The 72089-nt window shown below is 39.4% G+C and overlaps 1 protein-coding gene and 2 long non-coding RNA genes across 3 annotated transcripts; 1 reads left to right on the top strand and 2 right to left on the bottom strand.

Moving 5' to 3' along the window:
- Window positions 1–22974: 22974 nt before the first annotated feature.
- On the bottom strand, window positions 22975–32057 carry LOC131557569 (uncharacterized). The gene is made up of 4 exons (XR_009274750.1): window positions 31996–32057; window positions 25099–25140; window positions 24579–24647; window positions 22975–23389 (listed from the first exon to the last, which is right to left on the bottom strand). It is a non-coding gene; the product is annotated as an uncharacterized LOC131557569 (long non-coding RNA).
- Window positions 32058–32294: 237 nt separating this feature from the next.
- On the bottom strand, window positions 32295–34628 carry LOC131557562 (uncharacterized). The gene is made up of 3 exons (XR_009274748.1): window positions 34540–34628; window positions 34022–34074; window positions 32295–33855 (listed from the first exon to the last, which is right to left on the bottom strand). It is a non-coding gene; the product is annotated as an uncharacterized LOC131557562 (long non-coding RNA).
- A 9576-nt stretch (window positions 34629–44204) lies between these two features.
- On the top strand, window positions 44205–47139 carry OTUD1 (OTU deubiquitinase 1). The gene has a single exon (XM_058804882.1). The coding sequence runs from the start codon at window positions 44643–44645 to the stop codon at window positions 45942–45944; it is 1302 nt and encodes a 433-aa protein (XP_058660865.1). The 5' UTR covers window positions 44205–44642; the 3' UTR covers window positions 45945–47139.
- The last annotated feature ends 24950 nt before the right edge of the window (window positions 47140–72089 follow it).

Genomic DNA, 72089 nt, shown 5'->3' with positions numbered 1-72089 from the left:
TATTGTGGGGTTCCCTGTGAAACCCACCTGCCTGGGCTCTGCTCCTCAGCCCAGGAACACCATGGTCCTCTGAAGATCCCCAGAGGGCTGCAGCACCTCTCCTACAATGACTGGTGAGAGAGGTGGTGTTATAGGTGAAAGTTAAGTTAAATAAGAGTATAGTTCAATTATATTGTATTAATTATGTTATATTAATTGTATTATGTTACAAGGGGGGGGGGGTTATTAGAATGTGCTAGGAGAAGGGTCCAGGGTTTGGTGAAACAGTGGTCTGGTGGGGCAAGGCGAGGTCGAAGGTGGATTGGATGGAAGATCTGACCAATCATTCAAAGCCCTGCAGAAACGATTTAATGCCAGAATGAACAGTGTTAAAGACCAATAAGAAGCCTGGAAATGGACCAATCACCATGTGGATCCAAAATGGACCAATCCTGGACTCAAAAGGGGGCTATAAATGTGGGGAGTTGGGTTGGGTCAGTGTTCTTCTTCTTTTTGGATACTTGTTTTTCTGGGGAGAACCCCATGCACTTGGGGTTAGCGCACTGTGTTGGTTTTGGCTTGCTGTGTGGGTGTCTGGGCTTATCCTGGGTACTCTGTTCCTTGTGGCTATTTTAATAAACTAGAACCTCTTTCACTGGAGAAAGTTTGGCCTCGTTCACATTCATAACAGTGGGATTGTCCAGCTTGGAGAGGAGAAGGCCCCGACCTTCTTCACTGCAGCCTTTCCAGTACATCAAGTGGGCTTTTAAAAAAGTGGGAGACTTACACAGGCAGATCTAGGAAAAGGAAGGAACGGTTTTAAACTAAAAGAGGGGAGAATAAGGTTAAGTATTCAGAAGAAACTCTGCTCAGAAAGTCATGAGGCGCTGGAACAGGTTGTCCAGAGAACCTGTGGCTCTCTGCTCCCTTGCTAACGCTCTATGTGAAGTTCAGAGTGGGAGTGTCCCAGGCCAGGCTGGATGGGTCTTTGGGCAACCACGTCCCTGTACATGACAGGGTGGCTGGAACTAGATGATCCCTAAAGTCCCTTCCAAGCCAAACCATGTTATGATCCTATGATTCATTCATGCTGCAGAAGGATGTCTTGTTTACCCAGCCAAGGCCCAGTTTCTGTGCTATTTGTACACACCAATTACGTACACAATATTTTACCACATAGAGCTGAGCATGCCCAGCTTTAACAATCTGCTTTTATTTGACTTATTGTTTTATAACTTCCATTGTCATGGGGCATGAGCAAGCTTCTGTATCTTGCATTAAAAAGGTTTCTTTTGATAGAAATGAAACATTAAATAAAATAAACCAGTTGTCTTTACTTGCTATCTCAATGAGAGATGCACATTTAAGTCCTTAATAACGGGTGCTGCAGATATTTTTCAAGAAACATGTCACTCTTAACCACATGCAGGGGGAAAAGATTTTCATATTAAAGTAACCTATATTAGCTGTCTGTCATTCTTAAGAATTACAATATATAATTAAGACCATACTGAAATAAAATTCCCAAAATATCTGTAATATTCCCAAAAGTAACTGTAATGAAAAGGACATTTGATTGATATTCTCTTCAGAGCTGTAAATATAAGATACTCTTAAATACAGATGGAGCATCTCAGTTCAGGGTAGACTCCACCTATCTCATATGAGAAGTGACTCTGGTCAAAAGGTCTGGAGCTGAATTTCTCTTCATGAAAGAAATCAACCAGTGTTGAATTATTGCCCACCAGTATGAATTATTTCCCCTAACCAGTCTATGAATTATTACCCACTTCTTGGCCCAATTAATATTTACATTCCTCCAAATATTGAAAATTAGAAACTTACCTAATTTCACCATTAAGGAGTGTGAGGTTCGGCTTTTCCCCCTCCTCACTAATTCACTAATCTTTGTCTCTTCCCTGATATATTTTCTACAGACTCCTGCATATTTCTTATGGATATAATTTCTCTAGGGTATCAGGTACTAAGTGTTAATTTCTATTCATTCTACAGTGGCTCTTGGCAAAGAGTTTCTTAAGAATTTTTACTAAGGATGCAGTCATAATTATTATAATAATGAAGACCTGTTATATTTGTGAATATGGAATTTCTTTTGCTATATAAATGTATACTACATTAATTAGGGAAAAAATAGATAAGAGTAACAGAGCAAGAATTAAAAAATACACTCCAGTTTTAATCTGATTCCAGACTACTAAAATGACTGTGATAGAAACAAATAAAAATATAGGAAGCCAAAATTAAAATATCAGAATAAACCAGAAAAATACAAACAGATGTGTTGACTGTTTGCATTTCTTGAACATATACATAAATATATCAAAGTCATTACTAAATAATTGTACACAAGTACCACAAACAATGTGATATAGAAGATTAAGGCATTGCAACCAATACTCTCAATTGGAATTTTAAAATAGCCAGTTACAACAAAAAGTATGTTTTTGGTCTCTTTTCAGGTCTCAGTTGAAATAACTAAGCAAATACTATTGATCAGCAGAATTAAAACAAATAATCACTAAGTGTTCAGCAATCCATGGGACATATGTCCATTAATGATATATATACTTATGCCATTGTTATACTACATTAAATATCTGAGCACAGTAACAGACCTTATGCAGTGGAAAAATCTGTGAGGAGTAGAACACAGAGTTTGAATTTAAAATACCATCCCTTTTCTGTCTGCAGATTTATTATAACTTTAACCACAGAGTGCTGATATTTTATCTAATCACTGAAAATTACCACCTAATTTCTCAAGGCCCAGTTCATGAGTTAATTTGAACAGCTGTAAAATTTTTCCTTTTTCTTTTCAAAGAAAAGCATTACACTGCAGAAACAGGTCTTTTTAATGAAGGGAAGCAAAAAGCCCTCAAAAATATGAAAACTGTTGTATCAGGCGATAAGAATTGTTCTTAAATATGAATACATAGTTTGGATTGCTTGGCATGTTTTTTCTTGAATTCATGAAGGAAGAGTGATAAGTGGCAATGAAATAAAGTCTCTTCCACCTCAAAATTATCTCAGAGTTCAGCTCCAGATCAGTATTAAATAAAGCTCTGACTGGTGGTCATTTTTGGTCTTATATGTGATACATATGAAGACTTTAAAATAAAACCCCCTGTTACAAAACCAGAAGTTCCTGGATATTTTAGCTACAAATAGTGAATTAAGATAGATTTAAAAGAGACATTAAATTGATTTCATTGTTATAAAAAAAAATAAAAGATAACTGATATTAGAAGTATTAACTAAAAAAAATTCCATTTAGTGTTCTCTAGATGTTTTCAGGCAGTTACTTCATCAGGCCACATAGTTTCTGATGATTTCAGAAGACACATAGAAGATATTCTGGCCACAAGAGGGCCCACATATTTTATAGATTTTTTGGTTTTATTTTTAATGAGTACAACAAAATTATAACAATATACAGGCTAAATTCAGGGAAATATCTGCTGCCCAGATAGTCATGCTGTCAGGAAAAAATAATTTTCCTGATTCTTTAACAAAGTATTGGAAAAAAAGTGAAGGAAAAATAAGGATGTTCCTATAATCTATTTATTAGTCTATTTGTTGTCCTTTCCTCAAAATTATTCTATTTCTATTACATTATACATTACCTATGTATAAAATGACACATTTATCTCTTTATTAACAAAAATTTTAATAGTCTGTGTTAAAAAATATCCTTCAACACTCACCTATTCATGTAAGAGAGTGTACACTCATTTAAGTAGTGTTAACAAGAATAGAACTTAATTTTTCTAAAGACACTTGCATTGTTACTAAAACACTGATAAAATTTTCATTATATAATCAACAACATAGTGTGTTCTCACCATTTTCAGATTAGAAGATAACTTGGGGCCAATTTCAATGACTACTGAGCTTACAGAGAAGCTATCCATTGTCCTTAGAGGTATTGGATCAAGCTAAATGAGCCTGAAGTACAAAACTGAGTTTGCTGGGCAATGGATGTGTGTTCATCGCAGTTCACCATCTGTAGCACAGGAATCGCTGCATTTCCTCACCTTTGATTTGTGTTGTGGAGATAAAAAAAATAAGGGAAAAGAACTGTCTGAAAGGCAGCAGAATATGCAGTGGGTGGGAAATATTGTTCAGCAGAGACCCGCATCACTACAGATAAATTTGAAGTAAACTTGAATTTCTGAAAAAAAAAAAAATCCTGGAAAGAATGAAATGTGCTGTTTACATGATTAAATAGATTTTTCAGGACTCCATAAATCTGAAGTTAACATTTGCCTGAATCATCCTAGAACAGTGGCAATGACCCCACCAAGAACATACTTAATTAACTGATTTGTTATTTACTCAGGGTCTCCTATTCTGCCATTCCAGACACCACGCAGGTGTAAAATACCTCTGGTTGTAAACCCTACAACTTCCCCAGAACCAGAGAGCTTTCAGACTCTGGTTCCTGGGTTCATGGCCCTGAAGCTGTGACAGCCCTTGCTAGAACAGGGGCTCCTGAGCCTTTCCACTCTCCTTGTGCGCTGTGGAGCTCTGTCCCGCGCTTTTCACAGACAACAAAGATGCTGCATGCACTCCATGAGACAAACACCGCGAAAATGCTCTGCTGCAGGGAGCAAACCCCAGCCCTGAGATGAGGCACTGATGAGCACCAGTGAGCTCCAGAGTGGAGTGGTGGAGTGGAGCACAGGGAGGGAAGATGAAGATTTTAGAGAGGCTGGAGAGAGCAGAGAAGTGACTGAGTAAAAAGTGCGAAATGTGAGAACAATCATCACATGAAAAACAAAAGCGCAATCATCACATGAAAAACAAAAGCGAGCAGTGAGGTGCTGGGATAGAGAATGTGCAATGACAGAAAATGGTGTATCAAAATTAAGTATGGAACATGGGAGATGAAAAAGAATTCTATGAAAGAGAGGCATTAGAAGAGAAGACAAACAAATAGGGTAAAAACACATAATAGGATTAAAAGCTCATTCAAGACTGATATAAGAAAGACATAAAAAAGGTGCAGTTTAACAGCACACAAACCCCTGTTTTTAAGAACTCTCAGTACTATTAGCACAGTCCACAAAATTACCTGTATCTTATCATTGTTACAAGCAGTTTAACAGATTACTGTTCTGTTCATTAATATTTAATCCCAATCTTTTAAACCCAGCCATTAAATCCTCAAAAGCTAACAATTAGTTAACTGAATAATGTATAAAATTACCTTAATTTTAATAAATATAATTTGCACAATCTATAGGCTTGAAGTATTTTAACAATGCAATCATGAAATACTTCTAAACCTGCTTTATAAAATCTGAAATTTCTTTTAATATTGCATTATTTTGCTCAGATTCCTTTCTAAGATAGAAAAAAAGGTGCAAAGAGGAGAAGCTAAATCATCACAGGGGCTTCATAAATGTGTTAGAAGCACAGCTCAGAAATTTTGGCCATTATCTTTCTGTCCTTTGCTTTTCCTGACCTTTATGTTTCTTGAGTTTCTTCATTTCAGCAGCCAGGCTTGTCTCACCAGCTTGCTGCTCAGGTACCATGCATGTTATCTCAAAGTAACTAAAACACTGATTATTCTCTTTGCCAACTATGCAAAAACAAATAGGAAGTTTAGTTCATACACAGTGCTGTTCCTGGAAAAAGTATTCCCTTTTTGGGGTTGTTAGATTTTTCCAATATGTTAAGAATTGAAAGATTTTGTAACCTAAGTCAGTGGTTGGAAATTGAAATTTTTGTTTTGTTTTGTTTCTAAGGATTTCAACCAGCAACATTTTGGCAACTATAAGAAAAACAGTGTTGTGGATAATTAAATGCAATCTTGTAGCTGCTATCAATGGTAAAACTGCCATTGTTTAAACGGATGAGAACTGAAGATCTCTTGTTAGAAGTTCCCCCTGGCAAAACCAGTGCTCTGTGGAAGGTTCTGGCCATATGAGCAGAACAAAGAAATGAACTCCTGACTCACACCTAACTCTGGTTTTTACAATTATGTCTATCCTTGGAGACCAGGAATCCTTCCTAATCTTGGTTCTGTGTGGATTCTCTGGCTCAGATCAGTCCCAAGGCAGCACTAGGAAAATCCAGGGACACAGCCTAGAAGGGAGCTGTGGCACATTCTCAGTGTGGGTGCTTGGATGGACAGGTGCCATGGAGCATCCTGGCACACAACTCACACACATCCTGTGTGTGAGCCTTCAGATCTTCACCTCCCTTTGCTGGAAGCTGATTCCTATTGCACAGAAATGGCATGAGGATTTTTGAAGGGTCCTGGGATAAAGCTGCAACTACTTTAGCAATTAAAATCTTAAAGATGCCATAGTTCTTTTTTGATCCCTAGACTTTAGAGAGGTCCACATGTAAATATATATAAAATATACATCTAAACAGAAGCACAGAGATGTTGGGGTTGGAAGTCACCTCTGGAGCTATAGCAGGTTCACCTAGAACAGGTTGCCCAGGATTGCACCCAGGTGGGTTTTGAATATCTCCAATAAGGGAGACTCCACAGCCTCTCTGGACAGCCTGTGCTCTGCCAGCCCAAGAGTACAGAAGTTTTTCTGCACATTCAGATGGAACTCTTTGTATTTCAATTTGTCTCCATTATCCCTTATCCTGTTGCTGCCGCTCTGAGAAAAGCCTGGCTCCATCCTCTTGGCACCTGAACTTAGCTTGTAATAATTAGAGATCACCTTGACAGTAAGTTTTCCCATCTATTTTAAAGATATTTCTTTCTCATAAGGTGTTTCTTTCCCAATTTTCTCTTCTCCTTGATCATTATACTTTCACTTTGTGAAACTATGTATTGGCAGACTGGTCATTATAACTTCCTTGCAGTGGTGAAAACTGACAAGGCCTAATGAGCACATAAACCTGTTTTAATTTCCTGTAATATTTTTATTATTTGGGCAAAGAGAGCACCATTGATGAGGCACACTGTAACAAAAATCTGTAAGTAACCAAACAACCTCAAACCTTCCACTGTCTCTCTGCAGGGTGTCATATATATAACTTTTCCAACTGAAAATTATATTCTATACAGAACAAAATCTGAGAAAAACAAAGATGAAATTCTTGTTGTATCCTCTCCCCAGCTATCTCCTTCACACCCTGCACAAACACACATTCCCTCCCCGTTACATTTCCACAGGTCTCATGAGCATGGACATGAACCTGGCAAATCAAACACTCCATCCACCCACCTGTTTGAACAGAACTTCCAAGTTTTCAGGCATGCTTTGTATGAAGTCCCAGCCCTATCCAGATCAGGTCCTCATTTTGTTTTTTCAGCTGCAGATACATTCTACTTTTTCTCACATCCACATGCTGGTAGCTATGTGGCTCATTCAGAGGTGTAAACACCAGAGTTAAAGAACAGATAATATTGCAGATACATTGCAGTGTCAGGGCTTTCAGAATAAAGAAATGAAATCTGCTAATGAAATTCACTGTAAATATTCATTTTTACTAAATGACTGCAAAACCAAGCACATGCTCAAATCCTCCTTACAGCAGAGGGATTTCATACTGGTGTAGCACCTTGGATTTCAGTGTCAGCATAGCTGGGTAAAAGGAGAGCCTGCAAAATCAGGATCAGGCTTATTGCAGCTGTGCACAAAATGGGCTGGACTTCCAGCCATGGGATAATGGTCCAAAGCAGCTCAAAAGTCACAAGATTTGATTCCCACCTGTGTGAAATAGAAGCACAGGAGGGCTCCTGTAGCCCTTGCTGGTGCCCTCACTGGCTGCCAGGACACAACAGAGTAGGAAAGGCCATGTCTAAAGAATTTCCACAGTTTGAAGGTGCTCAGCGCTTGGGATGGCTCTGTGAGGAAACAGTGGCACTTCTGAAATCCAGCTTGGTAAGACAGTCAATAGGGGTGAAGGACAGCTGCACTTATGCTTCCTATAACATTTATTGTGAAAAAATGGTAAAAAACCCCCAATATAAAACTAATACTAAGGGCAGTTGCATAAAATTTAAACATATAAATGTTTTGAAGAAATAAATTATCTCCATTATGTTTTCCATCTCACTTCTTTTCCTCATTGCAAATAATTATATTTTTTTTCATTAGATCACTTCAGCCACTCCTGTGTTTTGATATTCTTTCTACCCTGCTTCTATTTACCCCTCTGAAGTCTCAAAACTGTGCTTTTCCTGCCTGAAAAGAAGAGCTAATACTTTTGAAGATATGGAAAGCAACGACAAACTGGATTAAAATTCAACTTTTGAAGACAAGTGATTCTCCTGCTCTTTTTCAAGGGTGTCTCTGGTGTATTCTTCATACAGAAAGAGCCTTGATCAATTTCTTGATTTGAAAAGTCCTTGCTATTTAAATTGTATCCTTCAGCTTTAAAACTTTAAATAAAATTTTATTCAGATTTATATAAAAGTGAAAAGAAACACTAAACATCGAGGTAAAAACCATTAGGGTATTCAGATTTCTGTTTTTCAGAAGTTTGGGATGAATCATTCTAAATGTATTTATTACTGTCACTCATTCTACTTACTGTAGAATGATGAACTAAATTTTAGGCCCTCCTGCAGCTGACTGAAGCTACCAATACAGGTTTCTGCCTACTGTTGGTGTATCAACAAACCTGGGTGAAGGTCTCCGAAACTACTGCTTTCTTCCTTACATTTGATTTAAGCTTTATGCCTTTGTTTTTTGTAGCAGATATTTTTGCCCCCAAAGAAGGAGAGGAATGATGAGGAGGACTCCATCTTATCAGAAGGCTAATTACTTTATTACACTCTATTATTCTATACTATATTACATCTAAACTGAATATGCCAAGCACCCAACTGCACAGCATCTCGTGATTGTCAGCCAAGAATCACACACATGGATTCAATTGGTCAGTGAATCAAAACACTGACACCAGAATCCAATTACCAATTCCCTTCAGGTAAGCAATCTTCCATGATGCATTCCACTTGTGAACAAACACAGGCGCAGTAAATGGGATAAAAATTGTTTTTTTCTTTCTCTGGGGTTCAGAGAATGTGAAACCCAGAAATATTCTTGGCAAGGATTGTGTCTTGTTTTTCTCTGTGAAGAGAAACGTGGTGAGTTTTCCTTACATAACGCTGCTCAGAGTGGGACACCCCACAAGCTCGAGCCTCCTGAGTGTTTCCCACTGTGAGGCTGAGCTCAGAGCAGCCACCCTGGCCCATGTGGTGGCTTTGGGCTGCCCCAGCCCAGGGCCATCTGGCAGGAGTGATGGTGCCTCCCCACAACTGGGTCGGCTCCTTGCCTGAGGGCATTTGGTTCCAGACAATGCTGGTTCAGATGAACGCTCTGGCTGACACTGCAAGTGCCATCTGTTCTACAGGAAATCCTTCCTCTGGGCCATTAATGAAGTGTTCCCAGCACATAACTATGTATTCTTCTCCCTGCAGAAGGTTTCATGCAGTAGGGATTATGAGAGGATGTTATTTGAAAATGAATAGTTTGCAAAAATACCGCATTTCATGACATAAATTTGCTTGGCACACTCGGTACAGAGGAGCCCTACCACCTCTTTGCAAAGGAAGCAATTACTTGGATGGTGTTTCAGCATGGTGACAGCACCTCAGCACCTCAGGCAATGTAAAGGAACTGAACCTTGATCTAAACCTTGCTTCCTGGAAGCCAAAATATGAATCCATTGAACAGATTCCAAAACTTAAGTAAGGAAATTGAGATTTTCTAGCAGAAGTTAAAGTATTCTGTATTAGCATGGTAATTATAAGAGTTATGTTTTAGGGAAGACCTTTCATATAGTTCAGATATATTATCAAACATGACATTATCTTTTGACAAAATGCACATGACCAGAATCTAATAACCAACACTTTTTGTGTTTGCTAAGCTTTCCTCCATTCAGACACTGGAGCTGGAACTTTCTGGGTAGGAAAGGGCATTGGCAACCATTGGTTTAGGTAACATCTCCCCCTCCTTCCAAACTAATTTTTATCTTGAAAGTGGAAAGTTTGAAGAACCATATATGCTGCTTGACTCAGCACAAAAAGCAACTCATAGTTTTGTTACAGAAATATTATTACTGCATTTCAAAAATACTAGATTTTCTCCTCACTAACACTTCTAATTGCCTGAAGAGTTCTAGAATGAAACCCTTTTGGCTGAACAGCCACAAAGACTGGGGAGGGATGAAGACACCATGGCTGTATGGACAAGCTCAGAGATAGGTTTTCCTTTTATGCCTAAGGCAGAAGAGTGTCATAAATATCAGATGCAGAAACCTACTGGAAATCATCTGTTTTGGGAAATTTCAGGAGTATTCTTCCCTCTTTCTAGAGTACTGAACATAAAACTACTAAAAAAACCAACCCCCTCCCCCCCCAAAAAAATCAAACCCAAACAAACAACAGCAAAAAAACAAACAACCCAAAAACTCAAACAGAACATTTATAGGTTAATGTTCTCTTTTTTGGAAGTAGTTACAGTTTCCACTACTCGTAATTCAAATTCATTCCTTTTAGTCTATTTAAGTTCAGAAAGATTTGGCAAACTTGTACCCAACTATGAGTTTTAACAGTATTATAACAAGATTTCAATAATAATAAATATTACTTTCCATTACTTATTGTGTTATTCTAAGGTTTTATGATAACAAGGAGACAACCTTGAAGAATATAAATACTGAGGAAGGATGTATGTACTAAATATCAGGAGCTGAGGGTTGAATTTAAGGAAGCTAGAAAATAGAATAGAACCAATAAATTGAACTACAAATACGACACATAAGGTTATGGAACAGATTTTGGGAGAAATGTGCCAACTTCATTAGTTGTGACATTATTTCTGTGTTGCTCTTACACCTTTCCCATCATGATAATGTTTGGATATGGACTATTGCTCTAATGAAAACCACTCACTAAGAAAAGTCTCCCCTTTGATGGGACTAGCTAGAATGATCCAGTTTGTTTCCATCTCTTGTCTCCTGGTGCTGTAATAAACCTTATTTCTTACTGCTTATATCTCCCTTCTTATCAACAGTGCATAATGCAGTCATCAGTTACCACTGCCACAAAGGATAAACAGATATCCTATTACTTTCAAAAATCTTGATCTATACCACAATGGATTTTCCAGTGTAAATATAATCCCTATCTAGATACATAAAAATGTATAGAAGTGAATGCAGGTGCCTCCTGCTCTATCTATTTAAAAAAAATAATTACACAACCAAATCTGCAACAGTACAAACACAGTGTAAAAGATCAGCTAACACGAGATGTGTACTTAAAAGTAATTGAATAGTAATTGAAAAGTAATTGAATGTTATTGAATGTGCTCTTGTGTGCTTCCTTCAAAAATTAAAACCCCCAAACCACAGAGAGCAAAACCTCACCTATCATTGAGTATTTTACCCATTAACAGCTCACTGTGTGTTGGAGGGGCTCCATCCACCAGGGCTGCAGGCAGTGGGCAGGGAGGGCTGGGCACACCCCACATCCCCTGCACCCAAATCCCCTGCACCCACACCCCCTGCACCCAAATCCCCTGCACCCACATCCCCTGCACCACATCCCCTGCACCACATCCCCATCACCCACATCCCCTGCACCCACACTCCCTGCACCACATCCCCTGCACCCACACTCCCTGCACCAAATACCCTGCACCAAATCCCCCAGGCAGCACCACCCAGGGGTGCTCAGGTCTGGGCCTTTACCCTCTTGCTAAGAGCCTGCAGGGAAGAATTATGCTTTACACTTTTTAGGAGGGTGTGTGGAGCACAGGGAGTGACCTTCTCTCTGGCAGGATCACTGCAGGGCTGTTCAGTATCCACACAAAACCTTACAGCTCTAAAAAGAGCATCTGCAAGCACAAAAATGATACCTAACAGAGAACTGGAATACCTGTAATTCTTATTTTATCAAGTTGCACTAGGATCAAAGTGGTCATCTGAAGACCAGTCCTTAAAAGAACCAAAAAAGATTGTAGAGGTGGTGTAGAGGCCGATTTTTTGTCAAAATTTTATGTTGTTTCTACTGAGATTGAAATTTTATGCTGTTTCTGCTGAGATTTTACTCTATGACTACAGCATTAGGGCAAGCAGAAATCTGGGTGTCAATGCAGTACTTAATTGATACAGAATCCATTAAAGGAGAATATTAATCAATTTTTTCAATAATGGGTATTCCTCTGTGGCTATAATATTTTGAGCCACGAGTCTAAGTAACAAATAGGTAATTAATAACAGTATCCAAACTTTTTGTTCTAATCCAATCAAGTGCCACTTTCCAAGATCACACATACCTCAGCTAACCTAGATGTGCTGTAGTTCAGTTTATCTCAGCATATGGCTTGTTCTCACCACATGCCATAGATTTCCAAATCTAACTATAATTAATGGGATTTGTCAAATAGCTATTGAAGGAAATCCAGCCTCAAAAAGTGAGGCTGATTAACACATTGATTTAGATATCAACTTCTAAGCATTGCCTTAGTTGTTTTTTTACCTATTATTTGAAGATTGGGGATATTAATAACCCTTTACTCAAATAATGGCGTTGTGAAATACAAATTCAATGTAAATTTAAGGATAATACAAACAGTTAAAAAATCTTGTGTTTTTATAATGGTTCACTGCTTTTATTCTGATACAATGAGAATATTCTGAAACAGTTAGAAAAATTCCACCAATATATCTATACATGCACACACACACATGTACATATATGTATATATATATGTGTGTGTGTGTGTATATATATATATATATATGTAGACACACATTTTCCAGGCAAATACTTTCTAAAATGATTATAATATAATTTATAGCAGAAGAGAAATCCAAACAGTTTCACTGTACCCACACCTTTGGTAAATGACCGAGTGTAGAAGTATGGATAGATGACAAATCATATTTTTGTTTATGATCACATTTAGAAACCTCATAGAAGAGTGAGTCTTTAAATAGCTCAAATAACTAATGACAATTGTTATAGATCCATAATTTTTATGAAGGAAGAAGGAGCATTTTTTAAAGGAAAACATTAAAATGCTATTTAAATGGTATTTTTTCCCTATTTCTCTTACATGTTCTTTACTTGAAGTATTCAGAAGTTGGGAAGTGTACAGAAGGACTTACATGAGTAAGGATTTGGAAAGGGAAGATGACTTATGTAAAGCAGTCCACACTTCCTCTCAATAAATCAGGGAAGTGTTTTTGTTATTCAGCATGAAAAAAGGAGAGCATAAACGGAGATTTAACCCCTAAATGTCAAGAATACCTCAAAGACATGTATTTGATTATAAAACCCTCTAAACCACTGCTGCTGGGATTGCCTCCCGTGCCATTCAAAATGAAACTAGAATATAATAGATGACAAATGGATTTCCTGAATGAACTGTTTTGTGGGCGTATTTTGAAATGTTTCAGGGATAGACTATTACAGGCTTTTGAAAATTGTACTAAGCATTAAAACTACTTTAAAAATTGTTTATCTAGTCATGTATATTTTGTTTGCAGATTTTCTATATTCCAATACCATTTCTTGGTTTGCAATAATCTATTTTCAAGGTAGTTCAATGAATCCTTAATATCCTGAGTACTGATAGCCACAACACAGGAAGATCACTTTATATCTACATTTGTTTGTCAGATTTCCTTCAGCTGTATATATTGATTACATATGTGTTATTGTGCCTTGAAGGCTGGCACATGTGAAGTGCAAGAGTAAGGAACCACAGCTCACATCAGGTGCACAAACACAGAGGAACTCCAGGACTCCTGACCGGTATCAGTGATTCCTCAGGAGCCTCCTGGCACCACTTAGGGCCCACACAGGATTTTTTCTGGTACTTACTCAGATGCCAGCTGTACCCAAAGGCCCCAGCAGCATTTTAAATCCTTCTTCTTTCTCCATGGTCCCTACAGGATCACATCCTACTCAGCTAATCTCAGTGGAGTAGAGGAAATATTTTCCACATGAGGAAAAATATGATTCTTGAGCTTCAGAAAGAAAAGCCTATTCAATGCCTGGAGTACCTTTTCTGAAAACCTGCTGTGTGAAGGCACTGCCACAGCTCAGAAAGCTGCTGGCCTTCTGCAGTGCTATTATGGCATTAAGGCAGGATTTGTGCTGCTTTTGGTTATGAGATAGATATATTTGTGTAATGGCAAACAGCAGCCATCCTGGTTTTCTGGCACTGTGATTCATGTAGTTGTGTATTTTTGGTAAAGCATTTTTTCCTGTGGAAAAACTAGGATTTGAGGACTGTTTAATATTTTCCAGTATTTTTAGCTATCTTTGATGTACAGTGGTAATAAAGGGACTTCTTCCTTCAGACTCCTACCTTGTAAGTTGAACTGATTTCAGACAAACAACCCCAGAGTGGCACTCCCCCAATAATTGCAGCTATTAAATATTATGACCACCACCCTGTGGTCTGCCATGCTCCTCTCTCTATATTGAAGGGCAAGGATCAGTGAGTACATGTTCAGAGAGGAAGAAGGTAAGGACCTACTCCAGTAGTGATGTTACTCAACTCCATTTAGATTAAATAGAAAAAAAGACTGTTTAAAAAAGTGTAGTTGTAAAGAAAGTTGCTTTTTTTTCTTTATGTAAGGAAAGAATTGAATTACTTAATTGAATTACATAATACTCATACATACTAATAAAATCCAAACACAGGCTTAAGAGAAACTTGTGGAAAAAGAAAAACTAGACTAAGACAAATTAAATAGAGGTATAACACAGGCAGAGCACTTTGCAATATTAAGTATTAAAATCTGTATTTTCCTTATGAGTTAAAGTTAATGGCATTATTTTTGGGCCACATCCAGGACACTTTGCACTTTTCCCTTGTCATCATCTTTCTTCTCCCTCTGCTGCTAAAAGAAACCACCAAGAAATATGAACAAAGCTATGTCAGAAACCTTTGCAAAAGGTCTAATCTTAACCAGCATTATGGTTTATTTGAAAATTATATTGAGTAACAAAGGATTTATCTGTGAATAAGTGTATTCAAGAGGGGTAGGACTTTTTTCAGATAGAAAGCTAATTGTATTAGCACTTTGATCTATGCCAGTGGAAAACTGTTTTTCAGCTCACCATCTGGGGACATCATAATAACTAGAGGGAAAATATGCACTCTTTTTCTCTGAAAATGCTGCTGAATATGAACTGGGACTGTCAACAACATAGAAAGTGACAGCAGCTCCTGGCTTGTACTGAGCTGTAACAAAGCCAGATATTTCTGTGCAGTGCTCAGCACTGCTCATGGATTTGTACTACTCAGATGATGGGAAACTAACAATATTGTCTATAGGCAATTAAATGAAACAGCATATTGATAGAATCATTAAAGACAATGAAAGGGGAACATATAATCAATTGATATTTTTCCCCACAGGATTTTTCCAGGATTTTACTATTGATTGAATATTAAGTACTTTGTTTCTGATTCTGTTTTGTAATTGTTAATTTTAAAATGTTAATCTAACACTGTTGCATTTTCCAGGATTTAAGCGATTAGGAAATGTAATTTTCTATCACCAACATTTTTTGTTTATTAAAATAAAGTAAAAATATTCAGAATCATATAGTAATACAGAAAATGTTACATTAATGTAATAATCTTGATGAAATTGCTTTAAGAACTTTTTAAAGCAGAGAAGATCTTCTGAGAGCACAAATGTTTTATTCCAATCACACATTCCAGGATTTATATTTTCAGATTCAGTCTTACTGACATATTAATTTTTATGTTCTAACTTTATCCTTCATGAGCAGGGTGTCCACTCAGAGTGTTTTTATTCCTGTGCTCGTCCATCTTTCATTTACACATTTGTATGCACGCAGAGTACCAACAAGAAGCCACAGAGAGCAAAGCTTTCAAATTCTCACTGAGTCTTCTCCTTCTTGCTGTTTTCCAGGGGAGCAGCAGTCCCTGTTCAATAATATTTATCCACTCTGCACATTACTGCTCAAACTTGATTTGGCTGCATTACTGCTGTATTTCTTTTGTGCTTGATACTGACCTGTTTGATAATATGCAATGTAAAGATAAGGTTCCAAAAATTTAATCCTAAATAAAATCAGGGGTTGCAATCAGCCAAGGTACCTTCGTCACCTTTGTCACCTTCATCATCTATCAGTTGTGAGCACTCTCCCTGTTTTGGGGACCTCAGAGGCAGACTCCAAAATATGCCCTAGATGTTTGACAACCATGTGACTGATTTTAGAATTAGGAGGAGAGAAAAGAGTGAGAGCAAAGCTCACTCAGCTGCCTTTGCAAAGGCTGGACCCCCGTGCTCTCAGACTGTTACTACAGCTGAGCAGAGAGGTTTGCCCAATTCACCCAAGAACAAGCCCTTGGAAGAAGAATTTCTAGATAAAATTTTGAACTAACTCTGGATTAATAATAAACTAGAAGTGGAGGTGCCTAATAATAAATATGTGGTTTAAAAAACATTTTTATCCTGAGAATTTTTCTCCTCAATTAATAAAAGCTTCCTAATATCTAGATTACATCAAACCTGACTGCTTAAGCTTTGATGTTAAAGATGCCACTGGGATTTCTAGAATTATCCCAACTCAATTTGTGATCTCAAATTATTTTTCTAGGTACCTCAGAGATGATCCAGAAATGTGTCTGAGCTGTTTTCATGTCACTTCAGAAACAGATGATGAAGGTAAATCAACCCTCAGTTACAGCATCTTACACTTTCAAATGCTTTTGGTAAATATACCAGTCAGACTGTAATTTTTAGAGCTGACTAGGATTCTGTGCTGGCAGAGATTTATCCCAAAAGATTTTCCCTGAAAAAGCAAAGTCTATACTCTGGCCTGACTTTAGACAAACTAGTTTTAAAATATTTTATTTATCATTTCCTATTTAATGCAGTCCTGCTTACACCTTCAAAGAATCTTTCTTAAAATGTGATGAGAATTATAAATTATTTTCATTGTGAAAGTGCATACTAGAATTCATTTAATATGCAACTTACTTTGTAGGATTTTTTAACCTTCACAAACTGTTTTGAAACATCTACTCTACAGCATTATACTTTGTTTTTTCCCCTTAATTTAACTTAAGTTTTTAATTTAACTTAATTAAAAAATGCAGTCCTACAGTACTTACCCACACTCACTGAAACTGAAAACTGAGTAAGTACTGTAGGATTGGTCCTCTATTAAAAAAGCCCAAGACACATGGTGCTGAGATTAACAAAACAAAGTAAAGCAGCTATGACTTGGCACAAAGTTTGACAAGCTGCAGAAAAGCAAATGTTTAAATAACTGAAGTGGTACTGTTTTTCTATTCACAACCTTTTCTCTTCTGAACAGTATCATATTCTTTTCCAGCACATTTAGATTGCAAGTCAAGCTGTGTTTTATTTTTTATTATAATAAACCCAGTCAGTTTACTGTAACAAAGACGTACTAGCAGCGATCAGTGTGAAAGCCAGTACGAAATCAGGCTGGGGAGAAAAAAAAGTCAAATGGCAAAATAAAGGACCAGCCGTCTGGAAAGTTCCTGGATCATGTAAAAAGAAAATAAAAGGCAGTGTTCTTATGAGACTAATGCAGAATACAAAAATATTTTAAGACAAAACTCTGTATCATTGCCTACAACATTTGCAAACAGCAGCAGCAAACCCTTTCAAATAATTTTGCATTTATTAAATATTTTTCAAATCTTCCTATATCAAAATAGTAGAGTTAAAAAAAAAATTCTAGACATAATGTTTACCTCTGTTCTTTTCAAAACATGGTAAGAATAAAATAAAACTGTAAAGTATTTTTGCTGTCTTTTTTCACATGTAAAGTAGCTTTCCTACTTTTAAAATAAATTTATTGAATCTATGGGATATCACAAGACTTTGGCATATTTTTTTAGACTTGCAATAATAAATGATGGTTACAAAAAAAAATTATACATCAGTATCTTACCAGATTTTTAGCTGATGGTCTTTCATTTTCAAGTTCTGACTTGAATTTCAATCAACTAAAACACATACATGTGAGATCTAGTTTTTGGATTTCATACTACAAACAGGCATAAATTTCTAAAAACCCTTTCAAGGGCCAGTCTCCCTGATAAAGAGACCACAGGCACTTAGCTTCCTCCTGGGTTTAAACCTTGACACACAAACAAACATTTGTGTGATAACTGCTAGCACATAGAAGTCTTCACTTAGAGCTACATACTTTATTGGAGTTTAATAATGCCCCAGGAGTCACACAGATAAAGCAGAGTGTGATGTTACAGGAGGTAGGAAAATGATGAAATAATAAGAAACAGAGACTTCAGTGGCCTAAACCCTCAGAAAAGTGGTTATTTGTGGAAACCTGTTCCAGCCAGACAGCAGTGGGAGTTTGGAGCTGCAGGAGCAATTCCGCTGTAGTGCTGTACGTGGTACAAAGATCAGCAGATGTCTGTATCATCTGCAGCAAGTTCTAACATGCCCCTGTGAGACAAACATTGTCAGGCAAATTACACATCTCTTCTCACCCAGGACAAAGGATTGTGCCTAAAGAGCAATTTACCCAAAATTCTTTATGAATTCTTTAGAAGTTCCAGAATCAAGCTCCTTTAAACAGTTACACTGCATGGCAAAGCTCCCTCGGTTCTGCTGGGCTGGAGCTGTCTGTCAAAGCGACTGTCACTGGGGACTCACAAGTTAAACATCTATATTGCCCAGTGTCACCAGGAGCAGTTTGTTACTTACTGAATTTGCATTTTGAACATCTTTAAAACCAGACAATGTTGAGTACAACACTGACATTCATTTTCTTTCATAAAAACGGAGAAATGCTCCCCTTCAGCACAATAACCCAGAAGCTAGAATGCCCAGCCACAAATCAGGGCAGCCGACATTGTATGCTGCTGTGAGTTTTATGGGGCTTGATTACAATATCCCAAGTCATGGAAAACTAGCCTAAGTACCCCTCTATGATGAGAATAAGCCACCAGTTCTGTTCAAGCTGTGCCATTGGACACAAAGAATATGAAATTCATGAGACTAGATACAGAATACCATGCATGAGCTCGATGACATACCAAAGCTGTGACTGCATGAGAAAGGGACAACCCTGGGTTTTGGCTCCGTAGATTATTTATGCATTTTATGTTAGACTATGAATTACAAGAAAACAATATATAAAATATGCTCCCTTCCCCCACACTGCACTCAAACCAAGGAAAAATACTCAGCAAAAACACAAAGAAAGAAAAACCAGATCTACAGAAAAGTGTCTTCCTTTATGCCAAGTGTCCTAACATGCATTCCAGGGAGATTATGGTTCCTCTGTGCTTGCTCTCCCTGTATCCCATTTGAAGAGGAACATGGTGTAAACTGGAGTTCATTCATTGGCATATAGAGCCACAGGTTCAAAGGTCTTCAAGTCCAATGATCAAGGCCCTGGACAAATGCTCCAGTCCTTGTGAGAAACTCAGTCCTTTCCATCTCTTATGATGCTCTTATGATGAGAGAAATGAGAGAGATAATGCTCTCAGCCAGTGCACAGCTTGGCTGCCTGGGCACAGGAAGAAGACCAAGACTCCAAGTCCCACCTGTAAGAAATCTATCAGTAATATCTAGCTAGTCCAAGTGTTTCCAACACATTTCGTTGCCACTTATGAGCAGCTGTGTCTGCTTTGAATAATTTTTAAGTGTTATCTTTCCTCATACTGTGAATACTGTATCAACTTTGTGAATTCCCTTTCTGGAATAAAATGTCCAACTGCTGGGTACTGCAGCAGTGTGTGCCTTCATACCCAGCTCCTCTTTTTTAAAATCAAAACTTTTTCACCAAAGAAGAATTTATGCACATTCTGGCTATCTGGAGGACATCATTCAAAGGATATGTAGTTAATCTTTAAGAATTGTAGTTTTCTTTTGAGACTTGAAACATAACTAGATTCATGATCAGAATTATGAGGACTGCCCCAAAGATTTCTCCCAGCACTTGACCTACCCTGACAGACTGTGCCTTGACTCTGAAGGGCCTCCTGTGCAGGCAGCTGTGCTGGAGGCCATAGGGAGGAAGGTGTGTGGTCCAAATTTACACAGATATGTGCTTGCAGATCACATGAGTGGCCCACAGAAAAGAGTACCTGTGCTGCTGCTCAAAACCACAGACTGAGGTGGCATCTGTGGGAAGATACTAAATATTAGACAATGCCCTCCACTGTATGGAGATTAAGGGAAGGGAAAGAAAACAGACAATAAGTTTCAGGAAAAATTTCCTGTGGGTGAAAGGGTGAAAAAACGTACTTTGAAAATACTCTTTGAAGTTTAGAAACAAAGTAAGAAGGAACATTTGGTATAGGAACAGATGAGTGGCCTTTTCTTTGGAGCATGAGTCTTCAAACCTAAGCAGAATTCCTGAGCACTGCCACAGAAAGAAGGTAAAAGCTTACAGAAGACACATTCCTCCTTTGACAGACTAGTGCATTAGATCAACCAATTACTATTCCAATTTTGATTTTGTATTTCATGTACAAAATCCTAATGAATTTACCCTTTCAATGCTCCTGTAAAGATAAAGAGGTATCACTATTTTAGGAGTGGGGAAGGTGGTCACAGGGATATTTATCCAAGGTAGAATAAAAGGCAACAAAAGGGATGATTTTGGAAATCCAGTGCCTCAGCCACCACAACAATATATCTATACTTGAAAAATATGAATTTGCATGAGAACTTAGTAATAGTGGAATTCAAATATAGAAGTACCACTATTTCCCTTATGTTTCATCACAGAGAAGTGAATAATCTACTAAATATTTTGGAAATGTATCACAGAAGAAATGTTTGTTATAGAAAGAAGTCCTAATTTCTGGTGTCTATTTCCTAATTTTCAGAATGAGAACTATACACTGTACAAAAGAGTCCTTTGAGAACTATCATAAGAAAGGAAGTCCACTGGGTGGATATCTAGATGTTATACCAGAAAAACACTTGAGTGCTGTCAGCCTTTTACTGAGATGAATTGTTGATTAATAAATGTTGGCATTGTAAGTTTTCTTTAAAAGTTGGCTTTTACACCTTGTTCAGATAGTGTTTTGCTCAGATAGCATATAAATAATAATTCAGATAGACTAACAGCTCTGTTCAGGAATAGTGGAATATTTAACAACTCATAGGTTACAAAAACTATAAATATTCTTTTTTGAAGTTTCTAGCTATTCACCAATACAAATCTTCTTTTCTTGCCTTCAAAACCTTACTGATTGTGTTAGTTTTGAAATTAAAGTCCTTCTACTGTAGCTTATTGAGGTTTAGAAGATTCAAGTTTTTAAAGTAATTTTTATTCAAGGAATACCAACTTATTATCACTCTGCAATGAGTACCATGACCCAAAATGTAACATAAGTCAAGTTAAAGTCAGCCTTCTAACACCATTTGGACTATACACTGCCTACACTCCTGGACTGTTACTGTTCTGCCAAAAGTGTCCCTTGCAGAAGTTAAAATTACTTTGAACTCTTTGAAGCACTCGCTCATCTCTTTCATTTTTAATTGCATTGTTTGAACTTGCTCATCTGAAAACAAGAGGGGAAAGAGGAAGCCCCTGGAATCACGTGCCTACATTAATGCATTCAAAATGTTTGCTTCAGGTCAGTGTCCAGAGCCAGCAGAGTGCACTGGGATGGGGGTCCTGGCAGAGCTGTGACCTTTCCTGCTGCCCTTGACTTTCACAGCTCCTCCCTGCTGCTCTGCTCCCTGGGCACGGAGATATGGAGAAGTTCAAGTGTGACTGAGTGCCCACAGCTTTCCATTAATTCTGGTTCTGGACACCCTTGCTGCTCCTCACACCCAGTACAAAGTGTTTTAGCAGGTGGTTCTTTGTGTCTCATATAAAACTACCACAAGATAAGAGTCCCCATGGGATCTGAAGATAAACAGGAATGAGGAGTGCAGCCTGTATCAAATCAATCTCACCACTATTGAAGGTGATGCTGAGTCCAACCTAGGGAAACAACAAAACTGAGCAGCCAAATTTGATTCTGTTGCCATGGGTTCTAGTCCTCCATTAAATGTTCCACTCTGGCAATATATGAGAAGTATCCTGCATGTAAGGACTGTACATTGCCTCTGGAAAAACACCTTCTTTTAAAACTATAATAAAGCACAGGTAGTGCTACAAAAGTAGTGCTAGCTTATTTGAGAGAAGCTGATTCTGTTATAAACGTTACCAGGAACACAAAACTAAATATATCAAGAAATGTACATTTTTCAGAAGTTCAAAAACTACTCTAGAGAGAAAGTAGATTTCAATATTTTAAAGATAAAACAGTAGACCATAATTTAAAAACATAACTATCTACATTTGGCACTTTTCTGTACCAGTAACTTTACAGTATATATCTGTCACAAAATAAGCAGTCTAGTCACACTGCTAGGCAATATTAGAAGTCTCAAAAGCCACAGCAAATATTCCTTTGTCATAATCTAAAAATATGTAAATATATGCATTAGAATTAGAATAAGTATGTATGAATTTTGCTACAAATACATACAAAATTAGCATTTGATACCAGAAAAAGGCAACAGTCCAGAAACAAGTTCTGAAGGGCAAACAATTCCAACTTTAATAACACTTATATTCTTTTAAAGTAATCATCTTGATCTGATACCAGTTTAAAATTTTACCGAATAACTGTTTTTCTTTTTCAGCATGTTCAGAGTATTTTCAAGATGAGAAGTCTCATTGTGCAATTTAAAAGACTCATTATCTTTTTCAAGCTTTATTTTTTTTTTTTTTTTTGCATGGCCATTGTCTTCAAAGGCAACCTGAAAGATTGTGCTGCCTTGAATTTATAAGGAAGGAATCAGGGATTTAAATATGCTGCACTGGTGTAATATTATACATCACAGTATCATATAATTTCTGAATTCTATTACAGAGTCATAATATGAATAGAAAAAAAAGTCGAGACTCTAAATAGGTCCCCGCTAGAAGAAAGGCTGCAGTACATTATATACAAAGCCCATAACACATGGGGACATTTTATTGACAGGAATAATGCATATCATACTGTTTGTGTGCCCTCATCATTCAGGTCAATTTATTATGGAGGCTGTGTCCAGGAAGGCAGCTGGGGCCCATCCACCCACACTTCCCCCCGTGCGCGCGGAGCGCTGTCCGTAACCAGGCAGGCGGGAGGGACCGCGGACAGGCAGCACCAGGGGGTTGCAAAGTGCACGGCTAAGGAGGGGGGCTTGTTGCCTTTGTGTCATTCCTCAGTGACAGTGCTGCCAGTGTCATGAGGAGCACATCACATGTCAAGGCGGTGAAGTTTTCAGGCTGGGAGCCGCATGGAGTCCATCAGGCCTTCTGATATCAACACAGTTGGTTTTCCACTTGGTGTCGGAGCCACCCAGAGGCAATTCATATTCTGAACATTAACATGGCTTTGCATGCCTGTCACACATAGACCGTGCAGGGGTTTAATGCTATTGAAGACTACGGTTTAAATCTCTATGCAAACAGTGATTACCTTGTAAGAAGGTTCCAGGATAACATGCAACAAAAGACTTTAAAGTTATAGTTTTAGTAAAGCAAACTCATTTACATTTTTATTATGCGTGGCCTTTGTTTAAATCTTGCCACGTCCATTATGGAAAAGACTTCTTATGCAACTGAAGCTTATTGGGACAGCTACTCTTTTTTTCTTGTTGGTTTCAAAGCTATTGAAAACATTTGAATATATTGTCTTATGGCTGTCTAGATTTTACTGCCACATATTTCTTTTAAAATTATAGAAAAGCTTTCAGAGCTGGCACAGATCTTTATAGTAATACCAGAATATTAACTAACTCCTGAAACCATTTGAAATATTAACACAAAAGAGGAGACTCAGACAACAGTTCCTTTGCTTACTAAGGAAAATTCATGATATTATTTGAATTGCTTGGTAAAAATATGAACTTTAAAAAGAATTACTCCAAGTAAAAAATCTTAAAGAACTTTAAAAATTAAATTTTATCTTTTTGAAATGGCACATAAACTTAAACTATAGTGTAATGATGGATAAAATATAGTTTATAACTATTTGTTTTTCTTTGAAAAAGACATTTTTTGTCTCCAATTGACCAAAAGAAACTACCAGTGTACATAAAGTTTTGAGCGCAAAGTTTTCATTGATTTTATAGGAAATTGTGTAAATAAAATGTCAAGTGCTTCACAAATTAATTCATATTAGTTTGTGGTTTCCCTTCCTGTACTGAAGAAACAGTAGCAGCTTACATAAAGACCAAGTGTGAGTAAGAAGAATGTTATTTTTAATAACGTAGTATTTTAAATAAATTCCAGTGAAATATTTTACCAATATGTCATTTTATGCAGGGTTTCTGCAGTATCAGATTTAAAATTATTCCTCTGAGATAACTGTGAGAGTGCATGCTTTCACTGGAAACTTTTACCAGATCCTGCAGACAGCCGAACACCCTGCAGGGAAAGCAGCAGTGTTAAGAAAACAGCACATGGGACATTTAGGTAATTAGCTGACACTACTCTGGCAGTGGCCAGCTCTAAACCACCGCAAAACATCATCAGAATTTCAAAAGACCATTTAAAGTAACTGTTATAACTGTTTAGGTAACTGTTATACCTCCTAAAAGGTTTAAGTTTTCGGCTCTGGCTGTGTTTAAGCATTAACAGCAGATGCTCGAAGAAGAACCTGTAGGTAAAATACACAACAAAATTAATTAAATTCACTTAAATGAATGCTGTGGGTGACGGTGAGCGGGCAGCGAGCGGATCCGGGTCCCGCTCCAGGGACAGGACGCGGGAGGGTCACAAACCCCCCCCGGCCCGCGCCCCCCGCACCGCCTGAGCTGCAGCGCCACCGCCCGGCGCGGCCCGGAACTGCAGCTCATTAATTATTCCGGCTCCCGCTGCAATGAGGACACTCATTAGCAAAATGAACAAAGGGACAATTTTCTGTAGCTACAGTCATCTGTTACACTTTGAGTGGCAGGTTTTGTAGCAATGTTCTCCCTACCATCTGCCCACAGCGGTAGCGTTTGGCTTGCCTTAAACTGGGGAACTTTTAAGTTGTAAGAAAAAAGGGCTAGAGGTTGGATGGGTTACACAGCATGGCTTACACTGGAGACTTCAAGATTTCTCACCTTTTCTGATGTATTGCCTTCATTCCAACACTTTTATAACTTCTAGAAAAAAAAAAAAACAACCAAAAAATTAAAAGCAGCACATTTAAGCCTCAATAATTCTACTCTATATTTGCCAAGGTTTTGTGCTGTAAACTTACAATAGCTTTTCTGATAACACAAAACAGGTATGCACACATAGTTTTGGAGCACAATGAGCTTCAACTGGATTCATTCACCTATACTCACAGTATTTTAGCCAAACAGGTAAAGGTGAAAGAACATAGCCATTCCCTATGAAATTGAGAAATCTGCACTTCTGTTTTGGTGCACTGCAGTATTTAATGTACACTCAAAATAATAATTCTGCCTTTTCAATAACTGCTATGACTTTTGCATTCTTGCTGCATAGAAATATGATGTGAATTACAGGTGCTATCCTATGACATGAAAGAAGAACATGTTTGAGAATATTCCAGTTAAAATTATAAGCTGAAGTTGTTACTGTTATAGACACATTGGTAATTCTCCTTGAAAACTAATCCATTCTTGAGAATCTGTCACCCGAATGATCACGTACCTCTGTTTCAGACTTGACTTCAGGTATTTACAGGCCATGCTGTGTGCTCACCAGAGGGTGCCATTGCCCAGGCTGTCATTAAAAACACTCATTTACAAACACACCCAGTTCTGAGTGGCAAGGGTAATGATAATTTCAATATTTATTTATTTTTATTGTCCATAACATCTTGCATTCCCATGTTTATAATATTAAATATTTCACAGTTGGTAACTGTCTATTTCAAAGAAATGTGATTTAACACAGGAACCTGCAGTATGGGCACTGGGTGGATACAAGCCTTTACCTTGCAGTCATCCACCCTGTTATTAAACACATATCTTCGGTTAATGGATTCATTTTATTAGGGCTTCCAAGGTCTTGAAGGAGATCAAGATGTCATCATTCCTTTGACAACATGCTCTAATCAGCAACCATTCCCATAATGGTGTCATCTTGTAGCCACTGTATTCTATTTTGTCATTTATGGAGGCCTTTTAAATGAAACAAAACACAGACACTGCCTAGGGAGGGACTAACAAGTGGCTACTGGCCCAGATAGCTCCATTTACCTTCTAATGTCATGTCAGAGCTGGAAATAGTAAAGACAGCATAGCTTTGAAGGGAAAATAGCCTTTTCATTGCAAATTCTTTGACAGAAGAAAACAGTGAACTTTTCTTGTTCCTGTTTTGTATGAGAATGCAGAATTCTCAGAGAAGCTGGTGATCACAACTTTTGCTTATGGATTAGACAAAGATTGCATTAGATAAAGATCCTGAAGAAATCCCTGTAGTGCAGCCTATGGATGAAGGGGTGGCCAGCCAATTTGACACAAAATGTTTATTGCAACCAGCTGTTTCTGTCCACTCAGAAGCTTGTCTGGGATAAAAACCAATAGTTAAGTTTTGTAAACTGTTGCTAGAATGTTGCTCCTTGTGACTTGGACTGAGATTAAGCATTCTCTTAACAGAGAGATTCCAAACACTATGCAAGTATCTCCAATCTTCTCTTTGGCAAGGTATTCAGATTCTGTAATCAATTAATATCAAACTTTATGATAAACAGATTTAAGCTGAGTTTTTCAATTTAGGGCATTTTCTCTGGCTCTTAAAAATATTTTGACTTTTTCTTTTCACTTCCCTATCTATGCAGGCTAGAACTAGTACTAGTACTCAAAAGACTCCACAGATCTAGTACCACTTTACACTTATCTGGAGCCTGTTCCAGTACCCAACCAACCTCTGAGTGAAGAACCTTTATCTAATATCCAACCAAAGCCTTCCCTGACACAGTTTCAGGCCATTCCCTGTCACTGGTCACCAAAGGGAAGAGAGAAACTGCCACTCTGTTTTCCCTCACCAGGAAGCTGCAGATTTCCCCTCAGCATCCTCCTCTCCAGGCTGAGCAGACCAAGTGACCTCAGCTCCCCTCTAGTCCCTGCACCATTCTCACAGCCCTCCTTTGGGCACTCTCCCATAGCTTTATGTCTTTCTTATGTTGTGACACCCAAAACTGCACACAGGACTCGAGGTGAGCCCACACCAGAACAGAATAGAGCAGGACAATCTCCTCCCTGGCCAGCTAGTTGTGCTGTGCTTGTTCCAAGGATTTTCACTATTGTTTCTACAATTTTTACTTAAGAGTAAAGTCATGCAATAGCATTCACTTCCCTTGCTTCCAATAAATTGGTTATTTTGTCCTTAATGGTGCCATTTATAGCTCTTTCACTGATAAATTGTCCATTTTATGGACAAGTCTTTAGCAATAGCTGTTCTTGTCTTCAGTTATGTGGCCTTTCTAGCCATATAACACTTATTTTCTTAGAAATATCAGCTTTTTTCTTAATATTATTGTTTTCAGCTTTTAACTGTTGGTCAGTTTTTCTCACCAATATATATCAAGCTTTGGAAACATTGCATGTATGTGCACCAAAACCCACTTGCATAAACAAATGCATTAATGTATTTCTGGCATAACTTATGAGCTTCTCATTAACCTTGGCCTCCCCTTGAGCCTTGTGTGCATTTCTGGGCCCCACCATTTCAGAAGGATGTGAAGGTCCTTGAACATGTCCGGAGGAGCTGGTGAAAGGGCTGGGAGGGATGTCCTGTGAGGAGCAGAGAAGACTTTGGTCTTGTCTAGTTTGGAGAAAAGGAATATGAGGGGGAACCCCAGTGCTCTCTATGGCTTCCCAGGGAGGGAAAGGGGAGAGGCAGGTGCTGATCTCTTCTCCCTGGTGTCCATCGGACACGTGGGGATGGTTCAAGGTTGTGCCAGGGAGGTTTAGACTGGACATTAGGAAGCATTTCTTTAGAGACAGTGCAGTCACAAACCTCAAGAGGTTTCCTGGACAGGCAATGCCACCAGCCTGTGTCTTCACAGTGAGTTCACAGGCATGACAGTGGTAATACAAGTGCTCTTGGGTAAGAGGCTGAGACCAAAAATTGTATCAAAATCCCTGATGATCCACTAAATAATTCAGCATTACAGCACTAAAATCTACAACTAACTGACTTTGTACTGCTAAAAGCTGTGAGGCAGTTTAAGTATTGCTGCCAAACTATTTTGAACCCTAACAGAATGAAAGGTTTAACATCTGAATTCTAGTGAAGTTACAAATGTCTCTACAGGCTTTCTGATCCAGCTGGGTGTTCTAAAAGTACTGTACTCCCACCAACTCAGAACCTTTAAAAGATAGTGAGGAGATGATTTTGTAGTTCTAGAATTTCACATACCCACCGTCTTAGGTGGCTGCCAGCACAGTTAGATGGCATTTTTAGATCTCAGCACTACACATCTCATTGATACATAGAGAGCAGGGAAGAAAAAGCAATAGAGTGCCAGCTTAGTTGGCACTCTGGGAACTCTTTAGAGCCTGAGACTGCTTTTACCAGCCTAAAGCATATGTGGAGTTTTGAAAAAGTGTTCCAGATTTATCACATTTCAGTGAACTCCAGACAAGGACAGTCAATTTGGGTAGAAGGACATGTTTATGTTGCAGAAGGGATACAAAGCAGATGTATGGGCAAATGAGACTGAATCATGTCTCCTATTTGAAGACTAGAGACTGAATAAGCAGGAGAGCTCCTTACCACTGTAACTAGCTATTTACGTCAGCATTTGCATGGGGAGAAAGATTCATAATTGAAAAGAGCTTCTCATATCTATTAATGGTTGTACCCAAGTAGCTGTTATACTCCATGAACTTCTCCTGCAGGTGTTAGGAAAACTCAAATGAGGGATTTTGTATTACATTTTTATATTTCAAACAAAGTTACACCTTCACTGTACATTTGAAACGCTGATTTAAATTATTAACAACCCAATTCTTAATTAAAAAAAAAAAATTTAAAATTCTCAGAAGCAGTGTTTCACTACCTAATTGTAAAAGGGAACAAAGACTATCCTTCAAACAGTCTCTATAGTCTGCAGTGCTCTTTTAAACATTTGAAGCAATTGCAAGAAGATTCCTCAACACAGAAATCTCCCATTTTAAACTTGGTTTTGGAGCAGAATTTCTTTCTTCAACTAATGGTGCTACCATCGGACCACTATCCAGGAATGAAGAACAAAAGCAAAAAATGAACCTCTTTACTCTCTGTGAAATTTTAAAAAAACTTGTAGTTTCTTACTTGACACAATCTTCCATTTCTTTCTAAAAAGCTAAACTCTTGATTTTGCTTTCTAATCACTTACTTTAAGCTATGCAACATTCTTGAACTGCATATCACCTTCTGTCACTTGGTCAGTGCTTTCTGCATTCTGATTTCCTCTCACATCTCTTTAAAATTCCTCAGCCTCACAGCTCCTTGTATCTTTTCTGTGAACTTTTCTCCTTTGCTTCACATTTCTCTATCCTATTCTGTGAAACATCCACATGATTAATGCTGGTTTAAACCCATTCAGAAGTGCACCTGTTCTCCTGTCCCTGCACATGTCTAGGAGATCATTCATGCTGTAAGAACACATTCTTTTCTCCTTCCAGGATTCTCTACAATTTTTTTTATATACTGTATTACACAGGAGATGCTGTTAATATACTGGACACATTTCCCACTATATATCTCCACTTGACTGTGCTATGTATAAACAGGAGGATAATTTTGCTAAATATTTTACCCAGCACCTTCCCCAAGTACCCAAATAAGTGAAGTAACTCAATAATCCTTTTTTTTTTTTTTAAACTGACTTTGTTTTGCCAAGAAGTACAACCATGTGTGCTCTGTTTGCATGTAGGGGAAGAAAGATGAAATTTAGATTCCATACTTCCTAATGTGGGTTCTTTTTGCTGTTCCAGTTATATGCTGAAATTAGTTACCATGAAGGTTTGTGGCACAAGCCCTAGAGGGCACCAGGAAGCCCCATGGAGTGCCCACAATTGGCCATCACCACCTACTTGGGAGCCTAAGAGCTCAACTACCAAACTCATCAATACATTTGAACCAGGCTCCATTTAATGTGAATACAATGTTTCTGCCTCCTAACAGACAATGAAGCAGGTTCCCTTAATTTGCTGTGAATTGAAGTATGCTCATCCCGTTATGATTTGCCTATCCTGAGTAACATGGAAAAGTGGCACTGACTGCATATTTGGGTCTAATCCTACACTGCTTGAGTGTTTTGTGGTCAATCTCCATGAGTCAAGAAATTGAAAACTGCACTTTTTTGCATTCTTCCACTGGTATCTACATTCCTCATTCATGTTGTATTAATTATGATGTTACTTACATAAAACTATATTCAAGAATGCTAAACTGCCTAAGAAAAAACAGTATTTGTAAAAAAAAAAACAAATTACTTTGTGTGTTGATTTATTTCTATTAAATATAGTTTAAATGCCTAGTCCTCACAAAAAATTCAAATACCTTCTCCAGGTTTTGAAGTGCAAAGCTATATTCTGTAACCACTTCATGACAGATTAATACTCAGACCAGCAGTCTATATCACACTCATGATGAAAACCTCCCTCAAATTTGGCCCTGAGAACAGCCAAGGTACCACACAGCTGCTGTTGTTACTTTGTTGAATTTGGACCTCATTCTGTAATTCAATTTGTAATACATTACTGATAATTTTGATGTACAGTAAAAGAACAGGAACAATTACAAAATTGGACCAAACTAATTTTACTTGTTCTTCTTTTTTAAGAAAATTAAATCAGAGCTCTTCTAAACAATAAGCTCATATTCCTCTTCTGTATTTTTTTCTGCAATATTAAAATATTTTTTATTAATCTTCAAATAAGAAACTTGAATCTGAGGATTTATGTCTATTTCTCTCTAGCAGTGAAGGCTCATTGATTGCAACATGATTGTCAAGGAGTGTTAATGGTGGCATGGGCTATGATTGGCTGCCCAATACTCACTGACTGTATTTTATCAAATAAATAAGTGGGAAAAGAACTGTAAATAAATGATACACATAGAGAGTGTGCTACTTTTCTTGCCTATTAAAATATTGTTATAACGTATTTTACCAGAAGCATCAAAAGACAATTTAACAATATTTTTCTAGATATGGTGGTTAATATGCCGAGCACATTGTAGTTCATGCTCTGTTCAATTGTAGATTTGCAAAAGGCACTTTATTCAGTAAATTTTGAATCTGTACTAGTATTCTTCTTTACTTTCTTATTTCCAGTACTTCCATGGATTAGTTTTTGTAAAGTAAAATATTGTTTTAATCAGAACAAAAAGGATATATGAATGAAACCCAGTATCTAATGAAGATTAACATGTAAGTGAAAAAGAATTTTTTCTTTACTCATTTTTGTTAAAAGTCAGTGTCTGGCAATGGGTCATTTATGTATTTACAAAGGTTTGGAGCCTGCTTTTCAAAATTTTCTTCATATTGTGCTTGACTGATGCTTTTGCAGATGAACAAATTTGGCTAGAGGGAGCAAATGAGCTAAAAATCAAAATCTTAGAATTTTTAATTTTTATACAGAAAGCAAGCTGGTCAAAAGAAAAGTATGGCTATTCCATTACTCTGTTCAATATGGCTATGACAAGATTGAATCACCTAAACACATTTCTGTGCCCTACTGTTCACTTGGGCAGAACTCACAGCTTTGTACCTACACTTTGGACATCTCAGGCTCCAGCAGGAATGTCATCTGCACAGCAAAGACCTAAATTGAAGTGTCTGCCTAAGAACTTGGAGAGTAAGTTTCTGCCACAGGCAAGGCAAATGAAACTCGACTCGCTTGCTCATGAACACATGGTTTAGTGTCAGAAGAGAGGTATCAAACACCTCTCACACAGGGCTGAAGGAAACCTGTCCCTTTCTGCAACCAGAGCGGGGGCAGCTCGAATATCTTCAGACATCTCCACCAAACAGAAGACAGATCTGTACTCACTGTTTGGGAAGATCCTCCCATGAGACACCTAAATGTCCGCTTTCTTCATCTGTGAGCTGATTCTCAAACCAAAACAACAAATTTGACTGTTAAATAAAGTATCAGGGACCCTTCTGTAAATAAAATACGAAATATTGCACTACAATGTTGTTTGATAAAAATTGAAAAGTAATTACATAAAGAAAACTGTAGCTTGCTTTTGCAGAATAAATGATAAAAATGAGCCCAAAATAACATATATTGCCAAGTCAGTTGTATCAATGACATCTTTTTAATGCTTGTTGTAAGCATTGCTCCACTCCATCACCCCAGGGGATGATAAAAATTTAAAACTAACACTAACAATAACATTAAGAAATCTGTAACTCATGAAATGGAAGATGTGAATATACAAAATGGAACACATATCTCTTTCGTCTCATGCAAGGAGAGCATGAGACCGGACTCTCAATATAAATACAAATACAAATATATACTGGTGTACAAAGTGTTCTCTGTTAAACTAAAGACTCCCCCTCCAAACCTTCAGTACTGCATATTTAGAAGATACTTGGACTCACTATTTGACAGGCAGAGAATGTTTATGCAGGAAGAATATTTCAGCTTTCTCAAAAATAACAAAAAATAACTAACTTAGGAACACTCAAGTATCTGCCAGATGGTAACTAGTCAGAATCTGCAAATGAGACCCACACATATGTATTAATACAGACATCAAAATGTAAGCTCAGTAAGTGGCCAAAGCTTGTTTAAAAATCCTAATTCAACACCCTGCAAAGTGTTCTTTGATGAAAAGAATTGAAAAATCAGCATTTTATCAAAAAACAGGTGAAGGGTTAAAGGATATACATTCTGCTTGCCCCTGGCTCAGATGAGCAAAATGCACTGGAGCCTTTCAGGGATTAGAGGTAGAATGAGATACTACTTCTAAAAATAAGCATTTAATTTTAGTTCCTATCTCTGCATACCGTTGAGAACTAAAAAGAAAAGCTTATTCTTTCTAGGAATTTTGTGTGCATAATTATTTTATAGCCCTAGACAACTTCCTATGAAATTTCTTGCACAGTAAAGGGACCGCTAGAAACCCCTCGTTTCAGAGGCACACATCTCCCTCTGCAGGTCTGCAGAGGCACCGTCATCCTGCACAAACTCCTAAGGCACTCAGGCTGAGCAGACGGCACTGTGCCTCCTTCAGGACTGCAACCTCCCTACCAAGTCTAAGCTTTGCATTTCAGAGACACACTGCTTAGGATATACACATACCTGCACAAGGCAAGGGTAGATTGTATTATTTGGATCTTCTTTCCCATCTGCTTTTGTATGTGATTTGCCAAAGCACTGCACTGTTTCATTTATTCTTACATGTTTGAGATCAGCTACATCAAACTTGTAGCCCACACTGGGCAAGTGTCAATAGAACTTTCAGGCCTGTGTTTATTTCCATGTTTTTAGCCACTACTCCAAACTTTCAGAATTTTGACTTATCTTTTTTGTACCTAAAGTCTTGTTAGCTCCTGTGTAGTTTGCTCTGATTCAGATGGCCAAGCAATCCAGTCTCTAATTAAGGTATTAACACTTGCATATTAACCTATTTTGAAAACACAAATCTATGTAATTTAGCTGAAATAGGTTTATGAAAACAGAAGAAAAGCAGAAAAAAACCAAGATTCCTTAAGGGTTACAGAGATGACAATGACAGAAGTATTTTTCATAGCATAAGAAAAACTCTGTTATGATACTTTCCTAATTTTTCTTCACAAAGTTTGCATAGCAATAGGTAGTTCCTTTATTCTGGTATTTCTTTGATTTCTTTGTTTATTGTAGCATGATCAGTGCTGTAATATCCTACTTTTACGTCACCTGAAATGCAAGGGACACAAAACTTAAAAGATAAAAAAAAAACAATTGCAATATTAGAGTAATTGCATTATTAATCAATCTTCTGTTAGTAATGGAAATTCAGAGGCAGTGCCTGTATTTCTCTTATAACCCCATGGAGCCAATTCCAGCTGGCTTCAGGACATACCCAATGCTGGCCAGGGCTGAGCCCATCAGAAATGGTGGCAGCACCTCTCCTACCTGGGAAGAGAAAGAAAAAAAGTTGTGCAAATGTAATTGTGCTCGGAGAAGACTGAGAATATGTGAGAGAAACATCTCTGCAGACACCAAGGGCAGTGAAGACGGAGGGGGATAAGGTGCTCCAGCCTGAGCAGAGATTCCCCTCCGGCCCATGGAGGCACACAGGGATACAGAGATTCCCTGCAGCCCATGGAGGCACACAGGGATACAGAGATTCCCTGCAGCCCATGGAGGCACACAGGGATACAGAGATCCACCTGCAGCCCATGGAGGCACACAGCGATATAGAGATTCCCTGCAGCCCATGGAGACACACAGGGATGCAGGGATCCCTCAGCAGCCCATGGAGGCACACAGCGATGCAGAGATCCACCTGCAGCCCGTGGAGGAGCCCCTGCCGGAGCAGGTGGATGCCTGAGAGAAGGCTGTGACCAGAGCCAGGAAAAGAGGGCCGCGTCCCGTTACCGGTCTCAGCCGTGTCACGGGAGAGCCGCCCCGGCCCCGCGGCTGCAGACCCCGGCGGGCCGGCCCCGGAGCGCGCCCGAGCCCTCACGGGCAGCCGGAAGTGACGCGGGCCCGCTGCGGGCGGCGCTGCGCTCGGGCCCGGCCCCGCCGCTTCCCGGTGCCACCGCCCCGCCCCGGCCCGCGGCCTCCGCGCTGCGCCGGGGCCCGGCTGGCCTGGGCGGCTGCGCGCAGAGCCCGCCCGGGCTGGTGCGGCCCGCAAAGCGTCCCCGAGCGGAGAAAAGGGGTCCGGCCCAAGGGCCCCGTCTCCCGAGAGCAGAACGCGCTTGTCCTGTTTGCTACCCCTGTGCTCCGCAAACGCCCTCACTCCCTTCTAGATGTTCTTCTCATTTGCTCCGTGTTAATCTCATTTCGTAGCTTCTTCCCCCACTTCAGCCAGCCTACGCCTTGTTGGAGCGTCTGTCCAACTGGATACTTCCTACTGAAGGTAAAAGTGCTGTTAAGTTGTAAATATCAGTGGTTAGATCCTCACTGGAGTGTCTGAGGAGAGGCCACACACTCAGGTGACCGAGGTCAGGAGACATTTTGCCCACATGATGTCACATTTCAGACAGTGCTGCACATAACGGGGCACCAGTGCAATGACTCCCACTACGCACCGACCGTCCTGAACTTCTCACCTCTGGTTACAGACCGAGGGCACAGAGGTGGATGAAGTCTGATGAGAGTTCGTGCACTCAGGTGACCGAGGTCAGGAGACATTTCCCCCGCATGATGACACGTTTTAGACAGTGCTGCACATACACTGGCACCAGTGCAATGACTCCCACTACGCACCGACCGTCCTGAACTTCTCACCTCTGGTCACAAACACACTGGGAGACAGGGGTGGATGAAGTTTAGATGGACTTTTAAAGCTGCATAAGAATAAGAAGAAAATGTGGAAGAAATACAGAGTAGTGGTTTAGGCTCTGAAAGAAAAAGAAGAAAAAATCTGGACAGTTTATGGCTGCAGGTTGGAGGAGGGGGTTCTAACAGGAGTATAAGCCATTATAAATGGCCAGTTTTCTTTCTTTGCAATAAATTAACCTAGACTTCAAAATTCTAATTTTTGTGTAGTTAGGAGAAAATAGTATCAAGGCCTAGAGCTAGGCACAATTTTCTCATAATTCTCCCTTGATAGAAGTCAGTCAGACAGTATGGACTAGCTGAAAAAAGATAAAGGTATAAATGTAAGTTTGAGTACACTGTTTCATCTATAGTGCTGTTTGACCTCAATAGCCATTAGCATCTGCATTAAAAATTCCTTAAACTTTTTTGAACTCAGATTACTCCTGGAGAGATGTCAAATATTTAATATCAAATATCAACATAGCACAACTCTATAAATATAGAAGCAAATAATTACTTATAGATAATATAAGGAGTTTTAAACAGGATGATTTCTTCTAATGGAGTTGAATTTTGCTAGTTCAATGCCTGTTCAATGTGACACATAACCCTTATGGCTCATAATTCACCATGATTAGATGAATAAAAACCATTTCAGGTTCTGTGAGTCCACAGAAGTGCCAGGGAATCATATGCCTTTTAGAAAAAAAGTGCCTTTATTTTCAAGAATGAAAATAATTTAACTAATTGTACCTTTTCTGCAAGCTCTGGGCATGATCTCATTTCAAGTACAGAAGAAAGATGGAAAGTGATACAAACTGCCAACATACAATTAAATGCTAGATTTTTTTCAGCTCAAGCTGAAAAAGGGATAAACAAGTGATCTCTATTGTAATAGTAAAAAAGAGAAATTTAAGAAGTTACATATAGTGCAAGAGATAAATCATGATACATTGACAGATGTTACTTGAATGTAAAAGGGAGATATCATTAAGTCAGACGTGCTGAGTAATGGATTAAATTGATACTTGTAACTCAACTATTCTTCTCAGAGGTTTTCTTTGGTTAGAAAAATAAAGGTAATTGTGTGAATGGCAGAATTCATTACTTGGCTTCAAAAGACCATTTGTAAAGCCTGTGTTTTAGGTCACATTTCAACACTAATGATATAGGGAAGAGTGCATTTTGGTTTGGGAAAAAATCTTATTAGCCATTTGAAACAGATCAAAAATGTATTGGGAAAAAACTGCCAAAGATTACCTCAAAGTTTTTATGACGTATAGAAATCAGATCACAGATTAGGCAATGGATTTATTTATCCCATATATTGCTTGATACATATGAAAGGAGCAAGTTTTATACATTAGAAATTCTGATCATTTAAGAGTCACGTGTATTTATGAACTGAAAACTCAACACTTTGTTTATGACATATTATGACTAACACTGTTAGTTCTTATTTTTGATTACTGTTGATCTAACTATTCTAACTGATGTTTTTATGTTAAGTAACTCGATGCTGCACACCCTAATTACCTACTGCACTCATAATAATCTTGTTTATTTAGAAACTCCTTGCTCTCTAGCCTGGGCAAGGACAGCTATTGATTCTCTTAGATAATAATCAAAAGTTGTTTGTTTATAATCTTCATTCTCCAAATTCTCTGAAAGGAATTTTATGATAATTTTAACCCAGTTAGAAGCTGTTGAAAATGGATTTGGAATGGATTTTGGCATCATTGGTACTGATGCCAAATCTAAAAGAATAGTATTTACAGCCTAGTAAAATACTGCTTTTAACCTTGAAAAATGAGTTTACTTGTAGTCTTCGAAAATGAGATCCTACTTGCCTCTGGTTTGTGTCCCATCTCTCCAGAAGTGTTACTGTTTCACTGAAATCCCACTGGCTGGGCATTCTGCTTTCTGTGCAGGGAATACTGTGGCACCACAAAAAACCCAGCAAAGAAAAAAAGCAAACCAGGAAACAGACATAATAGAACAAAGAAGTGGAATAAGATTTGATTGCACATTAAGATCAAAGTCTTTACCAAGCTAAAGCCCTCTGTTATAATTAAACTACAATGGTCCTCACATTCATAGCCCACCCTGGTTTCACCATGCTGCTCAAGTATTTTGTTACCAGCATCCTTTCACAGAACTATTGGCAGTTATGTCATATCTGAAAGCCAGGGCTGTGAGTCAGGACTAAATTTCTTCCTTGCCAGTTTGTATCCATTTCTTTTTGGCCAACATTACCGTTAACCAAAGGAGCTCTTCTTGCTCCCTAGTATTTAATCTGTGATTTATTTTTAGGGATCCCCTCTCAACCTTAGGAAATGCAAGCCACGAGCAGTTGTCTGTTCTTGTTAGACAGCCACCAGTGCCCTGATCATTCGAATTCCCCCTTGCTCTCCTTCCAGTCAGCATCCTTAAGCAACAGTGAACAGAAATGTATACAGTATTCCAGATTAAATTTCACAAGTCCTTTCTTAAAGAAATGTTTATGTTGTATATGTACTCACTTGCTGTGAGTTCCAGGATCCTATTTGTCATTTTGAAAGTTATATCACATCAGAAACCACAGTGATTCTGCCTCTGAATAGCATTTGTGGGTCTTCTGTCCTGCTGGTTTCCCACAGCTGAGATTATGCTAATAATGGGAGTACTGACCTGCCACAGGTGGATTCCCTTTCATTTTGCACTGTTCAATTTCAGATAGTCACATAAGCAATTCTGTCTCTAGTCTTCAGATGTTACCCATAAGACATTTAAAAAATCTTCTTTAAATGCTGCTCAGCTCTCAGTCTTTAAGTCAGTAGCACAGCTAGTGCTGGTGTAATTCAGATAGACATGCACAAAACCCTCTATGTCCAGGTCTGATATGGTAAACTGACTGTATTTGGGATTCTGGCTCTGAATTACTAATTGATTAATGCTTAATGTTCATAAAACTGTGCTTACCTATTAATCACAACTTGAAGAATGTTTATTTTCATGTATGGATAATGTCCCTTTAATAACTAGTGCTTCTTTGCAACAATGTTAATGCTTCCATTACACTAGAATAAATACTGAAACTCTTAAATTGCTAAAATCCTATTTTAAAATTTCTGTAGATATTCACTGGAAGTCCCAGGAACACTAATTTATATTTCAGGCTAAATAAAGATTCCATTCTGATTGGAGTTACCAGTATAAACCTACTAACTGAGAGTATCTGTCCCTGGTTTCTTCCAGTGAAAAATATTTCAGATTCAGGCTCATTGTTATAAATGCTTTAAAAAAATAATCTCTTTTTATATTAGAACTTTTAAAATTCAGGTCAGGAAAAAAATTCCATATTGTACACTTAGGTATGGTAAAGTATGTTAAGGAAAGGTTTGGTTGTTTAGGCAGACTAGGACGTCAGGATGAATTGATGTCATCCCTCCTCTCCAATGGCTCTACCTGGGTTATTTTTTCATGTTAAGACAGTGGAGTTAAATAGCTGTGATCCAACCTTGCCATAACAGTTAGCTCTGTGCTACATAAATGGAAACAGAGCAGGTTTTTAATTGTGGTGATGAGGTAAGCTCTCTCCCTACATTTCATCAGGGATTTGACATGACTTGCTGAGCTGGTTATGTAGCATTTAACCACAGCCCTTTCCCACAGGAAGGACTTGGCAGGGCAGCAGCAAAGCTGGTAAATGTAATTACCTGTATTCCCTGACTCTCAAAGCATGAATGATGAAATCCTTTCTGTGACACTCACTTCTAGCTGCAAAATGATGATTCCTCCTTTTGCTGCTTATTGATGGCAGAAAGGCAGGGAAAGGTGGCACTGCAAGGTTGTGGAGGATAGAGGGGATGTCACTTCCCATGGCATCAGTCTGTTTCCAAACGGTGAGGCCACATGTGGGAGTGCTGGCTGCTTGCTACCTCACAGGAGCATTTTTTCACTTCAAGAGTAAGCAGCATTGCACCTTCTTTTCTACCACAGTTATTTTATGCTTCCAGTTTTTATCAAGATTAAGCTATTAATAATGTTTCCTGTAATTGTGAGTGGTGATTTCCTGCTTCTGGTATTTCTGTATTGCCTATTTCCCCTACCTCCTTCACAGTCTGTCCTTGTCAGAGCTGTGTTCTGTTCTTAGTCTTAGCCAAAGCATCTACTTTCCTCCACCCCAAATTGACATTAACCAACATGAAAGGGAGAGAAAGTGACTGATTTCCTGTAACTGACAAAAAAGTAGACATTGTGAACACTTTTATATCTCATCAGGTTTATAAAAATAGAGAAGATAACCTTTCTAAACATCATACACATTATAAAATTTGTCTGTGTAACATTATTAACATTATTACCACATTATTAACATTTTTTTTCCAGAGGAAACAGCATTGTTGATTCCCACCCCCCCTTTTTTTTCCTGGTATCACCTTAAGGCCCTGTGCACAATGATCACTGCAAGTGCCATCCACAGTTCTGAGCAGAAATGTGAGGCTTGATCTGCGTCATCACTCACATTTAGAGACTCACTTATCAACTGGGATCCCAACTGAGCCCTTGAGACATGAGCAAATGTCTATATTTATCACCAACAGCCCTTTTTCCACAAACTCCTGCCACATGATGTCACAGCACTGCTTGCATCTCCAATGCCTGGTGCACCCATACCATGAATAAAATTTTAATCTATGCAGAAGCTGAACAACAAATTGTGAGGCAAAGCTCTCTGAGACACAGCTCTTGTTTTATGCAACATTTTCACACCTCAGTGGAAGTGTGGATACAGATTTCCTCCTTTTTATGTTAGCATTTAGGGTGAAATGCACTAGGTACTTTAGTTAATACTAACACTTAGGCCATCACAAAGCAGGTGGCACCAGGAGTAGAAAAAAGACACTGGGAACAGGAAAGGGCAGAACTGGTTCTTTTGGCAGTTCTGTTGCCTTGTGACAGCTTTATGACCATACCCCAAATAAGTTACCCGTAACTGGTAATTTTATGAAAGAAATTATTTATATGATATGATGATATGATAATGTGCAGGCAACAGAGGATGAAATTGATATTTTGTCAGTATGTTCTTTCTAGTTGAAGTGTATATGCATTTCTTCCCTGTATTGGAAGTTTCTTGATATATTTTTCTATTTTTTAATATATTACAGATTTTTTCCTTGGTATACCAGTTCAGATTATTAATATAAATTCAACATTTCATCTTCAAGTTACATACAAAAAGTTATTAATTCATTACATATTTCAGTCAGAAATATCTTTAGCTGAAGGGCTGTCATGTCAGCACAAACAAAAACAAAACAAAAAAGAAGCAATGGAAATGCTTATTTAGTGCATTTCACTACATCATTTTAGCCAACTTCTTTCTTCACTAGCAAATGTTCCTGGTGATGTAATGAATTTGTTTCTTCTATGTCAATCATGTATCTACTACACATTAAAGTTAAAATTAGTTCTACTCTCATGCATCTCATTTTACGTCAGTGAATACCACTGTTGTTCTACAGCTGTTTTTGTGATTGTGGTTTGCCTTCTAAACAATCTAAAGTATTCCTGGAATGTGCAGGGTAACCAGTGATAACAGTAATGTCAAGAGAAACTTTAACCACAGGAGATGTTTATGCTTTATTACTGTAGAGCTTGTTTTGAGATCTATTCTGTAAGACCAAAGGACTGGACATTACCCTGTAATGAGTGAATCAGAAGCTCAGGAATATTACTCTGTGGAAAACAGTGAAGGGCATATCCATAGTGTGCTCTCCTCACTTTCCAAACACCCCTAATGCTTGTGAGGCCACGACCTGTAGGCAAAAGTGGACAGAAGTTGGAAATACAGGAGTATTCTGGAAGTAATCCATACATGGGTTGTGTTTTAGCTGGGTCATAATAAAGCAAAATTTAGTTTTTCCTTGGAATTAACAGCAGTTATATATGTAGCTGAAAGAAATTTTAAAGGCCAATATTCTGGTAGTAACAGGCACTAAAGGCAGCAGAACCACGTGCCCCTGGCTTTTATAGACTATTGCATTAAAGGCATTCAAATATTTCTTTGAAATTTCTATTTCACCAGAATTGTACTCACAGCACCTGATCATTCCAGGTCCTGTACCTGGTGGTGGTGGATGTCCCTCCATGGAAGTGTTCCAGGCCAGGTTGGATGGAGTTTTAACAGCCTGGTCTAGCAGAAGGTGACCAGGAGCGAGATGATCTTTGAGATTCCTTCCAATCCAGGCCATTCTATGATTCCTCACTGGTGTAGACCATGGTTTAGGATGTTATTGTTAAAACCTGTCAGATATCTAAGAAAATGACCTCTAGGAAGTGCTGATTCCTGGTAACTCCTTGTTTGAGAGCTGAAGGCCAACCATGAGATGCTTGTGTGGCAGAGGCTCAATGGGATTTTTGTCACTGGTCATCCAAAAGACTGGATTCCCCTCAGGCCAAGTACGTGTGACTAACTCTGGCTGCTCACTTATGAAATATGTTGTTGCATTACATTGTCAGGACTTAATAACAACACAGGTAAAACACCAAGGTGAGCTTCTCTTTCCATTTACTTCACACAGGACATAATAAAGACATCAAAAGTAGTATACTATTAACATCAAGACAGTGGTTATAATGTTTGTTTTGTCTCTCAGTTTCCTAGCAACAGTTCTTGATTGTATTTTAATGTTATTAGTAAGCTTATTATGTGCATTTTAACTGAGCATTTAGGAAAGACATATCTGCTTATAAGCAAAAAGTGAAAAATAGAACAATCTATCTGCTACCATTATAAAAACCTGCTGGCATATTTAGCATGTGTTTCAGGATATTCCTTGGATTTCTGTTCAGATAAACAAGTTTTCTTATCCAGAATATGCTACATTAGAGCATCAGAATACAAGGGTAATTTGGGCATACAAAAAAATCTATTTCTCTCCTCAAATGAAGCACCACAAACTTCAAGTCATACCTCATTGTAACCAACAATCAGAATTAAACAGCTGCCCATCCATTAATGTACCACTGTTCCAAATAACCTATGGTTTTGGAGAGGCAGAACAGTCATTAGCAGGAGTTTCTATAATATCCTAGAAGAAAGAAATTTGCAGTACTGAGCATTCAAAATGCAGCCCTTGCTCCTGCCAGAAGTGCTCTTATTCTGCTGCATCCATTTACTGTTCTCTAAGAGAAAGAGCTGCCTCTCCCTCCCCTCTCTCTGTTACCAGACTATTGAACACTTTAAACCACCATCCTGTACTCAGCTCTGACATTTACTACCAGACAGAACATTCATTAAACCAAACTACAGATAGCTTTTCTGGAAAACAAAAAAAGTAGCAAAAGCATTAAATGATGAGCATTAAGTAATATACATTATATATTTTTATAAATGACCAAACACACAATGAAGAACAACTGGTATATTTTTAACCCACTTGGAAGGGGCAATTTCCAGTAGTTTTACATTAATTCTCGTATCATTATATATATAAACATATACATGTTAACTTGGAAATAGACATTGTCAAGTTCTGACTAAGAAATAAAACTAGATGGGAATCTTTCCTTTGCTCCAAGCCTCCATTTCAAGGAGGAAGGATTTCAATTTACTGCTATTTGGTCAATATATATGCCTCTCTAAGTAATGATTAGTCCAGAAATAAAGACTCACTGACTGGGCTCACAAACTATATTTAAAACAAAGTTCTGAACATTCTGAAATACAAGAGTCACTCTGTAATTTCAGAGCAGTTGTAATATCTTATCCCACTCTAACAGGCTGCCAGAAATGCTCCTGGATAAGGCCCATCACCATTTGTTCTAAAGATATCAACTTTCTGGCTGGCTCTGTCAGGTAACTGAGGACATTTGGACTTTGATTCATATCTCATATACTTCTTACATTTCATCTTCGAAGGCAAAATTTTTGGATATGTATTTAGTCTGTAAATTTTTATGAAAAGGTCCCCAATATTGCATGCAATAAACTGCTGTGTTTTATCCAGAATAAAAAAGATGTATGTTAAAACTTTTCCTGTAAATATCCACTTTACTTTGTATGAAGGAATTGAGCATTTTTTCTCCAACATGCAATTTAGCTGAGCGAGTTCTAATATGTTTTCCATGTAAAGAGAATGAAATTCCATATTGTGTTACTGGTAGCCCTGGAATTAACTGCAGAGACTGAAAATAGGAGGTATATCCCTAAACATTGATACAAAACACAACCAAGACTCCAAAGAAAATTATTTTGGACATTGCAGTATATTGCAGCTGATCCTCTTATTCTTTTTAATTAATGTAAATGGAATGAGGAAAAGAAACTTTTCAGAATATCCAAATAAAGGGTTTTCTGTTTGTTTGTTTTTCTGTTTGTTTTTAAAGTTCTACAATCTGCTTGGATTACTAACACTTGCCTGAAGATACTTGAGGCTGTGGGATGGAATCCAGAACTGTTTTTAAGTATCACTTTGAACTTCCATATGTCAATACCTTTTTTTCCCATTTTGCTAGCTCTGACTGTATTACCGTTTGATCATAGTGCAAACTGGTGTTTCTTGGTCAGCGTGCCTGTCAGAACACAGTCAAAACAATGAGTGTACAGATCTCATCATCCTTGGAAAAAGGCTTTATGACTTTGTTTATACTGCAGCTCAGGCTAGAAAACATGGCTTAATTTTAAAGTGCTACCGGCACTAATAGACCAATTATCAATGATCTTGATGAGACCCGTATTTCACCTGCGTGTCTCCTGTTAATATGTGCTGGTTTATCTCACACACCTGTATATGCATGGTCTGCATTTCCCGGAGTGGGACTGCAGGTGGACAAACAGCATCTCTCGCCTGGGACTGTCCAAACCGAGTGTATATGATGAATACTATCCGTGCCCGAGCTGCCGTTGGGGACCGTGACCGTGGCACCGAGCGCACGCAGGCCGGGCAGGGGCGGCGCTCGCTGACGTCCCGGGCAGCCCCGCCCTCCTCCCGCGCTCCCGCAGCTTCCAGAAGGGCCGGAGCCGCGGGGGGGCCGGCCCGGTGGCGCAGTTGGAATTGCTGCGGCCGCGGGGCCCGGCCGGGGCGGGGCGGGCGGTGATGCCCTTGTTTATTTTTACCCGGGCGGTTCATCCTCCTCGGCAGCCCCAGCGCGGCCCCCGCTGCCGCTCCCCGCCCCAGCTCCGACGGCGGCGCCGCCTATAAAGCGCCGCCCGCGGGGAGCCGAGGATGCAGCTCTACAGCTCCGTGATCACCCACTACCCGGCGGCCGCCACCGCAGCAGCCGCCGCGGCCTCGCCGAGCTCCGCCGCCGTCGTCAAGGTCTCCTTGTCGCCGGGACCCTCCGGCGCGGAGGCACCGAGCGCCGCCGACGCCGCGGGCCCGAACGCGGCCGCCGAGAGCTCCGGCAAGGACAGCTTCGTTCCCGCGGGGGGCAGCAGCAGCAGCGCCGCCGCCATGCCCGCCTTCTCGTCCTGCCTGGAGGTGATGCCGAGCGGCCCCGCGGCGGGCCCGGCCGGGCGGCCGGCGGGCGGCCCCCAGTTCAGCTCCTGCGCGCAGGTCACCGTCAGCCGCCGGCGGCCGCTGGAGCGCATCGTGCCCATCCGCATCGTGCAGCGCGCCGAAGCCGCCGGAGAGCTGGTGCCGGGCTCGCCGCGCAGCCGCGCCTGGCTGGAGGGCATCCTGGAGAGCGTGCGGCAGGCCGGGGGCGACGGCGAGGCCGCCGCCGAGGAGCCCAGCAACCGCAGCCTGCGGCTTAGCGAGCACTGCCAGGCGCTGCAGGCGGCGGCCGCCGGAGCCCAGCCCGGGCTGGTCCCCGGCTGCGGCCCCGCGGAGCGGAGCGGGGGCCCCGCGCAGCCCGGCGGCCCCGCCGCGCACGGCGAGGAGGAGGAGGCGGCGGCGGGGCCCGACGTGCGGCGGGGTCCCGGCGGCAGAGCGGAGCGCAGCGAGAAGCTGGCGCTGTACCTGGCCGAGGTGGAGAAGCAGGACAAGTACCTGCGGCAGAAGGGCCGGTTCCGCTTCCACATCATCCCCGACGGGAACTGCCTGTACCGCGCCGTCTGCAAGGCGGTGTACGGGGACCAGCGGCTGCACGGCGAGCTCCGCGAGCAGACCGTGCACTACATCGCCGACCACCTGGACCACTTCAACCCCATCATCGAGGGCGACGTGGGAGAGTTCCTCATCGGCGCCGCCCAGGACGGGGCGTGGGCCGGCTACCCGGAGCTGCTGGCCATGGGACAGATGCTGAACGTGAACATCCACCTGACCACGGGCGGCCGGCCCGAGAGCCCCACCGTTTCCACCATGGTTCACTACCTGGGGCCCGAGGACCCGACACGGCCCAATATCTGGCTGAGCTGGCTTAGCAATGGGCACTACGATGCTGTGCTGGACCGCGTGTGCCCCAACCCAGAGTACGAGGCGTGGTGCAGACAGACTCAGGTACAGCGCAGGCGGGATGAGGAGCTGGCCAAGTCCATGGCGGTGTCCTTGTCCAAGATGTACATAGAGCAGAATGCCTGCTCATGAGAGCGCCCGGGCCGGGAGCTTGGCTGCAGGGACTGACAGAGAGGTGTGCTGGCTGTGATGGTGATGCCTTAATCCTTAATGAAGCAGCAGCACCCCCGACGGAGAAAGACTGTAGGTTGCGGGGGATAAATACAGACGTAGTTGTAATATTCTGTTGTAAAAACTTAGCCTCGGGTTCTTTGCAAGCAGATTTTCTCTGTGTATGTTTGTGTCTCCCCTCCTCACTGTCTATTTTCTATAAGAATGTATTTTTTGCACACTATTTTTAAACTGTTACCTCCATCTTCTACATCTTACATTAGTATCTGGCTTTCAGCTGTACAGCCAAAAACGTTTGTAAACAGTTTTTGTAAATAAGGCTTATGATGTAACAGCTATTTTTTGCTGTGTTTTTTACCCACAAACCTTATATTTTTACCAAATGAAGTTGATGTCAAACTGACCCCCCTAGCTGATGAAAGTATTGTGGGTATTTTCTTGCAAAATTAAAATAATGGCTTTTGTAAAAGTGTGGCAAAGTGAGAACAGACTGCTTTTAGGAACAGTTGCTTTCTCTGCCTGGAGCACAGAACAGGTCCTTTGAGCCAGTTGGAATGCAGCTACATGTGAACAGAGCAGGGAGCAATTGACTCTTCTGTTTTTAATTACTGTTTTGAGTAAACTGGCCTCCTGTTGCCTGGTTGGCTCACTCTCCGCTCCGTTTATATTATTTATCTATAATAACAGAACATTAACTTGCAATAGAATGTTGTGACTAGATAATAGTCTCCTGCTTTGGCAGTAATTGCCTTGGCTGCACCTCAGTGTTTGTGTTCTTGTTTCTGGGGTTATGGTGTCTTTCGTATAAGCTCTGCTTCTTTTTTGGCACTGGTGTTTCACCAACAAGTCGTTATCTGATCACAACATTTTATTCACATGACTTTATTTTCTAATCAAGAAATCAGGAATGGTTTATGGTTTAAAAGAAAAAAGTAGTTAAATTGAGGTTTGTATGGTTTGCTGGGTCAAACATTTAAATGTCTCCAATCTGGATTCTGTCTCTTCTACTTTCTGATTAACTTGTTAGATATATTTATTAAGTAATGGAGTTTGTACTTTTTTATTTTGTAATATATTGTGATTTTGGAATTTATACTGTATTTGTATAATAGGAATATTCACAGCTAAAATGGAATGAATAAAGAATATAATTTTACTTGTGCTCTTCTTTTCTGTGTGAATGCTGTGCATTCTTGGTGTGGGGAAGAATTGTGGGTGGGTTCATGGGACCTTTTATTTGGCTTCCCTACCTATTAAGAGGTGGGAAGAAGGGGCATGGTACTTTATAGATGTGAACCACTGATAAATCTGGTGTCTGTAAATATGTGAAAGAAATGCAAGCATTTAAAGACAATTGAATATCTGTAATTATTTTCTCACTGCAGGAGATCTTAGTATATCTATTTGCTAGTGAGAAACAATTTTCTATGTTAATATGCCTTAGAAGAGGAGTTCTCAAGCTCAGTTAATGAGCTGGTGATGCCAGGGTTGGTGGAGAGCCAGCTCTCTGCTGGACTGTGCACACTTGGGCTTGGACATTGCTCTTGGGGAACCTCCATCCTGCAGTTAGCCCCAAACTTGCTTGAGATTTGTCCTACCAGTAGTGATGCCTTGGCACCCTCTTGTCACTCAAATATAAGTAATGTCATAGGGAGATGCAGCTTTCTACTCCCCTCACAAGATGGAAATGCCTTGCAAATTGTTAAAATGTGTTTACAAATCAGTCCCTGATCTCAAAATAGTAAAAGGCTTCACCCTTAACAGAAGGGTTCTGGGTTAAAGTTACAATTAAAAAGTAACTAAACAGCTGAAATGCATCAGTCTTAGTTGAGCACATGTGATGGAGCTGCAGGACTGATGTATATATTTGTTACTGGTTTATGAGGTACAAAGAGTAGATTTAAATATTATGTTATTTTCAAAATATTGGCAAATAGAATATTTTTCCTGTTCTCTTTACACCCATTTGTCCTTTTTCTTTAGAGTGCAAACGATGGTGGAAAACCCCCCGGGTTTCTAGTCTACTACTGCTTAACCCATGAATCTTTGGAAAGCTGAGTTTTGAGGTGAGAGCACAGCAAAGATGCAGTCATGGATGTGTTCATAAGGAGCAGAAGTAGTTTATGGGAAAAATGGCTACTCACATGACTTTAAAAGTGAAGGTATTAATACAGCATCACTAGATATCAGTGATGTGTTGACTGATGAAAAACATTTTATCGAGGCTGCTTAGGCTTTGGTTTAGATGTGATTAATTCATTCAAAGTTGTGACTATCCTGAACTTTAAAAAGTCCCAAACACATTTATTTTAAGTCTTCTAAAATTACTATTTTTGGCTGTATCATGAATTGTGATCACAAATTTTGTTTGTGTTTTGCAACACAAACCTTAGAAATGCTCGGTAAGCTAAACATTAAAGGATTGATACAGCATAGTGTTCACTCTGTGTGATAAAAATGATACTAAAATATCACAAATAAACAAAGCAGTGTTAAAAACCAACCCTGGGATGAGTTCCCACAGCGTTCCTCAGCAATTTATCTACTGCATGAGTCACAGGGGCATGCAGATAGCTTTAAGGAATTTGAAAAAACTAGGTTACTTGTTGAACTAGTTTGCAAAGACATGGAGGGTGTATTGCTGAAGCGTGTAGCAAGGCACTTGTTTTTGCAGCTTGCATTATGTACTCTGTCTAAAAGGAAACTACAAAAATGGCATTTCAGATGTTTTGAAAATATGTAAAGTGTTGGTTTTTTTTAATAGCTGTAGTGTTTAAAGTTCAGCTGAGGCGCTATGTTCAGATGCGAGCTAGTGGTGTCTTGTTTGAACAGGAGTAGAGGCAGTTTTGTGGACAAATTTTATGGAAGCAGTGATCCTGATGTGGACAGAGCTTTACAAAACTGCTTGTAACACTATTCTTGCCCCCAGCAAAAGCAGAGGTAGATGCAAGTTTTCCTTTGCTGTCCTCTTTTCAACAATTCCAGTAACAAGGGAAGGACAGACATTGTCCTGGATCATAATTTCAGTGCCCAATTATTCTAACCTTGGCTAATCACTTACATAATCCAACTAATTCTTAGACTTGTCTGGGGACTTTGGTCAACAGACTTTTTGTTATTGACAATAAGTCAGAAAAAGAGCTTGATTTTCAGTATGCTACTTGTACAGTTCTATAAATCAGTAGAAAATGCTTTAATTCTAAACCAAACTACTGTGAACTCGGTGGGAGTATAAGCTTTGTGATGCCATCTTTGCTTGAATTTTATAACACAGTTGTGAATTAGTTGACATGTTGGATGCTGCATTTCAGGAGTTCCTCAGGTTGCCAAGACCATGGCATTCTGTCACTAAATGTGCAAGGGATATGTTAAAATTGTCATGTGTGTTGAACAGACTTTGTTACATGAAGCAAGGTTTGCAAGAACTGCCTTGGTTTGCAATGAAGGAATCTAAAAATAAGGGTGATGGGCAGGTGGGAAAGGGAAATTTATGTAAGTATCACTGTTTTCCATTTCAGCTAAGGGCTTGCTCTTCAGAAAGTTAAGTGGATGACACTTTGTCCTTAGTAACTTTCTTAGGAAATAGAAGTTGTCTAATGCCAACTACTGTGGTTTATCTGTCCTGTTGTATGGCAGATACATTACATGTGTGCAAGATAGATCTTTTACATTAACTCAACTTGTAAATAAAGGTGTGTTTCAGTACTTCTTATATAGGTACAAAACCACCTGAATACAAATATTTCTACTGTCTGCTTTTTCTTTTATGATGTCAGGATTAGTTGGTAGGATTTTTGAGGATAAAATTTCAATTTTGTTTTAGTGATTTATCAGTGTGCTCATGCATAGCTTCTGAATCCAAGCAGAAAATGATGATAAGTATCTCACAACAGAGACAAGTACCTGGCAATAACTGTTTTTTGCTTATGATTTGCTTATACTCTTTTATATTTATTCAACAGTTTATTGATAGGCAGTGATAAGTGTTCGTAGGATGTTGGTGCAAAATGGTGTGAAATGAAAAAAATTCCTGAGCCTCATTGTTAAAAAGATTGTCCCATTCCAGAATTGCATGGCTGTGTGAAAATACACAGCATACAGTGAGACAGTAACTGTTTAAAAAGAATCAGCTCTGCCAAATGCAATTGTGTAGTCATCAGAACTTTTAAAAGAAGCAAAAAATTTAAACTTTGAATTTTTACTAACATACAGGCTAATTTGTAACGTGTACCTGTGTGTTTCCATTGAAAAAGAAAAGTGGCTTTCATATTTCCTGTTCAGTTTTAATTTATAATCTTTTTTACAACAAGTTTATACTATTAATGGATAAAAAGATACAGCAATGTTGTTCTTCAGCCATTTTTTTTCTGGAGGTAGTATTTAAAATCTGTTCATACAAGGAAACCCATACACAGTATTCAGACTACAAATCAATGGAAATAAACCAGTGTCACGTTCCAGGGTTCTGTGGCATGAGTGGTTATTACTCCATCTTCTCATAAATTTGTCCTAATTACTGAGTAAGATCAAGCTGCTCTGGAGAAAAGGTGAGTGTGCAATTGTAACAGCATGAGGCATGTACACAGGGATGAACTCATCTTTCTTGTGTGATCTTAAAAAATGGCATTTCCTTCATTTTTAGTGTGTGTTTTTATACCATTAAGCTTTTAATCCTTATTTTATTTCATAGAAGTTTTACTGCAAGTTGTAGGAAACAAACTGTTGAATTCTTACAAGGCATTGCTGTTTAATAGTGTTTGAACCTTCAGCACCGGAGCACAGTTGAGCTGAGCACAGAGTGGCATCTGCAGGGAAGAAGGCAACTGTAGGAGGAAGGTTGGAGTTGGGTCTGGCTGTGGAGGAGCCCAGGCTGCCTTCTACCCTTTCATGTCCCCTCTCCACCTACATCCCCAGCAGGCAGATCCTGCTGTGCCCTTGGTCTGGTGGCAGCTTCAGGATCATTGCTGCTGCTCCTTGGGGTCTCGTTATGGAGCTCCTGCACTGCCCAGCTTTTGGGGCTGCAGATGGAGGACGGGATGCAACACTCACTAAAAAATGGGAGGGATTTCACAGGCAAAGACATGGTGCTTTTCTTGCCTGAGAACTTCTATTACTGAATATCAAAGACTTAAAGCATGGTTGACCATCAAAATAGTTTGCAAAGGTCAATGTAATTTTAAAAATCACATAAAGTATGTTAACAGATTTTTGAGAGTCAAATGCTGAAGTATGCTGAAATACCTATTTTTTTTAAAGTAATCCATAATTACATTAGCAAAACCATATTATTTTCACAGGTACAAGGATCCAGCATTTTTCCTGCACAAAACTTCTATTTTTGCTGTCTGTAAAAAATTGTTTTTCAGCTGTTTAACTAAACAGCATATCTGGGCAAGAAAGTAATGATTTCAGATCTCTGGGTGTGATTTGGAATTTGGCAAAGTCTGTCAATTTAACCCAGTATCACTAAGTGCAATATTTCTTCCCATTGCTGGTGCTGTACTCAAGTTTAGAAGTCTGCTTTTAGAAATAACATGGTCATTGGAACTCCAGCTGAGCTTCTTTTGATATTTTTTAGGGAGAGCCCATGGTCAAAATGTACTCCCTTTGTAAATAAACAAAACTAGTATGTTTTATATCTAAATTGCCTGTCTTCCATATGACTTAAAGATTGAGATATGACCAAGCAATTAAGCAGTTAACTAACGTGTTTATATGATTTGTTTGCTTTCCTGATAAACTTCAGCTCCACTGGACTAGATTACTCACAGGGTCTGATCTTGCCTTTTGTGGTTTAAGGTAGGAGCAGTGATAAATTTATTGTCTCAGTAATTACTAACACAATTCCTATTACTTCTGCAAACTCTATCTGCAATTTTAAAATTTCTTTTCATGGCTGTTTTTGTTGATTATCAATCATAATGCCTATTCAGGATTAACCTTAGAAAGTGGTTATGCTGCAAACCAAAACCTAATTAAATAGGACATTTGAGTGAGTTTAGGAGTTGACAGCTGTTTTGCTGTTTATATATAATGAAGGGAAAGGTGGTGCCCAAAATGAAGTGGTTCTGAAAGGACTTGTTTTGCTGTGAAAGATGGTTATGTCAGCTTATAGATCAGCATTGTGACTGTTGATGTAAAACCATTAATGCACTTGAATTTATTATTTCTTAATTAAGTAATAATGTTATCTCACAACAAGTTGCATTTTTGTAACATTCAGGATCTCTTTGCTACACGAGACACTAATACTGCTAGATTAGAAAGAAAATAATGCTTTGCTTTTAGAAGTATATGTTTTTTTTCCCCGCATTTATCTCCCACCATTCTAATAACCAGTGAAAGGCTTTGGCTTTAAGTTAGGAATGTTTGTGCATGTGGCCTTTGTTTTCCCTGAACTAGTAAGTTGAACATATGTAGAATAAGTTTTTTACTTCAGATTAATACTGATAAAAGTGGTGAATAAACAGTTGGCAAAAAAACTTTCTGTTATATACTGTATTTGGCTCAGCAAAGCTGCAGTCCCACTGGGACTTGGATGAGAAGCAGCATTATAGCAGCACAAGCTTTACAGGTATCTGAAAACTTAATCTCCATTTAGTTATTTTGCTCTTAGTTTTTAAATTTTTTTGCATGCACGTTATCATACTCATCAGGAAGTAAATATTTATGGATGTTTTGCCAGTTAGGTAGCTGTCCTTTTGGATATACTCATGGTAATTCATGTGAACCATTCACATGAATGGGATTCCTGGTAGATTTCCATTTTCAGTTAATATTTTACAGCAGTAGCCCTCAAGAGGCTATGCAACACCTGAAATTGCTAGAAATTATACCAAACAATTAAAAATTCAGTTATTTGATGGCATTTATGTAATCAGATTCTTCTCCTTCTCTAGCTCTGTCCAGAGAGAAACGTTCCAAAATGGATAAATATGACAACACTGGGATCTGTTAGGTAAATTAAAGAAGCATCTGCAGAGAAATAATAACTGTTTGCAATAACTTATTCCCCAAATATGTTATTGCAAAGGGGGCTGTAGGGATACAGTATGCTGTATCATATGCTCTTCAAAACTCCTTATTGTCATGCTGAGATTGTGACAATTTCAAACAAAACCTAAAAATGTCCCCAGACAAAAATGGCAAACAAAATCCCCCAAAAATGTAAACTTTTACAACCAAAAAGCCAAGGAAGCTGCTCTGGGTAGGCTGTGCTTGTAAGGAACCACTGTCACAGGTTATATAACATGAACCTTGGCCGTGGCCTCAGCTGTACCATCTACAGGAAATCATTCTGCCAACTGGGACTCTACCCTGGCAGCCCAAGTAGGTAATATCTGATGCTCTACTTCAGTCAAGGGATTGAGTTAATCTCTACTTAGACTTTTGGTGCTTCCTCAAGCCTTTGAGCTTTATCTCAGGGCTCTCTGGATTAAGCTCTGGCCAGCCAGCAGCAATATCATTTCTCTTTGGGTCACTTGATATTGGTAGAGGAGGCAGACAAGAGGCAGGTACTGTCTCTGTGTAGAGAATCCTGTGCTCCATCATATCCCATTGGTGTCTTACATCACTCCTGTCTAGTGTGGAGTGTAAGGAAAAATAAATTGTACACCACTGGGACATGGAATCAGTTCTATCTCTGTTCACTCAGAAGTTCTCACAAAAAAAAAAAAAAAAAAAACAAAACCAAAACCAAACCCAAATCTGTGCCAAGTCATTTAAACTTACTTTAAAAATTTATTTGCTTTTTCATATTTCCTTTTCCTACCTTGAGATTACATATGGACAGAGATCTTGTTTCTTGGAAGTCAAGTCCAAAACGTATTGTAGAAATTTTCATTTGATAAAACATGATTTATGTGTTGTTTTCAGTTTTACAACCATTGTGGTGTAATTCAAGCACAGAGCTGTGAAAAGTATGTTTGTAAATGAATATTAATTTCCCCTTTGTAGGCTCTTAAAGTAAGTGCTTATAGCTGGGTTCACTTTGATAAATAGTAAGGGAATTCTGAATGGGAAATATGTGAATAGGATGTTATAAAAATATGACATTTCATGTTCTTATGCACTTTATTGTAAATTTCCAGATTTAATTTCTTCAGGGGAAATACAATTGAGTATGGAGCTTATTTGAGCTCTTTGATGCTGTGCTGCTGGGCAAGTTCATTCCAGCAAAACCCTGAACTCTGTCACCTTTCTGAAAGATCAGCCCTTGCCTCTAGTTATTGCAGATGAAGAATTACATGCAGAGTCTGTTTACTCAGATTCTTGAAAGAAAATCTTTGAAAGGGAGAATGTAATAGCTACAGCTGCATGGAAAGTCAATCATCACCTGTACCATGTCTGAAATGCCATTTTTGATTTTTCTTCCTTCTATGCTGCCCAGTGAGATGAAGAGAGGAAATTACTGTGCTAGTCCTTTGGGGAATGTTTGCTGTGCAGAGCACAGTGCTGTGCAGAGATGCCATCGAGCTCAGCAGGAGCAGCAGCAGCACGGAATGGTGCTTGTTAGGTAAAGAGCAGGTTTCTGAAGGAGGTGAGTAGGTTCCTTAGTCTCAGGGTTGTTTTGCTCTCTCCCCAGTGCACAGGGTCCTGGGCACTCTGACAAGTGTCAACACTTAGGAGCATAGGTGAGTTTTTAAGGATTTAACTCTATGGACTTGGTTTGAAGGTATTACTTGGTGCATAGCTGCCATGCAACAGTCTTGCAATATCAAGCTGCAATAATTTTATGAGGAATATGTAGCCCTGGGAGAGAGTTAAAAATACTATATTGCATATAAAACTTCCATATGTAACCAAATTGCTTTTTAATAGGAAGCCATGGTGACTGCAAGCAGGAAAATGTTATAGCAGTTGTAAATAACATAAACCACTTCTCAGCAGTTCTGGTGGAGATGAGAGGGAATTACATAACAGCTGCTTTCCAGCCCCAAGCTAATATGACTTGCCTGCTTTGCCAGCTCTTGGGACTCAAAGATCTGTATTGTCACCTCCCACCTACACTACAACTGCAGAGTGCAGAAGGGTGGTTTGAAATAATGGATGTTCCACACTCGTATTTCTGTGAAACATGCAAACTTGGTTCTGTTAGGGCATTGAGGTTTTTTGGGTGTTACCCCCACCCCCCGAAGGTTTAGGAGGAATTTAACTGTTCTAAAAATCATGTGTAAACTTGAAAGGTCAAAATGCAGCCCCAATGCACATGCAAAAATTGTTTTCTTGCTCTGGCTAATTCAAAAATGTGTCTTTCACTCCCCATTGTCCCAGGCAGGGCTGTCACTGTCCCGCCAGTTTGTATTCCCACCTCCCCCTGCTGCATTACCTCTAACTTTGCTCTTAACTGTCTGTGCTGCTTTTGGCTGGGTTGGAGTTAATTTTCTTCAGAGTGACTCATATGGGGCTGTGTTTTAGGTTTGTACTGAAAACAATGTTGATAATACAGAGATATTTGTTATTGGAGAGCAGCGCTCACACAGCATCAAGGCCTTTTGTACTCCTTGTGCTGCCACACTAGGGAGGGGGCTGGGGGTGCTTGGGAAGCTGGGAGGAGATCCAGCTGGGACAGGTGACTCCAAGTGACCAGAGACACTATAGAATCCCATACTACAGGACATCACAGTCAGTAAATAAAGTGGGGGGAGGAAGGGTGAAGGGATGGACATTTGGAGTGACGGTGTTTGCTTTCCCAAGTCACCATTACATGTGACAGGGCCCTGCTCTCCTGGAGATGGCTGAACTCCTGCCTGCCCATGGGAAGCAGTGAATTAATTCCCTGTTTTGCTTTGCTTGCATGTAGGGCTTCTGCTTTTCCTATAAAACTGTCTTTATATCAACCCACGAGTTTTCTCACTTCTGCTCTTCCGATTCTCTCCCACATCCTGCTGGTGGGGGAGTGAGCGAATGGCTGCGTGGTCCTCAGCTGCTGCTGGTGCTAAACCACAACACCCTCTCAGCCCCTTCTCCCAGTCCTTCTGCCAACCTATCCCTGGTGTCTGATCCCAGTGCCTCTTCCCTCTCCCTTGCAGCATCCATCACTCCCAGGGGCTTTTCACAACGTGTGTCCTGGTAATGCTGGATCTAAAGCCTGAGTCACAGAGTGACAGCTGGTTTTCAAGGGGACATAGCAACACTTCTTATTAACAGCAAGCCTTGTTTTTATTGGTGATATCCTAATAGGAACTAGATTTCTTATTAATCATGGGATCTAGCAGTCATTTGGAACAAAGTTGTCTTCCTCTTGTTCTCATGAGCAGGTTAAACAATTTACGAGTTTGAATGCAACCACAAACCTTCATAGCACTCCAAATCTCAGTGCTGTTGGCAGAAAGGCTGTAGTGGAAGGCAGGGAGTAGAGCAGAGCTGCTGGGGCAGGGCTGGTTCTGCACAGGCCTGGCCAAGCTCAGCTCTGTTCTGATTCAGGGCCAAGGAAGCTTAGGCAGCAGCAAAAAGGTCTGATGACTTTTTTATTATTTCCATTCCTGCTCTTTCTAAATTACTTCAGTTCATTGCATAGTCACTGGTAACTGCCAAAAGCTGTAACAAAGGTGATTTTAGCATCATTTAGCCAGTTCTGCTTGGCTAGCATTGCCAGAGACATCAGAACTGTAGACACTGCTGACAAATCAGCCCACCAGATATCCTGATGGTGCAGAGCCTGCAGCTTGATATGAAGGGAGGTGAGTGACACCTGAGTAAACTGAGCAGTTGGTGAGCTTACTTGTGTCTTAGTTATTGCTCCCTGGAAACATGAGGTCTGACAGGATATGTATGATGCCTCTCCACCCCTTGGAAATGTGGCATTTTGTGAGGTGCATATTATTTTATGGTTTTGAAAACTGTGTTACACTGAAAATTCTTCTTCATTTGAATAATTCTGTAGTTTACATGGCACCCTATAAGATTTTCAACCTGACTGGGAACTGTAATTTATGATTTCTGCAGTATCACAGCTTTATCCACAGCTTCATCAGTGGCTCATGGCTGTGACAGGCAATGCTCTTACTCAGTTAATGCATTTTAGAGAAGCAAGGAACAACTTTCTCACAGAATTAGTTTGACATGAGGTGAGAACCTCATCAAGTGCAACAAGGCCACATGCAAGGTCCTGCAGCGGGGTTGAAGCAATCCCAAGCACAAACACAGATGGGACAAAGCAGCCCTGGGAAGGACTTGGGGGTGCTGGTGGGTGAGAGGCTGGGCATGAGCCAGCCATGGGCACTCCCAGCCCAGAGAGCCAAACCTGCACTGGGCTGCATCAGGAGGGCTGATGGGAAGCAGGTGGAGGTGGAGGGAGGTGATTCTGCCCCTCTACTCTGCTCTCATGAGACCTCCTCTCAGGTACTGCCTCCAGCTCTGGGCTCCCCAATATGGGGATGTGGGCCTCCAGGAATGAATCTGGAAAAGGGTGACAAAGGTCATCAGAGAGCTGGAATAGCTCCCATATGAGGGCAGGCTGAGAGCTCTTCAGCTACAGGCTGAGCTGGGCTCTTCAGCCTGGAGAAGTCTCCTGGGAGATCATATAGCTGTATCCCAGTACCTAAAGGGGGCCCACAAGAAAGATGAAGAGGAACTTTTTACAAGGGCATGTAGTGACAGGGCAAGGGTAATCGCTTGAAACTGAGAGTAGGTTTAGGTGAAATATTAGGAATTTATTCTTATGAGGGTGGTGAGACACTGTCACAGGTTGCCCAGAGAAGCTGTGGGTGCCCCATTCCTGGAAGGCCAGGTTGGATGGGTCTTTGAGAAATCTGGTCTAGTGGAAGGTGTCCCAGCCCTTGGTGGTGATCTTTAAGGTTCCTTCCAACCCAAATCATTCTATGAGTCTATGATTTTATGATTCTATGAGTTGCAGCTAACAGGCTTTATAAACAGCAGAAAGTACAATAGAGTTCTGTGAGTCATGGTAGATATAATACATGCACTTTATTTTCTCTTATTTTTCTGTGCTTGTAAATTGCTAACTCATGATAGATGCAAATGAAACATTTGGCATTTCTAGTTTTTTGTTCTGTTAGGTTCCTTTTGCTGTTTTCCTTTAGGCTGTAACCCTTTTCTGTCAAACTTGCTTTGCATTTGTTTTTGAATAGATATTTATGCATTTGTCTATTTCTTTACTAAAATATAGCATTCATTTTCAACAACTGAGTAATAGAGAAATACAGCATTTTCTCATGGATCTTTGCAGATTAAAGACAAAACATACAGAATAGATCCAGTTACTAACTTGATCCTGAAAACACTTAATAAAAGCCAAAAGAAGTATATTATATTCAAATTTGTAACAAATAAAATGCCTTAATGAACATAATACCATAACAATGTCTTGCATTTGAACAGAATGGTGTCTTTAACTCAATTTACATTAACACTAATTCATATAATTATCATTAAACCCCCATTTGTTTCAGTGAAGTTCTCAACTTTCAAAGAGACAGAGACTTGCCATACAGTTCTGGTAGGGCCAGTAATGCTGTTTGTACTTTGGCAAAGGCAGAAAAATGTGCCAGCTCTTTGATTAATAGTAATTTGCAAAATAAGTTCCCTCCTCCCAGGCTATTTCACATCACTAATTTGTTTTAGTTTGCTGTATGAAATATTCCATCTCACAAACATTATTAGAGATAGAAACATGTTCACAAACCTTTTTGTCCCTAAACTTATGTGTTGTTTATTGTAGCATCTCTTTTAATGCCTCTGAAAAACACAAGATTAAACCCCCTCAGTATGTTAGGTTCCACTGACAGATGAGATTGAGTCTTTTATATGTCATGTAACCGGCTAAACAATTTTGCAGGAAAACAGCAGTACCATGATATGTTGTTCTCTCAAACAGTAGGTGCATAATCTTCAACACAAATACCTTTAAAAATAGAAAGGGAAAAGTGAGTTGCACTGTGTACCTTTGACTTTTAGTTCTACCAGTACTGATATATATTGAAATGTGTGCTGCTGTGCTATTTCAACCCTGGGGAAAAAATTGGTCCCCTGTAAATAAGTGTCACACACAGGGCTGCATATCATTGCAATAACAATTCCTGCTTACTTCTCCAGTGATCAGAACTCCTGTTCCTTACTGTGCTGAACCTGTAAATAAATGAATCAGACACCTCAATAATGGTAATGAGAATAATAGTTATGTTGTTTGTGATGTGTCTTGTGTTTCATTGCTCTTTGGAGCTCCTCACAAGTTGTTTAGTCAGGCAGAACTGCAGCTCAATCCTAACAGCCATTGTGAGCTAAGTGTGCTTTTGGCTAAACTTTGTTACCTTCCATTTTCCTTGTTAATATGCCACAAAAGTCCACAATCTTGAAAACAGACACCATGTTCATTTGTTACATATGTAACTACAAACAGATGCTTTTGACAGAGGAATTCAGTACCTTCTTAAAGTGGATTAAGAGATTATAGTTTGAGGGGAGCATTATTAAAGGATTAGAAACCTCTCTTAACAACTAAAAGCATGAGCAGTCTAAGGTGTTACATTGCTTGATTTGCAGAGATATAGGTATGTGAGTTTGGACTTTCCAGCCTTATGAGTAGATGTGGTTTTGGCTCATGTGGAAAGCATTATTGGTGCCAGAATTCCTAAACACACCCAGAGCATGTATTATAAACAACCTGGGAGCACCTACTGCTGCTGCTAGAGAGGGGGAGAATCAAGGTTTAGATTTGCAACACACTGAAAAAAAACACTGATGTGGTGAGCTACTTTTAAGTACAGTGTTAATTTCAACAAAAATTGGAATTTACATGGAAAACATTTTTGGAGTTATTTTCAATTATCCATTAATAAAAAAAGGGAAAAAAAAAAAAAAAAGCAGTGCACTTTAAATGCCATATGTATGGTATGACTCTTAATGGCCATGGGTTTGCTGAAAGCTATATGAAAGTGTGCTTCTTGTAATGTTCACTGTAAAAATGACATTTTAATGTAAAACTTCTAATATTTTTAAACTTCTCATTCATATAGTTAAGACCAAGCAACTCTATTCTTCTTGTGATGGATAAATGTGTTTGGATAATGCCAGTCAATGTGGCAGTGCCTGCAAAATAGTTACTGCAGCAGCAGTCACTTCAAAGAAACCTAACAGGTTTGCAGCAAACAGCTGAGCCCTTGGACCCAAGTGAATGGGATCCAAGCTTAACTTTTTCAATATTCAGTTCTACAATGTAAAAAAGTTTTTTCCCAGTAACAACACCCCTTTGAAATTATTGTATTTTTCAGAGTATGAATTCAATACCAAGCTATACTCCTAGTAATTGTATCTTCTTGGTAGCTTGGAACCTGTTCAGAAAGTAATTTAAGTTTTATAGCCTATAAAACTATATCAGAAAAAAATCCATTCCAGGATTTTTTCCAGTTCTTCCAAGAACTGCCCTTTCAGCTTCAAAGAACCCTGCATCACTTAGCTTGCCATTAGGAAAAAAAGAAATATTTGCAGGGAAGAGGTCCAATTGAGGCTCAGCAGCAAAGAGAACAGCACACAGCTGTGCCAGTGAGGATCCTGTGCTCACATTCTGCTGGGGAACACAGGAGTAGCTGTATTGGTTCAGAGCCGTCAGCAGCACCCAGTCTTCTCTTTCCTGTAGTAATTGTAAGTAGACACCTGGATGGAGCACTGAGGACAGGCCAAGCATATGAGATATTTCCCCTGAAATTTTCCCCACATGTGATTTCTCACAGCTAAGGGGATTGTCTATAGGGTTGGTCTGCTTTGTAACCCTTTCTCTTCCAAGGTGTCCCAAGCAATGGGCAGTCTCCCATGGATTCCCTTGCATCTACAGCTTCCTTTGGCTGTGCAGGGTACCCTTCCATGTCTTGCATCTCATCTCACTCACCACAGTCCTCAGGGAAACTTCGGAGATTAAGCAGAATCACTCCTGCACTCAGGCAGGAATTCCTGGCTGCCTGCTACCAGCATTTCCACCATCAGCTCCTGCCCTCTCAGACCTCTCAGTTCTGAGCAAAAAAATCTGTTAAAAGATGAAGCTGAACCTTCAGAAGAGCTGCAGCTGTCAGTGTAAATAGAGAAAAAGGCTTTCCATCAAGTTCCACAGGCAGTAATGACCTGGAGCTCCTGTTTCCCTGTAGGAGATAAACATCTCACCTTCCGGCCTCATTAGCACTGTCCTGGAGACTCCAGTTACCTTTCCCCTCAGATGATTAGCATACCAGCCTAAAATCACAGGCATTTCTTCAACTTGTATTTAGCTTTGAATGTCACTGCCCTGTTTGAAGAAAGGGTTGACTATCTGCAAGCTTTTTTTCCCCTCTGAAACAGTCGGGCTATCAAAAATCTTCCCACAAACTCCCCCTTTCTTGTGCCATTGAAAGTTCATGGTGGTTATGGTTATGCTAAGAAAATGGCTGTTGAAGGAAGGGTATTTTTTTAATTACTGCTTGCTGTATTCCATTTTCAGTGTGTATTTAGTGTCAGTAACAGACTTAAGCTCTCCTAGCACTGAATTTGAGGATAGCGGAAGTCAGGGCTGCAAGGTTGGGATAACTGGGTAAGTAGGCCAATAAGTAATTGTGATAAGAAGGTTAAGATAATTAGTAGCAGCAATAAATGGCCAAAGTTATCCTGCTTGAGTTCTCTGTTCTATATTTTGTCAGTGATCATTCTCTTAGGACAAATTATGAGAAGCAGCAATCCTTTGTTGAATACTGTTGCAGTCATAGAAGTTAAAATTAAGTTATAGCAATGGGGAGGGATCACTGGTTTTTGATGTAAAGAGGATGAAGTAACTGGTGTTAGTAAAGTGGAATATTATACAGTGAGTGGTACTGAATGAGCACTGAAAGCCCAGAACTGAAATTAATCAAATGGAAATAGATGAAAAGCTTAACCAGCAATACATTCAAGGTGAAACATCCTGCAGCTGGCTCGGCTAAAAAGGGATTTTAAGGAAAAGACGTGGTTAGCAGTTTAGTGCATATGTGATTTATATTTGCACACAGACTGTGCTCAGCACTGGAGAAATTCCAGGTGAAACGTAGTTTTTGGCTTTCTTTCAATGTCTCTTCTACTATTTTTAGGATTTGTGTCTCTTGCGTTTGGGCTTTTCACTCCATCTCCCCTGAGTACCGAAGTCTGGGTACTTTGTGTCCAGGCCAGCCTCTGCAGAATAGACTGACTGGTTCCAAGGAGGATGCAAGTCAGGTTGTCCACAGGCTAATAATGCTCCTGAATCTTTCCTGTACTTTGTCTCAAAGTGGAAGATGTTCTTCTGTAAATGTTACTTTTTCCTGGGCGAGGATGTAAATGCAAAGAACCACAGACACATGAGTTGTAAGTGTACTGACAATTATAAAAAAGAGTGCAGCTTTGCCATGAAGGAAACCTTCAAAGAACACATCACAGCTGTATATTCTACTTTCTTGCTATTGCTGATTATTTTCTTTTTCTGACCATATTATGGTAGAAATTAATGTTAGAAGTGTCAGTAACAAAGGCTGTATCCTTGTCCCTGAGATTCTTTCCTGAAGAACTTACAGCTTGAATATTAGTCTCAGAGTTGATGTAATGCCAGCTTTTTGTGCTCACCTATATTCATTATGGATCAACTTCTCTTCCTGCTGCCCTAATTGGATTATGAGGGGGTCCTTTGATTTTAAATTATCGAGCTATGGAATGCTCCATGTCTACATCTGATCTTGTTCACAGCTTCTGAGGTTTGCTAGAACATAAAAGGTGTTGGTCTTCAACCTGAAAACCAAAACTGCTTATGGTAGTTTGATTTAATGGGAAAGATATTCTTTTTTCCCCCCTCATTTTCAAAAACCAGAAATTGTGGGGTTCATCAAGTTTTCAAAGAGATATTATTTCCAACTAACAAAAAATTTCAAACCACTGGTCTTCCTTTTATTTTGCGAGTGTATCTTTCTCTTTGAGAAGATAAATACAAACTCTGCAGGGTTGATCAGGACCTACAGGGTAGATGTGTGTCTAAACACAACCTCAAATAAACTAGTGGTTTACATGCCTATACATACTATGTATAGTAGTAACATACCAGAGCCCTGATAAAGATTGTTTTCAGCACTCTACAAACAGATAAATAAGTCCATTCTGCCTGTCAGAAATTTTGCAAAAATGCAAAATAAGTTGTTGCAGATGAATAAAGTAAGCTAGACAATTTTCCATATTCTGAGGAGATCAGAATAATGATGTGAGCAGTTTAGTCAAAGTACCAGCTTGCTGCTTGGGGGTACACTTTACAGTTAATGTTGTGGCATCCAACCTTTTGAAAACAAAACATTTAAGTAATGCACACACACACACACACACACACACACATGCACAGACAGTCAGTTCATTATCATAGGTCAAAATATGCTTGTGACAGTAATTACAGGTTCAGAAATAACATTGTGTTTCTTTAACTTAGGAGAGCCATGAGCCAAATGAAATACAAACTTTATATGATATTTCTTTTTGGCAGAGCTGACATTTTTTCTAAAATTTCATCTTAAAAATTTTTAATGTCTGCTACTATTTCATGAATTGAAATGTATCCTGCATGACTAGTAAGGCATGTTTCACCTGAATTTTTCACACTCTATGGAGTATAAAGGATTCAGCAATGAAAAGTATTTTACTTAGCTAACCATTGCCTCTGAAGTTATGCAAGAGGCTGGTATGTTTCCAGCTAGGCTTGTAAGTTTGCAAAATGAACTCCAAATGTGCATCAAGTTAGGGTGGGCTTGAGGCTTCCATCTCCTTTGTGCTGCCCTTGCTTCAAAAGTTGGGGTCAGGGCCTTTTGCTTCTCTGTTGAAACTTCTCTTAGGCTTCCATTTAGATCTTTTTGAGGAAAAAAGTGTTTTAAAGGATTTTTTTTCTTCTTTTAAAAGAAAAACAGTGAAGAAGTTAGAGGTGTTAAATGCTATCACTCCTTTATGTGAAAAATAAGCAGCATGGTGATCATTCTAAAAAGACTAGATGAGGATTTGAACCAGCTAGGAAGGTAAGGTATAAACCTAAGTATTGGTGGTGTTGCTTGGACAGACTCTGCTTCTTACTAGGTGGCTCTGCATATCACTGTGGAAATCAAGTGTTACTGTGGTATTCTTGTTTACTCTTTGGATGACTCCTCTTCCAGAGGCTTGTAATCTCCAAATAGTGCAGACCTTCACTCTAAGAGAAGCACACAGGGCAAAGCAGTGTGTGATTTTCTTCCATCACACAGTGAGGAAATCCAAACTCATTTAGATTGTCATACTTTTCTCTTGCAAAAGGAATTTCTTAAATCTTCAGCTCTCTGAATGTCATTTCTGAATGTAGAAATGACATCTATCAGCTTTAATTCTTCCCTAACATAATACCAGCTTTATATTTTCCAAGCAAGGGGTTGCAAACCGTACAAGTGCCTGAAACTGCTGCAGAAATGCAACCACAGGGCTCTGGGCAGGGCAGGAGGAAAGAGAAATGGATTCTCCAGGTGCAGTGCCCAGTGCAGTCACCCAAATCCTACTGAACAACAACCTGGGTGACCATGGACAGTGCAAAGTGCTTGGGAGGAGTAGCTGGGGATGGCATCCCCCCAAATTTGGCTTGCATAGCAGGCAGTCAATACAAGCACTGTAGCTGAGGTGAGGGAAAGGAAAGAAAGAAGAGGAGCAGCAAAGTCAGGAAAACGATACAGCCTCTCCTGTCCTTTTGCTGCTCTGTGGTTATGTTCCCCCTGGGAAACCCTTGACTGACTGAAGCCATATGTTGGACTGAGCAGATCAGCCACATCCAGCAGCTGGCCACTGTGCAATGGGAGTGCAATAGTAATTGATTTATCCATTAAACTTGCTTCTTTTCAAGTTTTTTTCTTTAACGTTGCTAGAAGGCAATGAATCGTATTTACCATTAAAAAGAGTTGGACATAAAGTAACCATAGAAAAAGAATAAATTAATTATTTTCTTTATTGCATTTACATGTGAAGGTAGGCTAATCCTGATGGGATAAGTGAGTTGGTGGCATGTCTGTTCAATTTAGAGGACTCTGAATTGAAGCCTGCACATATTTGCAGACTGAATAAGGATGAAGTACTAATCTTGTAATAAAGCCTGTTATTCTAACATGCACACAAGAGTTGTAGTAAAGGTCTGATTACAGAAAAGAACAATATTAAGGTAATGTGTGATTTAAAATAAAGAAGCAGCTTGTTATGTTTACTGGATTTTGAACAGGAAACAGAAAAGAACCAAAGCATATTGTATTTCACTATTAATTTGACAGAGAATAGTTTCAGGTTGTTCCCTTCAATGTGGTCAGTGTATTTCAACATTTTGCCATCACCAACTACCAAAGTTATGATCTGAAGTTTAAAGTTGATAAGTATATGAGGAAATTGGAAAAGTGAATCATAAAAGATCATATATTTGTAAAATATTTGAATAATCAATTATATTGTGAGGGGAAATAATATGTCTGCAGCTTAATGTGATTTTTGGTAACCAAATTACATTTTCAAAGTTTGCATAAAGTCTGTGAGAGCTCTGCAATTGGCCTCTGCTCAAAAGGTTGCTTAACTCATTATCATCACCATTTTTTGAGTAACAGCAGTAAAAGCATTTGTCTGCTACATACAAAGTGGTGGAGAAAATTGTTGCTACCAAGTGTATATGGAAATGAGATTACTTTTTTTTTTTTTACATGGTTATGGGTATAAACAAAAATCTTGAACCATAAATGTCAGCATTAACCTTTAGCTAGAAGGTCTCTCTCAGCCTGGAGGCAATGCTGGATAAAACAGAAATAAAATTGAAATAGAATAGACATTCTTTATAAAATGTCATTTGAATGCAATAGCATTATAATTTAAGACACTATCAAAACAACACAAATAAATTCATATTAACATCAAAGATCTCTCTAAATTAGCTGTTTAAACAAAAGGCCACAGAAGTGTTCCATAATGAATTAGTATTAGGAAAATGAATGTCAGTCTCAGATTCAGCTACTTGCTTCCCCCTTTAAACAAAAACATCGAGAACAAGAAAGCATCAAGAACAAGAATCAAAATATATCAGTAAATAGCCAGCTCAAATTGAGGAAGATATAAGAGGAACCTTTTACCTTTTTTCCCCACAAAGAAACAATTCTATCTGCCAAGAAAGTAACTTTTAAAATTTTCACCCTTATCAGCTGTTCATTACTACATTATCCTAATTTTAAAGAACCCTGCTTCTAGAATTATTCCAATACCACAGAAACTTTATTTATGGACACTCTTAAGCAGAATAAATCATTAAGCACTGTATATAGAATTCACAGGACAAAAACCCCAACTATTTGAGTTAATTTTTTAATGGAACATTCAAGGTCTATTAAAGTTCTGAGCTTTTAGAGTAATGTAAAGAAGCTGCTGCACATTGTGACTCCTGCTTCCATTTGTAACACTTAATGGTCTTAGGTCTTACTACCATTAGGCTAAATTGAAGAAATTATTGGAAATGTTGTTAATTGGGAGAAAAAGGGGAAATGTCAATCATCAGTCATTAATAATTTTACTTTTCATATCTGCCTTTACAAAAGCATAGGCAGTGTACTGGGCATTAAGTATGCCCTAATTAGTACAGAGAGGTAAAGCCATAGCTTCACATTGAAAGAGAATTGTTTTACCTGCTCTCTGGTGAACTTAGAGTAACAGGGCATTAAGACAATTTGTTTCAGAAAGACCCTTCTAAAGCTAATATTCTTAAGGCTTCCAGATGATCAGCTGATCAATTCTCCTCCCCACTGGGTGGTACTTATTTGCCAGCTGGGATTAAACTTGCAAAACATTTAGAGAAAACCTGCTTAAACAAAATAAGTTAATATTAAAAGCAAAAATACTACAAGGTTTAAAAAACTAAACCACTTGTCCCCGTTACAAATAAAAAAAACCAAAAAAACAAACAAACAGCTGCTGAAATATTTTTCCTCAACTGCTGAAGTACCTGAGGCTTCTCAAGCTAATATAGTGGCTTCAGCTCATTGCAGATGGTAGAAAACATGAAGGTTTTAACACAGATTCAGGACTGTGGGATTTTGCAAAGCAATCCTTGATACTTCAAGGACTGCTGTGTGTAGTGTGGTATGCACACCAAAATGTTATCAGAACCTGATTAGAAGGACAAAAATCCCATTCCCAGTCCTGTCCTTTCATGCCTATCTTTTAATGCCTCTCCCAGCAGTGGAGCTCTGCTTTGCCAATTAATGTGCAGAGAATGCTGTAGAAAGCAGAGCAAAGTTTTTGGTAGGAATGTCGAGAAATAAATCTCTTCTTGTTCTTAATGATCATTTGTTCTTTAGAGAGCCTTTATTTGGCAGCCTGCCTACTCATTAGCATTCCCCGAGAATGCAGTGGGATGGTGTAGAGTGAGTTGGGATGGGGTGGTATGGGATGTGATGGGGTGAGTGGATTTTTTCATGCAGGAGTACTGGATGCTCTTTGCCTGCTTTTCTGATGGCTGCTGCTTTCTGCTGCCTGGCAATGTGAGAGGGCAGTCTGTGATGTCCAGTGGTATTTTGTCATATTACTTGTCAGACCACTCATTTATTTTGCCTTGTTTCATATTTCAGTAATGATTCAATACTAGAAAACTTGTGCTATAATCTCTGCCTGAGTACTTAGGCAGTGGTTTGAATACTGTTCCACCCTGGGAGATGGATCCACAAATGACAAATGTTAAAATACATGTTTTTATTTGTGGCCACTTCCCTGAGAAATGTTCAGTTTGCATTTCTTTCTCAAGGAGTACTGAGCCTGAGAAATCAATTTAATGTTGTTTTTAATAGAAAGGTCAGTGATGGCTGGCTGTATTTCAGAAATTCCTATGAGAAAGGACTCAACTTGTCTCTTGACAGAGCTGCAGATGAGCAATGATCCCAGCACAACTGAGGTCAATCCAGCTGCCCAGGGGATCAAGATGGCTCAGATTGTAACAGGGATTTCTGAAAACTGAGCTGTGGCTTTCTAAAAACCAGTCAGCCAAGCCTGCTGTCTGTGGAGAAAAGGAAAAACCTTTATTCAGATTCTGAGATTCAGCACATTCTCTAATGATCATTATTCTTCAGCTACTCCTGAGCACCAGCCTCTGCAGTGGCCCTTGATCCCCACCTCTGTCTCTGCAAACTCTGCTTCACTCCAGGTCTGCTCCCCCCCTTGGCCACCAGCAAACTGAGTGCTCTCCTCTTTGGGATGGTTACAACTCACTCTGAGCTTATTCTGATGCTGTCAATAAATTTTCTCTTCCAAACAAACCCCCTCATCTCAATCCATATTTTCAACTTTTAGGGACTTTGTTTCACTGCAATATGGAAATCTATGTAGTCATCTTTGGTACTGAAGCTCATGGCACCAGCCATAAGGACTGCTGCAGCCATCCTTGCTGACACTGACCCCTTTTCACCACTGAAATCAGAATCTCACTTGAGAGATATTTCCTTCTGAGGAGTATTTTTATTCCACTTTTTGACTGCCTCCACTTAAGAGAAGTCTTTTCTCATAATTTCCTGGTTTTTCATTTGGGGAACAGGCATCATATTGCCTCACCCCAGAAGGCACGTAACAGATAGGTGGGAATCTCCTTCTGGGAGAAAGTCTTTGATTTTCTGTGTTCAGATTAATCCTACCAACCTCCTACCTTCCCTGCTGTTGCAATATCCTGGTTTGGATTCTAGACAATAAAGGAACAACATCAGTTTAAAATGTTTTATTCCCAGAAAGGTTTAGATGAACACTAGGGTGTGCAAGGTGATGACCTTTCATGTGGTCCTGACAGAAACTGCTAGTTAAAGATGCCAAACTTCTGTGAAGAGAGAAGAAACCCAGTGGGTGTTTAGAGAAAAATCTTTCCAGGGGAAAATTGGTTCTTGGTGAGTAAGCAAGTGTTAATAAACCCATCTTTTTTGTCAATTACTTTCTTTCCTCCCTTTTCATTTCCCCACCTCTAATCTTTCTCTGATTCAGTGGTCATGGAATGCTGTAGGGCAATGGAAGATAAATACATTGTGCATTGAAAAGTAAGTAATATTGTATGCCTGCCAAGGAGATGTTCTGTGGCATCAGTTTGTCCTATTTGATTTGACCCAGGGACTCTTCAGTCAATCAAGCAGTGCATTATCATTTCAAGCTCGAGGAGAGATGCACTATTAATCTAAGTGAGCTGCAGTCAGAACTGACAGGCAAGGGACAAATCCCTAATCAATCTTTTAATCACCCACCTGGGGTGGTTTGAATGAAGTCAATTAAGGGATTGTTCATCAGCAGAAAAATCTGTACTCAGCTAGTTGAAGAAACATGCAAGATCTCCTTTGTGAAGGTATCTTTAGAATAAAACTTGTGAGTATCTTTCTCTTCCCTCATTCATTTAGCTGGGAGTGAACTGGATGAGAAAGAAAAGGTGTATGTAGGAGAAATGTACAAAATTTCAATATAGTATGATCATAGACATGTATTTGGAATAAATGTCCTTATTCTCCAGAAGTGCTGCAAGTATTCCAGAAAATTAAATGAATGAAACATAAATACTGAATAAATATTTTCATAAACCAGCTCTATAAAATATCATGGTCAAATGATTGGATGAGATGTTAAAGGACTGCTTTTCCTACTGTAGATAGAAGGAGAGACGTGTATTGTAGAGATATTTATAAATCCCTTTTCTTCTTTTGACATTTCTGATACAATTTGTCACTAATGGTTTGTATTCAAAACTCCTGCCACACCTAGTGAGGCAAAGGATGGCCACAGAAAGCAAAACTTGGTTGTAATTTCTGAGCAGAGATATTTTACTTTAATTCATTGGGGTATGCCTGTAAATTTTGAGCACAAGGTGGTTCTTTTCCACTGAAACCTGAACTGAGTGATTTGCTTACTGAGACAATATTTACAGATCTTTGAAAATATTACCTGTTGTGCAATTTTATTTTGTTCTGGAAAAAGTAGAGCCAAAGTGTTGTAATCTGCAGCATTTTTAAGTCCCATAAATCCCATAGATTTGGTATTCAAAAGCAGCTTCATCTTAAAACCACCTGACAATCCACCTGCAGCATGATCATGAAAATGTGACTAAAAACTAAAAGTATGTTTTCAGAGCATCTCTAATGGAGTTTATTTTAGTGGGGGAATAAAGTTACTGAAGGAATTTTCAGGATAAACATTAAGTAATCTGTTGTGATTGCTAGACTTCTTAGCCTTGTTTCAAGAACTTTGTTGGGCTATTTTTTTTCATCCTTGTTTGCAATGAAGTTTAAACTTTTGCATGTACATTAGGAAATATCAAATCTTCAATGCTGTGATAATTTTATTAGCTTCCCTAATAGTAATTTTAGTGCTGTATTAGGAACTTAAGCACTAAAGGTTGAGCTGACAAATAAATTTTATTTTCCTCTCTATTTGCATCTTAAACTGAACAAAATCACCAGCTCCTGGTTATATTATCTGCCATTCCTATCTCTGTAGAAGTCTGAGATAAATTTCAAAAGAAACAAACAAAGTCTAATTGAGAGGGACCTGAAGGATGTGCAGGATTGTAGTGGAATTTTCTGTAATCCTCTTTGGCACGCTTTTGGTGCTGCCTCATGTGAGCAGCTGAAACCATTTCCCTTTTGAATACCAGGTGTCATTGCAAGCTGGAGCCCAGATTCATGGGGCCTCTTGGGAACCTGCCCATACACCTGAAAATCTGTTGTGTCACAGCTGATGGGAATCACACACCTGGTTGTCATGAGCCACCGTTACACATCTGTGAAAAAAGAAATAAACCTCTCCCGTGCAGTTGGACCTACATGCCTGCTCCTGAGGTGGTTGTTCTGGTTGCAATGTTAATTTTGAAACAGGAGTTGAAGTTTGCTCATTGCTGCACATGGTCACTGGGACATTGGCTGCTATTTCAGATTTTATTTTCCAAAAAAATGCAGGAACCAGCACATAGGATTTGATTCTGCTTCTGATGAAACAAGAAGAGAAGACAGAGACCACCATGAAGGACAGCTCACAGAAAAATGACAACCAATAACTCACTACAAAGCCCATGGGAACCATTAGTTACATGGAGGAAAGGTCAATTAAGGCTTACAAAGGAAAAGTGACTTTTCAGTTCTTCTGGCTAATGGATTTCAGACACTGATTTCAGACAAATCACACTGCGGTTACACCAATGTGGTAAGAAAATCAGGAGAGTGGTCCATGCATGCAGGATTCATTGACCTGGAGGAGCCCCAAAACCAGTGTCTCCTTACTCAGGACCCCTTCCATCTCCTTGTGTGTTCTTGAGCTTCTGGGGTGACTCTGCTCTCCCTGCAGGGACAGGTACCTCATGCCTGGACCAGGTTTGGGCTCCTTTTCCTGTGTGCTGGGTGGGTGATGTTCCAGGCTGTGCTGTAGCAGTGAGATGTGGATAGAGCAGCCCCAACCCACCTTTGATCCTGTGCCCCAGTTAGGTCACAAGCAGAGTAGCTGAGAGTGTCTTGCAGAACCCAGGCCCACCTATATGCCCTGGTGTGTCCCAGCACTGCACTGAATGAAGCTGCAAGTGTGCACTGTGCCTCTGCAGGGCCTGGAATTCTGCAGGAGGTGATTGGAGCCCGTGGGCCAAAGGGGACTGGAGCTACACTTTGTCCTCTTCCCACAGGAGTCACCTGGGCCATGGGAGTTCAGCTACAGCCTCAGTCCTGTGCTCCCTCAGGAGATAAAAATTGCCCCTTATTTTTCCCATCGTTCTTCAAGTCAGGACCCCAAGAGGCAAAACTTCATAACAGTCCGCATTCTGCTGCAGGATGTTGCTACCTCCATTTGTTCAACAGCTCAGGGTGGGCATTGCCTTCATGCATGTTAGGAAGTGAGTCATGGGAGTCAAAGGCAGGCCCCATTAAACCTTTTGTCCCTTCCAGTCCACAGCAGGCTTTTGTTTCCTGAGGAGATGAGAGCAGCAGTTTGGGTTGTGTGTAGTAGACACAACTTTCAGTAGTAGGGAAAACAAATTTACTCTTTAGGAAGAGATTAAATTTTATTCTTAATTACAAGTCTTTCTTTTATATAACAATTTTAAAATTAGAATTCCTTAAGAATAAGTTTATAAAAAATGGCTGTGCCTAATTTGCTGTTTAAATTCAAATT

The sequence above is a fragment of the Ammospiza caudacuta genome, chromosome 1, assembly GCF_027887145.1.
Source record: "Ammospiza caudacuta isolate bAmmCau1 chromosome 1, bAmmCau1.pri, whole genome shotgun sequence".
NCBI classification, from domain to species: Eukaryota; Metazoa; Chordata; class Aves; order Passeriformes; family Passerellidae; genus Ammospiza; species Ammospiza caudacuta.
This window is presented reverse-complemented; position numbering and strand designations above follow the sequence as displayed.

Coding starts and splice junctions, on each gene's coding strand:
- OTUD1 (XM_058804882.1), top strand. CDS start 44,643: ATGCAGCTCTACAGCTCCGTGATCACCCACTACCCGGCGGCCGCCACC.